Source organism: Primulina tabacum, chromosome 3 (genome assembly GCF_025594145.1).
Source record: "Primulina tabacum isolate GXHZ01 chromosome 3, ASM2559414v2, whole genome shotgun sequence".
In the NCBI taxonomy this organism is placed as follows: Eukaryota; Viridiplantae; Streptophyta; class Magnoliopsida; order Lamiales; family Gesneriaceae; genus Primulina; species Primulina tabacum.
In genome coordinates this window covers 45,191,627-45,252,535 of record NC_134552.1, presented here as the reverse complement: position 1 = coordinate 45,252,535, position 60,909 = coordinate 45,191,627, and the positions used below count along the sequence as shown (strand labels likewise).

Genomic DNA, 60,909 nt, shown 5'->3' with positions numbered 1-60,909 from the left:
TATATCACATTTTGAAATTGTGCTAAAGTATGCCTTGGACCAGTGTTGTTCAGGTTTTTTTGCCAACCATATGTAAGCATCATGATTAATCTTCTTCAAGTCTTCCATCCGCCTTTTGAACTGTTCGACTCTTGTCGCCCTAGCCGCAGCCCAAAGAGCATTTTTTATCGCCACACCTCTGAATCCATCATATTTCATGTTGGTGTACAGACGCCTAACACAAAATCTATTTTCAGCGTTTGGAAACAAATTCTCAAATGCAGGAATCAAGTCTTTTTGGTTATCAGACATGAAGGTACAACCATCTTGATTCTCAAAGCCAATATCGTTATCCAACAACTGCAGAAGCCACATCCAACTATCCTTTGTCTCTCCTTCCACCAATGCATAAGCAATAGGAAACATGTTGTTATTTGGATCTAGGCCAACTGCTGTCAACAACTGTCCACCACTATTGGTTTTCAAAAAACATCCATCAACTCCAACCACAGGTCTACAAGACTCTTTAAAACCTTGTTTACAGGCCGAAAAGCACACATACATCCTCTGAAATCTTGGCCCATCATCTTCATCAGTCAGTTTCAGAATGACAGAAGCATCTTCATCGGACCTTTTCAGTTCAGCACAATAATTTCTTATTCGGCTAAATTGTTCCGCTATGCTACCATCAACTAGCTTCAATACTTTTTTTCGACCCAAATAAGCTTGTTTATATGTGAGGGCCACATTCAAAGTAGATTTAACCTCTTCTCTAAACTCTTTGGTACCTAACTTAGGATTTGATTTCAATTTATTCACGAAAGTTTCACCTAACCAGCTTGACTTGATGTTTTTGTTCTTAACATTCCAATAGCAGTTTTTGTGCTCGGATTCAAAAGTCTTTATCTGCCAGCAACTGTCCTTACTCAGTGGTGACACATGAATAACCCATTTACATCCTTCATTTTTGCACACACCTCGAAGCCTACTTTGTCATTCTTCACAAAGTTAACTACCATCCCTCGTCTAATACAATGACTTTCTATTGCAAACTTTGCCTCTTTTTTTGAATCAAATATCATTCCAAGCTTCAAATCAGGATTTTCCGAATGTTCATACATTTGGAATTTTTGTGAATCTTCCTCTTCAGAATCAAATGCACTCTCTAACTCATCAATTTCTGCACAATCATCATCTCCTTCATCACCTTGCATTCTCTCAAACAAATCATTGGAAATAGCACCATCAATTACTATATTTTTCCCCTTTCCCTTATAATTTTCTTCTTCTTCGAAATCAAATTCACTATCGTTAAATTCTACATCATCTTCACCATTCATTCCAACCCTTGTATTCGGTTCAACTACATTCGATTTCTCCAAAACACATGATGCATCTATTTGATTTATTGAAACACATTCATCATGTTCAATATAAATTTCGACTTCATAGTTTTTGGGGACATGGTTCCTAAAATCAACCACATCAGCATCACTTTCCAAATATCTACCATCGGTCAAAGATTTACCGATTTTGTGCCAAAATCTGAACCTATCTTTGTCCAGGCATCCTAATTCCTTAGCATAACCCCATAGTTCAATCAAGCCTATCTTATCCATGTCCACAAAATCAAAGAATTCAGTACTCCCACCTTTGTACATTTTTCTCTTGCGATTGGTTTCCATTAAACCATTGTAGTACAATTTAATTGTTACAAGAGTGGGTTCTCACATCAAGCCTAACAAACATAATATTAACATCCTGTAAATGTGATTAATCTCATAAAATTTATCCACAAAGTCATCAAATTTAAAAATAAAACATTACCGTAATTCGGGTTGAATTCAATTGAAAATTTACTTCTTCGATCCATTACAGCCTACCAGTTTAGCGAATCTACCAATATACTATTTCGAAAAAAAAATGTAAGATGAAAATTTGAGTGAAAAAATGCAACAAATTAATCAAGGACAGCTTGCTTACTTCTTATGCGATGAATTCTTTCTTATCGGGCTGAAAGATTGCCATTACCGTGTTAGGTGCTGAAAGCTTGCCATTACCGTCTTAGGGGCTGAAAGCTTACTTTTAACGGCCTGAAAGCTTGCCATTACAGTCTTAGGGGCTGAAAGCTTACTTTTAACGGCCTGAAAGCTTGCCATTACCGTCTCCAAGCATTCGCACTTCCCTTTACTGCCATCGTTTTATTTGGGGAGTTAGTGTTGGCGTAGGGGTAATGGCAAGTACACTGATTTGGGGAGGATTCTTTGATTTGGGGATTTAGGGCTGTCGTGGGGCTGGCAAGTAAACTGATTTGGGGAGAAATCGACTGCCATAAAAAAAAAAGATCACGTGAGAGGCACATACTGTGGGTCAACATTAATATTAACGTCTACATAACGACATGGACCAATTCGGGAAGATTTTCAATACATGAAGGATTAAATAAGCAGTCAACAATGAAGACGTACTGAAATGAGAAAAGCGGTAAATAAGAAGGACGAAAGTGGGTATTATCCCTGTTTTATAGAACTAATCTAAGAAAAACATTTGTTGTGGTCGACCACTAACAAATTCTAGAATGTAGTTTTTGCTTTTTCAAAATTTTGTGTTAGTATGAATTTTTAATTTGAGCTCAACTGTATACCAAGGATTTGGCTAACTCTTTAGGTTGCCTTTGTATGAAAATATTTGAAATGACTTTACGTTTAGTTAATTTTAAAATTCATCATAATAATTATTAAGATCATGGACTTGCATTTAACTACACCCTAAAAGTTAGTTCAAGTTGAGAGGATTGTCCAAATCCGTATATATAACTATCAAGAATTTAATTCATTTGATGTAAGACATCTAACACACCCTCATGCACATAAATGAAAGTTTACAAGAAATTTTAACAAGTGACCCATAACGATGGTCCAACACATAACGATGGATCAAAGTTTTGATATCATATTAATATCATGAACTTAAGCTTACCCAAAAGTTAGCTCAAGGAGGTGTATTGTTCAATCTATATATATAACTTTCAAGAACGTAATTGATCCTATGCGAGATATCTAATAATGATTCATAAAATAACTATTTGAAAATTGAAATTTATTATCGTGTGGATTTATCCAAACAAATCAATTTATTTGTTATAATGAATTTAAAATCTCTATCTACAAAATTCATTAATCCAAATATTGTTATAGTAGGTGCCGAGTAAGCCAACATATGATTTGAGTTTTTATTTACTCTTATGTGAAAATAATCTTTATTTTAAAAATATATTATGATTTTATCTAACTATGATATTTATTATATCTCTATATCCATACAAGCTAGATAGATAAAGTTCTTAAATGTACTATAGTGCCACGAGATCTAATTTGCAACGTATATCATGAAATTTATTAATATGTGTGATATATATTTTAAATTCGTTTCAGATCGATTCACTCACTTAAAAAGGTCGCTTGAACTTCAGGAAAATGGCGCTTCGCTCGATTCTCTGCTCTTTTTGGTAAGCTCGATCTCACTTGGATAACTCCTCTTTAATTCGCTGGGGATTTATTTCTGATTTCATCTTTGGATTCGATTGGTTAATCTCTAATTACCTATCACCGTAGTGAATGTATTTTCTGGTTACTGTTCTTGAGCTTCGCGTCTCTTAAGGTTTTGCTTGGTTCTCAGTTCTCGGTGATTCTTGGTTACCTTTCACGTAATTTTCACTGTATTTTCGTGATATTTGGTTTGCACAGTAGCTGATTGCCTGTGGACAGCTTGAATCGCGAACTGCAGTAAGATTTTGATTTTGCTCACTATTTCAGCTTAAGTGTTTGTTTTATGGCCTCAATGAATATGGAGAACAGTGCAGATACCTCAGCGATTACTTTTCCAGATCTTACTGGTAGCAAACAACACCCCTCTGGTTGTAGTAAAGGGCACATTGCTATTGGTAGTAATGAGCAGAATGTTAATGGCATTGACCCAAAGCTGAATAGCATGAATACAACGGACACTAATGTGCTAAATAGCAATGCTGGGTTCATCAATAAGCAAAATCGTGTGTCCTATGTGAGTTTGTTCAAGAATAACAGAATGGCTAATGTTGATTACAAACTGGAATATGTGGATACATGATCAAGTAAGTTAAAATTTGGTTTGGATGACACTGACTCAGTTGAGAAGACGTATGGCATTTGTTTGCTTGGTTATGTGATTAGTGGTAAACCTCCTACTGCTGCTTTATTTGATCTGGTTCGTAGATGGGGAAAGGATATTCATTTCCAGACTCATGAAAGTGGATGGATTGTCTTTAGCTTTCCTAATGAAGAAGCTAAGGAACGAGTGCTAAGGGGTGGCTCATACATGGTTTTTGGATTTCATTTGTTCCTTAAGGAAATTCCGAGATGTTTTAGATTCAGGGAAGAGGACATGAACTCTTTGCCATCTTGGGTACAGATCCATGGTTTACCCCCAAATTGTTGGAACTTTAACATACTCAGCAAAATGGCATCTAAAGTTGGAAAGCCGATTCATATGGATATGCTTACACATGAGAGGAAGAGAGTCAAATATGCTCGTGTGTTGATTGAGGTTGAGACGTCAAAACAAAAGCTCACGGATATTCTGGTTGAACTACCCATTGGGGATGTAGTGGTATCATTTGAGTATGAGCATGACATAAAATTCTGTGATTCTTGCCATCGTGTGGGGCATAGCTCGTCTACTTGCGTGAGAAATCAGAATGATGTTAGCACAAGTGATGGAAAATCTGATAAAATCATGGATGATGGTGCTAAAAGAAATCGATCAATTAGTGTCACTTGGCGGAAAGGAAACTCTCGAGGCCGATCTAGAGTTGGAAAGAAATACAATCATGCTCCCTCTCGGCCACTGTCAAAGCGTATGCATTCTGCTCCCAAAGCTGACAGTTTACAACAGGAAGGTGTTGCCACAGCTGATGAGACAAACAAACAAAGTGTGGTGATCACAAATAATGATGACATAAAGCTACTGGACAAACAAGAGCAATCGAAAGAAATTCTAACAACAGATAAAGGAAAAGCACATATGGTTAACTGCGAATCGGGGAACAATGGCAAATGTGGTGAGGATGCTTCGGATACAGATGGGTTTAAAATGGTACAAATAAAAAGAAGAATAAGAAAAGCAAGAAGAAAGGCAAGAAACTAGCTACTGTACAGCATCAAATTGAGAAGAGAAATGCCGTCTTCTTTGAAGGAATGGAGAATACAAGTTCATGTGACACGGAATATGTTGATTTGAATAACATAAGTAAGAAAATGAGATTCTTTGGTAACCAAGAAAAGGGGCGGCAACCCGAAATTGCCTCTTGTTCTAAATGAAACTCGCATGTTGGAACATTAGAGGTTTACATAAACCTCTAAAACAAAGGAATGTCCAAGCTACAGTGGCTACTCATAAAATTAATGTTTTTGGGATTTTGAAGTCCAAGTTTCAGGATAAAGCCTTACTGAATTTTATTCGAATTCGGTGCAAAGGTATGCATTATGTCCATAACTTTATGCTTAACAATTAGGGTAGAATATTTGTTTTGTGGAACCCATTGAAGATCAATTTGAAAACCTTGGGGTTATTAGAGCAATCAATTAATGTGAGTATTGAATGCTTGGTGACTAATACCATATTCTGTGCTTCGATTGTATATGGGTTTAATACGATAGTGCAAAGGAGGGTTCTTTGGGATGATATGAAATTTTTTGGCACCACGTGCGGTGTTCCATGGATTGTGTTGGGTGACTTTAATAATGTGTTATCACAAAATGAGAAAAAAGGAGGACTGCCTGTCAAAAATTATGAGACTAAGGACTTTGTGGATTGTGTAGCATCCTTAGATTTGTTAGATCTCCGATTTACGGGTTGCTATTTTACATGGTCGAGCCCATCAGTTTGTAGTAAGTTAGACCGTGTGCTAGTTAACCAAAATTGGAATGCTTCGACATTTGATGGTCTTGTGGATTTTATGGCCCCGGGTTGTATTTCGGATCATGCGATCGCCATTGTTTATGTTCTAGAACAACGAAAGCAACAACCAAAACCATTCAAGTTCTTTAACATGTGGACAATCTGTGATGAATTTCAGAACTTGGTTTTGGACCATTGGAAATTCTTTGCCCATGGTACAGCACAATACAGGTTAAAACAATTGTTTCTAGCTCTCAAAAAACCTCTTCAGGTGCTGAACAGAAGAAACTTTAGCAGCATATCGACCCGTGCAAGTGCAGTGAAAAAGAAGTTGGAATCTATGCAAGTCAATTTACTGCAGAATGGGGTAAGGGCATGTGACTATGGTGAGGTCAGAAGACGCACATAAATATTGTTAGAGGCCGAGAGAATATTCATAGCCCAAAAAGCTAAGATAAATTACTTGAAGCAAGGCGATCGATATACTAAATTCTTCCACGACTTGATCAAAAGAAATCACAAGCGTAACGCGATATTGACAGTGAAGCGCGCTGACGGCAGTACTTGCGCAGATCCGAATGACATAGCATCTTGTTTTGTGGAATATTACCAGAGCCTCTTGGTTAAGAAAATGGACAGAAACAAGCTGGAAGAGGAAATCTTCAGTGAGGGGCAGTATGTAAAGATGCAAGATTCGGAACTACTCATCAAAAATGTTACGGTAGAAGAGATTGAACTAGCTTTGCATGATATCGATGATGATAAAGCACGGGGGTTGATGGGTTTGGGGCGAAGTTTTTCAAGTGTTCTTGGAATATCATTAAAGAGGATGTTTGTAAAGCAATCTTAGAATTCTTCTCTAAAGGAAAAATTCTAAAACAATGGAATCACACCATCATTGCCCTTGTACCAAAGAAATTTGCACCATCTTCGGTCACAGATTACCGCCCAATAACTTGTTGCACTGTATTTTACAAGCTCATCTCTAAAATTCTTGTTAACATGTTGAGCGGATGCATGGGTGAAATTGTTGATGGAGCACAAGCAGCGTTTAATCAAGGGAGATCTATTGTTGATAACATCCATTTGGCCCAAGAGTTGACGAGGAAGTATGCTAGAAAGCGTGCTACACCAAGATGCATATTGAAAGTGGATCTAGAGAAAGCATACGACACGTTTGATTGGGAGTTCATGCATGAAGTGTTAGTATTTCTGAAATTCCCTCGCAGGTGTGTTGATTAGGTTATGGAATGTGTAACAACTACTTCTTATTCTATCGTGATTAATGGCCACTACCATGGTCACTTTCAAGGAAAGCGAGGGCTTAGACAAGGTGACCCTCTCTCCCCTCTATTGTTCACAATCGGTATTGAAGTGCGATCACGGTTGTTGAAACGCATGTCTAGATCTCTGAACTACAAGTTCCATCCGAAATGTGCCAATCTTAGAATTACACATTTAGCATAAGCTGATGATTTGCTTCTGTTGTCCTATGGGGATAGACATAGTGTTTTGATGATTATGCAATGTCTTCAAATCTTTGGAGACACGGCTGGACTTCGGATGAATTCATTGAAATCTAACATATACATGGCTAGTATTGATGACTATATCAAGCAGGACATCTTGGATCTCACGAGGTGTAAGACTGGGGATGCTACCATTCAGATATCTTGGGGTCCCTCTTGCGCCGCGACAACTCCGTGCATCTGACTACAGTGACCTCATTGACAATGTGACAACAAAGGTGAGTTCTTGGCCAAGGAATTCGTTATCTTATGCTGGGAAAATTGAATTGATTAGATCTGTTATACAAGGCATAGAGTGCTTATGGTTGTCCATATTACCGATACCAAACTGTGTAGTTGACTCCATTCAGTCCATTTGTCGCAAATTTGTTTGGCCTACGAAACGTCCGCCTATTGCATGGTCAATGCTATGCAAGCCCCTCGCGGACGGGGGATTGGGATTAAAGAATTTGAAAGTGTGGAATCGTGCATTGTTAGCTAAGACTCTGTGGAATATTCACTTGAAGAAAGATACCATTTGGATTAGATGGGTGAACCATGTTTACAGTTGTTTTGGAGGGGTGTGGAATTGGGGATGGAACAAAGACTACTCACCATTAATCAAGAACATCATGCTCATTCGTGATGACATTGTTCGCACATCTGGTTCTATAGAGGCTGCCACTGCTCGACTACATAGCTGGTTTGGTATTAGTGGAGGGCTATCTAAAGCCTATGCGTATTTTGTGAATGCGAAGGGTGTGTGGCCGTGGAAACCTCTACTGGCGAAGAGTTGTATTCTTCCAAAACATCTCTTTGTTCTTTGGTTGCTTGCTCACTCGAAGAGCTTGACACGAGATAGGTTGGGATTTGTATTGGATCGAAGATGTGTTCTATGTAACCACGCAAATGAGTCAGTTGCGCACCTGTTCTTCCAGTGCAGAGTTTCAAAACAGATTTGGGACAGAGTTCGCAGCTGGTTGAACATGAATAAGATGATGGGTTCTTCGACAAGCATCCTCAAGGCGTTCGGAAACCAATACAAAGGAAACTCCATGTTGGCTAAGATGAGGATCACGGCACTTTCAGCGACGTTATATCATGTATGGAATATGCGCAATAGGGTCATGTTCGATGATGAGAAGGTGAATGTGGATACTATCTTCTTCAAGATTAAAATCCACACTTACCGATGTGTCCCCGAAGCAACTTATGTAATGATTTTAGTGTAATTGTTTTATTTTCGTATTGTGATTTGAGGTCTATTTTAGAATACTGATATGTTCTTATCTCCTGGGTGATGTGAATCTTTGTACGAACGAAAAGCAAGCACGATTAAAAGAAGAATCGCGCCTTCAATTCAGTAACGAACGAAGAATTCATGTTGTCCCGATCTTTTGAATCAAGTATGGGTTGTGATATTCACCTCTAAATTATAAAATTTAGCAACAAATAATCACGAATAAAACAATTGAATTATCAGACAAACCTTCAAAGAACTAGTCCTTGACAATCCGTATGAAATCAACCGACAAACGCCACAAAGTATGAACCTTGATAAGTTTGATTTTTTTTTATGAACAAAGCAAAAGCCTTGAAAAGCTTGATAGAAAAATTCTCAAAAGTTTGATAAACTCAAAAATAATATCTAAAATTGTGTTCAAATTTTCGTACATATGTTGTTTACATAATCAAAGATATGATATCTAATTACCAACATAATCAAAACTCTAAACTAGGAAACTGAAGATTCTCTCGCAACTGGCTCGCGCCCGAGCGGCCAAAGGTTCTGTACTATTCGCGCTCGGGCGGTAGAATATGACCGCTCGGGCGCGAGGCGTTCTGGAAATTTTCTACTTGGACAGTAAGTGTGGCGTCGGGCGGTAATATTTGGCCGGTCGGGCGCCGATGCTTCTGGACTCCTCTTCATTTATCACTTGAATAATGTTCCTTTGGCTCCCAAACTTACTCCCATGCATCACAAACCCTCCAGCACTTTGCACCTTGTTTGTAAGTCCTTCTTCCTTGCTCATAAGCCCATGCAACTGCTTCCTTGAATTTCTTCAATCGTCCCCTCGTAATTGGTCCCTCCGGCAACTCTAAAGGGTCCCATGCTTTCCTTGGGGCTTGACCTTCCGTGTTCGCATCATCCTCCCCTTCTTGAAAAGGATTTGTCCTCAAATCTAGCTCATCATCTACATCAAACAACGACAAGTCACTAACATTAAAAGTGGAACTCATGTTATACTCACCTGGTAGATCGTTTGTAGGCATTGTCATGGCTCTTTTCAAGGACTTGAAATGGTCCATCGCCCCTAGGTAATAGCTTTGAACGTCGCTTTTCGGGGAACTTTCCTTCCTCAAGTGTAGCCACACCCAATCTCCCTTCTCAAATATCACATTCTTTTTCCCTTTGTTGGCTTGCTTAGCATATTGCTCATTTCTCTTCTCAATGTTGGCCTTGGCCTTTTCATGCAGACTCCTAACAAATTCAGCCTTCTTCTTGCCATCCACGTTTAACCTTTCACTCACCGGTAAAGACATCAAATCCAACGAAGTCAAAGGATTAAAACCATAAACTGCAAAAGGCCCTAGAACTTCTTGCTTGAAAATTTGCGGAAAATTAAAATTTTCTTTTTTAAAAGAACTTAAATGGCCTCATTCATAAAATCACTGGTGAATCAAGTTCAATATTTCAAAATATTGCAGCGGAAGAAAATAAAGTTTGCCAAAAATCACAATTTAAAAATATCCAACGACTGATAAAATGTTTGCGGAATAAAATAACAACTGCTGCTCTGAGGTCCTCGGGTGCCACTACTGCCGACCCAAGCTGGTTCACTAGTCCCCGCCCTCGGCCCTGGCCTCATCAGTACCTACAACAATCAAGTCTAGTGAGCCTAAAGACTCAGCATGCATATATCGCAGGTAACGAGTAAAAATCTGAATTAAAATATGCATGAGATAACATATCCTGTCCTGAGGCATGCTGAAAATAATCTGTACTGAGCAATTATAATACGTGCATAACTGAACTGATAATCACAGTAAAAAAAAATGTTTTCTCCTTGGAGCCTGTACTGAAATAACTGGTAAAATTTTCTGTTGAGATTATGTTTTACGCCTGTGGCCCCTGCACTAAGCTGAACTGATCGGTAACTGGCTACCGGGGAGGCTGAAACTGAACTGAGCTGGCCGGTCACTGGCGACCGGGTGGTACCATACTGAACTGATCGGTCACTGGCGACCGTATAAAATAACACTCCCACATAGTGAATGAACCACAAGCCATATCGCATAAATCTCAAAAATAATCATTTTCTATTTAATGCACGTAAAATAATTAACTGGCATAATGAAAATGTCCCGTAATTTTACCAACTGGATTGGATTGGATCGTCCTCAGGCTCGCTGCAACCTAACTGTGCCATGAAAAATATGCAATAGCTTAAACTTGACCAACTATGCAATTTACGTTCAAAAGATGCGACTATGATGCCTAATGACTCCGCATTTAATCATGACTCCGAGCCAACCTGAACCGACACCGAACCGACGTATAGTCATGATTAAAATACGCTGAAAAATCATAAAAATAATGCTCCTAAAATGATAGGGTCGAAATCTAGGTGGAATGGAGGCCAAAACACGAAACGCTCTTTCGAGAGTCAATTTGGCACATCGCACCGTAAATTCTCGTACGATCTCAAAAATGATCCAAATGACGAACGGTCGAAAACATGACCTTCCTAACTCAATGAGGCACTGTCCAGTCCAAGCCCATGGGCTAAAAGCCAACCAAGAACTCGAACGAGCCACCGAACCGACACAGCAACTTGCTGAAATTTTCCAGCAGCTGCAACCTTGCTTGCATCGCGTCGTTTGCGATACTTTTGGCCATTGGGGCATTGAACCACCGACCAAATCCTCTCCACAACTGTCCCAAGGAATGATTCGAACCATGGCTAAGGGCTTTTGGCCAGCCATAGTTCGCACCATTCCAGCAACAACCGAAAACTCATACCGAGAATGCTTTTGTATGCGTGTGTAGTGTGTTGCTTCGATTGATGTCTCGTGTCGTTCCAGTGGCCATTTGATTGACCATGGCACGATCTAGACATCTAGGGGCATGGTATGAACCGTGGCTAAGGGCCATAGGCCAACCAAGATCCACATCAAACCACACAATTCGAAAAACATGTTGCTGTCAAAAGAAGAGAAACCGAGAGGGGAGGGGCTGTTCTTGTTGTTTATTTAAAAACCGATGAGCCATGGACCAAGCCACCAAAAGGGCGACTTAGTCACGTCTTAGACATGCTAGGGGAGTGATCCAACCATGGCTAAGAGCCCTTAGGGCAGCCAAGATCAGATCCAACCCCTTGACATAAAAACTGAAATTTTCGAACACATGAGAAGCAATGGGAAAGTTGCTGTCATTCTGAATTTCCAGCGAGCATGGGGTTAAACCAATGGACAAACGTGGTCCTAATGCATCCTATTACATATATATAGGTTGCCTTGGGAGCCTGGAATCGAACCAATTACCTGAAACAACAAAACTCAGAAAAACGTGAAGCTTGTCATGAAAGGGCCGAAATCTGCATGCATTATTTTCTGAAAATTCTATGATGTATTTCGGTTTTTGCATGATAAAACATGATCATGTACTGAAAAATAATTGATAATATGACTTGTTTGAGGTTTGAAAGAAATCTAGACATGCCTGGTTTCGTTTCGAAAGAAAACGAACGAAACGACGACGATGCGGCACGGAGGAGATGGAGCGCTTCTTTCCTTTCCTCTTCTACTCGATTTTTCTCCCTTCGCTTAGCTATGAGTCCCACGGTTTTCCTCTCTCAAAAACACTCTGAATTTCGTGACTAAGGGAGGGGATATGATGGTTAGGGGAGTGAGGGAGATGGGTGCAAAATATAGGGAAAGAATCAAGACCAAGTCTCCATTTTTTTTGAATTTTGAATTGTGGTTTGCTATCAATTCTACTTGGAGGGATTATGGTGGTGCAATGACCGATTCTACATGCTCATCTAGACTAGGATAATGTTCTAACATTAATTAATTACATGGTGCTCCCAAAAATCCTAGATTTATCCTACTAATTACCTGCAAAGAATTGGTCAAAGTTGATGAGTTGGCAATTGAATCCTCTAGTAACCAAGGGGTGGCCGAAATCTACTAATAAAATGAATGTGGAGTGTTGTTTATTTACTAGATTAATAACTCTAAAAAGCCTCACTAATCCCTTAATTAATTTATTGAATAAATCCTTAATTAAGTAACTCAAATGAGCTTATTTTCTACTCACCTCAAGTTGCATAAATAAATCCCAAAATCTCCTTATTAACTTAAATTAACTTACTTGCTAGCTAAATTAACTTCTGGAAATATTTCTCAAATCCTAAATTCTATCTCAAAACTCCAACTTCAGTCCGGCCTCAGTGAAATAACTGAAATAATAAAAATCAAACCACTGCAATGAAATAATAAAATAATTCACTTCAAACAAATGCATTTAAAATAATCATGCGATGAAGTCAACTAAATTTTAAAAATCTAGAATTATGCATGGCTTATACGTCTACTGATTTACGGGTTCTACAATCCTTCCCCCCTTAAAATAAATTTCGTCCTCGAAATTAGAACTTACCGAATAACTCGGGGTATCGATCTCTCATCTCCGGCTCAGACTTCCACGTAGCTTTCTCCTCTGAATGGTTGAGCCATTTGACTTTGACTCGCTTAACCAACTTGTTCCGAAGTTTCTTCTCCTGCCGGTCTAGGATCTGCACTGGTCTCTCCTCATAAAACAAGTTCGGAGTAAGCTGCAACGGCTCGAAATTCAGCACATGCGAAGGATTTGCTATATACTTCCTCAGCATGGAGACGTGGAACACATTGTGTACTCCGGCTTGATTCGGCGGAAGAGCAACACGATAAGCTAGCGTCCCAACTCTGTCAAGGATCTCAAAGGGTCCAATGAATCTCCGACTGCCCATCTGTCTGCGGATGGAAAGCTGTGCTAAACAGCAACTTCGTACCCATAGTCGAATGCAAACTCTTCCAAAACGAGGAAGTAAATCTGGAATCTCTGTCAGATACGATAGAAACTGGAATACCATGGAGTCGGACTATCTCTCGGATATACAGCTCTGCATACTGAATCATGGTGAAAGTCGTCTTAATAGGCAAGAAGTGCGCTGATTTGGTAAGACGATCTACAATCACCCAGATGGCATTCGATCCTCTGGCTGACTTCGGCAAACCGGTCAAAAAATCCATGGTAATGTTCTCCCACTTCCACTCGGGAATAGGAAGAGGCTTGAGCAAACCTGCTGGTCTCTGATGCTCGGCCTTCACTAACTGGCAAGTCAGGCACTCGGATACAAAACGCCTGATGTCCTTCTTCATCCCTGGCCACCAATACAATAGCTGCAGATCTTTGTACATCTTCGTACTCCCAGGGTGAATGGAGTACGGGGACGTATGGGCCTCTGATAAGATGTTTGCTCGGATAGAATCACTGCTAGGAACCCATATCCTGTCTCGGTATCTCACAATACCGTCGCTGACTGAATACAAAACACTGCCCTTGGCTTCATCTCTCTTCTTCCACTGTGCCAACTGCTCATCTGCGGCCTGATCACTGCGAAAACGGTCCAAAAGGGAAGACTGAATGGTCAAGGTAGATAGACGAGGAACTCTACCTCGAGGGTAAGTCTCAAGATCAAACCTCTGCATCTCAATCTGAAGAGGTTTCTGCATCGTAAAATGAGCCATCACTGCGACTTTTCTGCTCAAAGCATCCGCAACTACATTAGCTTTACCCGGGTGGTAGTTAATGTCACAATCGTAGTCTTTCACAAGCTCCAACCAACGCCTCTGACGCATGTTCAGCTCCTTCTGCGTAAAGAAATTCTTGAGGCTCTTGTGGTCGGTAAAGATCTGGCACTTCTCTCCATACAGATAATGCCTCCAAATCTTCAAGGCAAAAACTACGGCCGCTAACTCCAGATCATGGGTAGGGTAATTCTTCTCATGGATTTTCAGCTGTCGAGAAGCATACGCTATCACTCTCCCATGCTGCATCAAAACTGCACCTAAACCAAGCTTCGAAGCATCGGTATAAAGGACAAACTCACCAGATCCTGACGGTACAGCCAAAACGGGTGCTGAGATAAGAGCTTGCTTCAAAGTATCGAAGCTCTTCTGACACTCCTCGCTCCACACAAATTTCACATTTTTCTTGGTCAGTGCTGTGAGTGGAACGGCAATGGATGAGAATCCCTGAATGAACTTCCTGTAATATCCTGCCAACCCAAGAAAACTGCGGATCTCGGATGCATTCTGAGGCACAACCCAATCTCTGACTGCTGCAACTTTTGCTGGGTCTACCTCAATACCACTGCTGGATACAATGTGGCCTAAGAACGCCACCTTTTCTAACCAGAATTCGCATTTACTGAACTTTGCGAATAATTTGTGCTTCTGCAATGTCTGCAACACTGTGGTCAGATGTCTGCTGTGCTCCTCCAGACTCTTGGAGTAGACGAGAATGTCATCTATGAACACTATCACAAACTGGTCCAGATACGGCTGGAATACGCGATTCATGAGATCCATGAAGATCGCTGGCGCATTCGTCAGTCCGAACGGCATCACAAGGAACTCGTAGTGGCCATAACGAGTCCTAAAAGCAGTCTTCGAGACATCAGCATCTCTCACCCTCAACTGGTGATAACCGGAACGCAGATCTATCTTGGAGAAAATCGAAGCTCCCTGCAACTGGTCAAACAGATCCTCAATCCTCGGAAGTGGGTATTTATTCTTCACCGTAACCCTGTTCAACTCCCGATAGTCAATGCAAAGCCTCATCATGCCATCCTTCTTTTTCACAAATAAGACTGACGCGCCCCATGGAGAAAAGCTTAGGGCGAATGAACTCCTTGTCGAGAAGTTCCTGAATCTGCTTCTTAAGCTCTGCCATCTCTGTCAGTGCTAATCGGTACGGCGCTTTGGATATCGGAGCCGTACCTGGCATAAGCTCAATGGAAAACTCCACCTCTTTCTCGGGTGGCATACCAGAGACTTCTTCGGGAAAAACGTCTAAGAAATCTCAGACAATCGGAACATCTGAGGCTGACTGGCTGGGTTCCTCGGGGACAGATAAAAAGGTCGCTAGAAATGCCCGACACCCTCTATGCATGAGTTTCCTGGCCTGAACATAAGGAATAATGCGCGGTAAAGGAAAGTACCTGTCCGGCTCAAATAAGAACTGCTCCATTCCAGGCGGTCGGACAAGAACGGATCTTCGCTGGAAGTCTATCAACACTCTGTTCCTCAATAGCCAGTCCATCCCTAGGATGATGTCAAATTCCGGCATCGGTAGCACAATCAGATCCGCATAAACAAGATTACCGTGCAGCTCAAGGTCTATATCTCGGATAACATTGGTGGCTGCCATCTCCTCGCCTGAAGGCAACACTACTGAAAAGGCTGTATCTAGCCCAATGGTCTGGATCTTGAGAAAGTTTGCAAAGACCTCCGAAATAAACGAGTGAGTGGCCCCTGAATCTATCAAGGCCTTGGTAGTGGAACCAGATATAAAAATTCTCCCTGAAAGAGCGGAGCTCTAAGTTGAATCCAGTAGTTACAAGAACTAAACTTATAGACATGCAAAGGTCAAGGTTCTTCTAGCTTAATTTCCCCCAAAATAAATCTGAGTAGAGCATGCAATCCTATAACAGTTCTAAGTTCAAATCTAATCCCGATTCCCAAAACACGAAAATTCAAATAATAACTTAAAGTTTAAAGGTACCTGTCAACAACATAGTCTCCGGGTTGGTTTCCGCGGCATGGAGAGCAAAAACTCTGCCTTGGGTAGGCAGATTCCTCTGAGGACATTGCAGCAACATGTGGTCTGGACTGCCACACTTAAAACACTTTCCTGAGCCAGCCATACATGCTCCAGGATGGCGACGTGAGCACCTGGGACAGACTGGGTGCTCTTGAGTCCTCGGGGCTGGGCGTCCCCGCTGCTGCTGCTGCTGCTGCTGCTGCTGGCCTCGGTTCCTGGGCGGTCCATGAAAAGGCCTCTTATTCTGCTGCTGATGCTGATGAGAAGGAGGGCGGTGCGGTGCCTGGACTGGGCGCTTGCCCTGGCGATCCCTCTCGATATCCCGCAGATCTTGCTTTGCGGCTAAGGCCTTGGAGACGGCAATCTCATAAGTAGCAGGGTCAGATACCCTAACATCCCGGCGCAAGATCGGACGTAAACCCACCAGGAAGTGCATCAGCTTGGCTCTGGCATCATTCGCGATCAGGGGCACAAAGTGACAGCCTCTCTCGAACTTACGGATAAACTCCGTAACCGTCATATCCCCCTGCCTCAGACTCATGAACTCGGTGGTCAGCCTGGTGCGAACCTCCTCAGCAAAATACTAGGAGTAGAAAACTTCCGTAAAACGGGTCCATGAAAGTGTAGCCAAAGTCAAGGCTACCGAAGCTCCTTCCCACCATGAGCGGGCGTCTCCAGTGAACAGGTAGGTGGCACATCGGACTCGGTCTGCGTCTCCCAGCTCCATAAACTCGAAGATAACCTCGAGGGATTTGATCCATCCCTCGGCAACCATGGGGTCAGATGTCCCAGAGAATTCCTTCGGGTGCATCTTCATGAATCGCTATAAACAGCCTCGGGCCCTGTCGGCCTAGCTGCGGCTGCGGCTACGGCTGCGGCATTGTCCCCCGCAAACTGTGCGAAGAACTGTGCCATCCCAGCTAACATCTGGGCAGTCATGTCCGGTGGGGGCGGTGGAGGAGGTGGTAGGTCTCCCTCCTGTCTATGCTCTTCTCTGTCCTCTCGGCGAGGCTCCTCCTCTCTATTGCGCTCTAGAATACGTCTAGGGGGCATACTGTTCCAACATAACCCATACGTAACTAACATGCATAATTCCATAATTTATTTTGAATGAACACTGAAATACTGAAAATCTGGTTGAAATTATTTCATGGAAGCATGCTGTCAAAATAATTCATGCTATAAATAAAATGCTGAACTGTAAAACTTACAGACCGAAGGCGTGGCTTCGTGAGCTTCTCGTGGTCAGTAGTAGTGTAACCCTATACAGAACCACCGCTCTGATACCAATTGCAAAAGGCCCTAGAACTTCTTGCTTGAAAATTTGCGGAAAATTAAAAATTTTCTTTTTTAAAAGAACTTAAATGGCCTCATTCATAAAATCACTGGTGAATCAAGTTCAATATTTCAAAATATTGCAGCGGAAGAAAATAAAGTTTGCCAAAAATCACAATTTAAAAATATCCAACGACTGATAAAATGTTTGCGGAATAAAATAACAATTGCTGCTCTGAGGTCCTCGGGTGCCACTACTGCCGACCCAAGCTGGCTCACTGGTCCCCGCCCTCGGCCCTGGCCTCATCAGTACCTACAACAATCAAGTCTAGTGAGCCTAAAGACTCAGCATGCATATATCGCAGGTAACGACTAAAAATCTGAATTAAATATGCATGAGATAACATATCCTGTCCTGAGGCATGCTGAAAATAATCTGTACTGAGCAATTATAATACGTGCATAACTGAACTGATAATCACAGTAAAAAAAAATGTTTTCTCCTTGGTGCCTGTACTGAAATAACTGGTAAAATTTTCTGTTGAGATTATGTTTTACGTCTGTGGCCCCTGCACTAAGCTGAACTGATCGGTAACTGGCTACCGGGGAGGCTGAAACTGAACTGAGCTGGCCGGTCACTGGCGACCGGGTGGTACCATACTGAACTGATCGGTCACTGGCGACCGTATAAAATAACACTCCCACATAGTGAATGAACCACAAGCCATATCGCATAAATCTCAAAAATAATCATTTTCTATTTAATGCACGTAAAATAATTAACTGGCATAATGAAAATGTCCCGTAATTTTACCAACTGGATTGGATTGGATCGTCCCCAGGCTCGCTGCAACCTAACTGTGCCATGAAAAATATGCAATAGCTTAAACTTGACCAACTATGCAATTTACGTTCAAAAGATGCGACTATGATGCCTAATGACTCCGCATTTAATCATGACTCCGAGCCAACCTGAACCGACACCGAACCGACGTATAGTCATGATTAAAATATGCTGAAAAATCATAAAAATAATGCTCCTAAAATGATAGGGTCGAAATCTAGGTGGAATGGAGGCCAAAACACGAAACGCTCTTTCGAGAGTCAATTTGGCACATCGCACCGTAAATTCTCGTACGATCTCAAAAATGATCCAAATGACGAACGGTCGAAAACATGACCTTCCTAACTCAATGAGGCACTGTCCAGTTCAAGCCCATGGGCTAAAAGCCAACCAAGAACTCGAACGAGCCACCGAACCGACACAGCAACTTGCTGAAATTTTCCAGCAGCTGCAACCTTGCTTGCATCGCGTCGTTTGCGATACTTTTGGCCATTGGGGCTTGAACCACCGACCAAATCCTCTCCACAACGTCCCAAGGAATGATTCGAACCATGGCTAAGGGCTTTTGGCCAGCCATAGTTCGCACCATTCCAGCAACAACCGAAAACTCATACCGAGAATGCTTTTGTATGCGTGTGTAGTGTGTCGCTTCGATTGATGTCTCGTGTCGTTCCAGTGGCCATTTGATTGACCATGGCACGATCTAGACATCTAGGGGCATGGTATGAACCGTGGCTAAGGGCCATAGGCCAACCAAGATCCACATCAAACCACACAATTCGAAAAACATGTTGCTGTCAAAAGAAGAGAAACCGAGAGGGGAGGGGCTGTTCTTGTTGTTTATTTAAAAACCGATGAGCCATGGACCAAGCCACCAAAAGGGAGACTTAGTCACGTCTTAGACATGCTAGGGGAGTGATCCAACCATGGCTAAGAGCCCTTAGGGCAGCCAAGATCAGATCCAACCCCTTGACTTAAAAACTGAAATTTTCGAACACATGAGAAGCAATGGGAAAGTTGCTGTCATTCTGAATTTCCAGCGAGCATGGGGTTAAACCAATGGACAAACGTGGTCCTAATGCATCCTATTACATATATATAGGTCGCCTTGGGAGCCTGGAATCGAACCAATTACCTGAAACAACAAAACTCAGAAAAACGTGAAGCTTGTCATGAAAGGGCCGAAATCTGCATGCATTATTTTCTGAAAATTCTATGATGTATTTCGGTTTTTGCATGATAAAACATGATCATGTACTGAAAAATAATTGATAATATGACTTGATTGAGGTTTGAAAGAAATCTAGACATGCCTGGTTTCGTTTCGAAAGAAAACGAACGAAACGACGACGACGCGGCACGGAGGAGATGGAGCGCTTCTTTCCTTTCCTCTTCTACTCGATTTTTCTCCCTTCGCTTAGCTATGAGTCCCACGGTTTTCCTCTCTCAAAAACACTCTGAATTTCGTGACTAAGGGAGGGGATATGATGGTTAGGGGAGTGAGGGAGATGGCTGCAAAATATAGGGAAAGAATCAAGACCAAGTCTCCATTTTTTTTGAATTTTGAATTGTGGTTTGCTATCAATTCTACTTGGAGGGATTATGGTGGTGCAATGACCGATTCTACATGCTCATCTAGACTAGGATAATGTTCTAACATTAATTAATTACATGGTGCTCCCAAAAATCCTAGATTTATCCTACTAATTACCTGCAAAGAAATGGTCAAAGTTGATGAGTTGGAAATTGAATCCTCTAGTAACCAAGGGGTGGCCGAAATCTACTAATAAAATGAATGTGGAGTGTTGTTTATTTACTAGATTAATAACTCTAAAAAGCCTCACTAATCCCTTAATTAATTTATTGAATAAATCCTTAATTAAGTAACTCAAATGAGCTTATTTTCTACTCACCTCAAGTTGCATAAATAAATCCCCAAATCTCCTTATTAACTTAAATTAACTTACTTGCTAGCTAAATTAACTTCTGGAAATATTTCTCAAATCCTAAATTCTATCTCAAAACTCCAACTTCAGTCCGGCCTCACTGAAATAACTGAAATGATAAAAATCAAACCACTGCAATGAAATAATAAAATAATTAACTTCAAACAAATGCATTTAAAATAATCATGCGATGAAGTCAACTAAATTTTAAAAATCTAGAATTATGCATGGCTTATACGTCTACTGATTTACGGGTTCTACATAAACAATCTCAAATGGCGAATAATTTGTAGTTGAATGCATGCAACGATTATACGCAAACTCAACAAATGGCAAACAATCTTCCCAATTCTTTAAGTTCTTTTTAAGTATAGCACGCAAAAGTGTTCCTAATGTTCTATTAACAACCTCAGTTTGTCCATCCGTTTGAGGATGACAAGTGGTAGAAAACAACAATTTTGTGCCAAGTTTAGTCCACAACGTTTTCCAAAAGTAACTCAAGAATTTAACATCACGGTCAGAAACAATAGTCCTAGGCATACCATGCAACCTAACGACTTTTCTAAAGAACAATTCCGCAATGTGAGAAGCATCATCAGTTTTGTGCCAAGAAATAATATGTGCCATTTTAGAAAATCTATCAACAACAACAAATATCGCATTCCTCCCCTTCTTAGTCCTAGGCAACCCCAAAACAAAGTCCATAGATATGTCAATCCAAGGTTCACTAGGGACAGAAAGTGGTGTGTACAATCCATGTGGTTGTGTCCTAGACTTAGCTTGCCTACAAGTTATGCACTTATCACAAATTCGTTCAACATCACGCTTCATATGTGGCCAATAAAAATGTTCATGCAAAGCATTCAAAGTTTTTGCCACACCAAAGTGTCCCATCAAACCACCCCCATGTGCCTCCCTAACAAGTAATTCATGAATCGATGATTTAGGGATGCAAAACCTATTTTCTCTAAACAAGAAACCATGATGCAAATAGAATTTGTCATGTGGACCATGCATACACGTTTCAAATACACTCTTAAAATCCTCATCTAGCACATACAATTCCTTCACATGCTCAAACCCCAAAATTTTTGACTCCAAGGTAGAGGTTAGTACGTACCTCCGTGATAGTGCGTCGGCCACTACATTTTTCTTACCTTGTTTGTACTTGATTATGTAGGGGAATGTCTCTATGAATGCCATCCACTTGGCATGCCGCTTGTTCAGGTTTTGTTGCGCCCCTTAAGGTGCTTTAGAGACTCGTGATCCGTATGAATCACAAACTCCTTAGGCCTCAAGTAGTGCTGCCACGTCTCTAGGGTCCTCACAAGTGCGTAGAACTCCTTATCATACGTGGAATAGTTTAGGGCGGCTACATTGAGTTTCTCGCTAAAGTACGCCACCAGTCGACCTCCTTGCATCAAGACTCCACCAATACTTACATCTGAAGCATCACATTCAATTTCAAAGGTATTAGCAAAATCAGGCAAAACAAGTAAATGAGCATTAATTAATTTTTGCTTAATAAGATTAAAAGACTTCTCTTGCTCCTCGCCCCAATGGAATGGAACGTTCTTCTTGATTACCGCCGTCATTGGTGCTGCCAGTGTGCTAAAATCCTTAACAAACCTCCTATAGAAGCTTGCAAGTCCATGGAAAATTCGGACTTGACCAACAGTAGTAGGCGATGGCCAATCTCGAATAGCACTTACCTTGTCTTCATCCACTTGTATCCCCTGTGAGCTTACCACAAAACCAAGGAAGACAAGTTTGCTTGTACAAAAATCACATTTCTTTAAGTTAACATATAGATATTCAGCCCTTAGTGTGATTACCACAAGTTTCAAGTGACCAACATGCTCATCCAAGTCTTTCCTATATACTAGGATATCATCAAAGTAAACAACAACAAATTTTTCTATGTATGCACGCAAGACATGGTTCATTAACCTCATAAAGGTGCTAGGAGCGTTAGTTAGGCCAAAAGGCATGACCATCCACTCATATAACCCGTACTTGGTTTTAAAAGCCGTTTTCCACTCATCACCTTCTCTCATCCTAATTTGATGATAGCCACTCTTTAAATCAATCTTGCTAAAAATACATGCATCATGCAACTCATCTAACATATCATCTAGTCTAGGTATGTGATGCCTATACTTAATGGTTATGTTATTGATTGCCCTACAATCTACACACATACGCCATGAGCCATCTTTCTTAGGAACTAGTAAAACAGGTACAACACAAGGTGACATGGACTCACGCACAAAATCTCTATCTAACAACTCACTTACCTGTCGTTGAAGCTCCTTAGTCTCCTCCGGATTGCTCCTATAAGCTGGACGATTCGGCAATGCACTCCCGGGTACGAAATCAATCTGATGCTCAATCCCCCTCAAAGGTGGTAGTCCTTGAGGTAGCTCCTCCGGAAATATATCATCGAACTCCTGCAAAAGTAAAACGACAATGCTCGGAAGGGACCCGGCTATATCACTTGTGTTAAGGAGAATCTACTTGTAAAGAATCAACACAAGTGGTTCATGTGTGTGCATTAAATGCTTCAACTCACTCTTTTGGGCCATATATGTTTTCTTTTTGGCCTCTTTCCCCTCATTTTCTTTTCTCTCATTTTCTTTTCTCTATTTTTTTTTATGGCTATCTCACTCTTTTTATCTCTATTTTTTTCAGCCATCTCATTTTTGTTTTCAAAGGCCATCTCACTTTTTTGTTCATTCTTTTTTTCGGCCTCATCTCTTTTTCTTTTTCAATTGGTCCTCCAACACTTGCTTTGGGGACAATGGAAGTAATACAATGGATTCCTTTTTCAATACAAATGAGTACTTATTCTTGAACCCATCATGTGTCACCCGCCTATCATATTGCCACGGACTACCCAACAAGATATGACAAGCATGCATGGGCACCACATCACACAAGACCTCGTCCACATACTTCCCAATCGAAAAAGACACCAACACCTGTTTGTTTACCTTCACCTTCGCACAATCATTCAATCATTGAAGCCTATATGGTTGAGGATGCTTTAATGTAGGTAAACCCAATTTTTCGACCATATCACTACTAGTCACATTGGTACAACTCCCCCCATCTATGATTAGATTGCAAACCTTTTGATTTACAAAACACCTAGTGTGGAACAAGTTCTCCCTTTGGTTAGTATCCTCCTCCTTGACTTGGGCACTCATAATTCGCCTAGTCACTAGTGCTTCACCTACAACCGCCTCATATCCCTCATCAGGATCCTCTAATGCAGGCATCTCATCATCATCATCACCCTCACTATGCGATTCATACTCACCATAGTCATTTAAAATCATCACCCTTTTATTAGGACATTCACTTGCAATATGACCCAACCCTTGACACCTAAAACATCTAGTATCTCTAGCTCGAGTAAGAGGAGTTTCAGATTTACCTTGCACTCCTTGTTTAGGCGCCTCTTGTTTGGTCTCAACCTTGGGCTTGGTCACCACCTTATTCTCCTCACGTTTCACCACATTTGATCGCCAAGAAGATGATGAACTCCCAGCTTGATTAGTGCGGCCAAATCCTCGCCTCTTGAGTTGTTGCTCCACCATTATGGCCATTTGCACCATCTCGTCTAGATCCAAGTAGTGCCTAAGCTCCACTTGAACCTGTATTTCCCTGTTCAAACCACAAAGAAAACGAGCCATCGTCGCCTCACTATCTTCCTCAATATTTGCCCTAATCATGATTACTTCCATCTCCGTATAGTAGTCCTCTACACTCTTCAACCTATGCCTCAAAGTTTGTAGCCTCTTAAACATCTCCCTATAATAATGATTGGGCACAAACCTCTTCCTCATGACCCTTTTCATCTCATCCCAAGTTTCAATGGGTCTGTCATTATACCTCCTTCTAGTGGTCACTAATTGATCCCACCAAATGAGAGCATTGTCTAGAAATTCCACCACCGCCAACCTCACCTTCTTTTGTTCGGAGTAGTGGTGACATTCAAATACAAACTCTACCCTCTTTTCCCGCTCTAAGTACGCCTCCGGGTCAGATTTCCCATGGAACGAAGGAATTTTCATCTTAATACTACCCATGTTACCATCTTCTCTATTCCCATCATATCTACCCCGTACGGCTTCACTTCTTCCTCTACCAAATCCTCTACCTCTTCCATTCCTACCCCAATTTTCATTTTGGCTCTCCTCATCTCCTCCCAAATCATACTCCTCATCTTCTCCTCTACCCACATCTTTAGGCTTAGATTTACTCCCACTAGTACTAACCTCAAGCTTATCCAACCTCTCATGTAAGGGCTCCAATTCATTCATCATCATCCTACTAAAATGCCCAAACAACGCCTCCATTTGAACCTTAGATAATCTTTGGTTCGAACTATCTCCTACCTCCCTCTCCATTTACTTTTAGAATTGTACCAGCAAGAAAACGTTAGTAGAAAACAAAATAGTCCTCACCCAAATTCTCACGGCCACTCCAAAGAAATTCACTCCTCTCCTCTCTTGTGTTTTTTTTTTTTTGATCACAACAAATACTCACCTTCACTCCAAAGAAAATGCACTCGCACTCAAGTAATGTCACTCAAATTCGAGAGTTCTCTCAAGGGGCTCAAGCTTTGTATTTGAGTCAACAATCAAGTTTCAACTCGTGAACAAATGTGATCGACTCACTTGGACTGCGTAGACAGGAAATTTGAAGATAAATATTATTATTATTATTATTATTTTTTCACTGTGAGAGGCAATTGAATATGACTCTCTAAAAAAAATAGAACAAGATATCAAAAAGAAATAATTGTGAATTTTCGAAATTTTTGTACTTTATTTTTCGGCTGAGTACTACTCAAAAATCCCAAAAAAAAAAAAACACCAAAATTTTGAGAATCACAGACTCTCGAAAAAATACGAAGAACGATAGAACAGAAAGCAGATCTGAAAACTAACGAAGAAATAACACAGATTTGAAAATTTAAGAAAGAAAGATACCTACTCGAATTCAATGAACATAGGCTTTGATACCAAATGATGTGAATCTTTGTACGAATGAAAAGCAAACACGATTAAAAGAAGAATCGCGCCCTCAATTCAATAACGAACGAAGAATTCGTGTTGTCCCGATCTTTTGAATCAAGTATGGGTTGTGATATTCACCTCTAAATTATAAAACTTAGCAACAAATAATCACGAATAAAACAATTTAATTATCAGACAAACCTTCAAAGAACTAGTCCTCGAAAATCCGTATGAAATCAACCGACAAACGCCACAAAGTATGAACCTTGATAAGTTTGATTTTTTTTTTATGAACAAAGCAAAAGCCTTGAAAAGCTTGAGAGAAAAATTCTCAAAAGTTTGATAAACTCAATAATAATATCTAAAATTGTGTTCAAATTTTCGTACATATGTTGTTTACGTAATCAAAGATATGATATCTAATTACCAACATAATCAAAACTCTAAACTAGGAAACTGAAGATTCTCTCGCAACTGGCTCGCGCCCGAGCGGTAGGATATGGCCGCTCGAGCGCCAAAGGTTCTGTACTATTCGCGCTCGGGCGGTAGAATATGACCGCTCGGGCGCGAGGCGTTCTGGAAATTTTCTACTTGGACAGTAAGTGTGGCGCTCGGGCGGTAATATTTGGCCGGTCGGGCGCCGATGCTTCTGGACTCCTCTTCATTTATCACTTGAATAATGTTGCTTTGGCTCCCAAACTTACTCCCATGCATCACGAACCCTCCAGCACTTTGTACCTCGCTTATAAGTCCTTCTTCCTTGCTCATAAGCCCATGCAATGCTTCCTTGAACTTCTTCAATCGTCCCCCCGTAATTGGTCCCTCCGGCAACTCCAAAGGGTTCCATGCTTTCCTTGGGGCTTGACCTTCCGTGTTCGCATCACTGGGGATGCCCTGTGTATTTGTACCAAATAATTTTTAACTATTTTAATGAATTCGGTTCATTTAAAAAAAATACATATGAGTGATCATATTGTTGCACTGAACAACTTTTTTTCAAACTGTCTAACTAGTAATCACTTATCAAGTGGATTAGTCTGTGGTTGTGGTTGTACATCATTAGTCTTTGATCTAAGATATCATAGAGGCTACGCGTACTAGTGCTGCACTTTAACTCGTTTATCGACTGTGCGAGGGTCATCAGGTACCAAGGTTTGGTGTAATTTTGACATACGTAGGAGCAGATGAATTGTAGTCGGGATTCACCGCTCACCTACGGGTATTGATATTTGTAGGATCGAGCACTTGCAGCTTTGCCAAAAGTTATAGCTGGTGGTAATTGTGCAACTCAAATATTTTAAACTGTACAGAAGCTCAAGCACCACGGTTAATCGCTCTTCCAGCAAGGACAATTATTGCACCCAAAAATCTCCATCCCAATAATTGCATTCTTTGCAATCAATGAGAATCGAAACCGTGAACCTGATATGATACCAATTGTAGGATCAAGCGCTTTACCAAAAGCTCTAGCTGGTGGTAAAGGTGCAACTCAAATATTTTAAACCGCACAACATCTCAAGCACCACGGTTCGATCTCTCTTCCAGCAGGGACAATTATTGCACCCAAAAATATTATATGTGATCTCATGAGTTAATAGTATAAGGAATCTCTGGTAAGAGTAAGAAATATGCTTTAAGGAAAGAAGTTTCCCAAGTTGCACATAAGATACCACTATGATTATTTAAAGATACATCGCATATTTATCAAATTCATATGCAACTATCGATATACCAATGATTGCATATTTGATAGGGATATATGTGTTTAAGAGACCGTATTATATGCTAAACATAACCTACTGGATCTTGCATGCACTATCAGTGATACAAGGTGTAGAACCCGTAAATCAGTAGACGTATAAGCCATGCATAATTCTAGATTTTTAAAATTTAGTTGACTTCATCGCATGATTATTTTTAATGCATTTGTTTGAAGTTAATTATTTTATTATTTCATTGCAGTGGTTTGATTTTTATCATTTCAGTTATTTCAGTGAGGCCGGACTGAAGTTGGAGTTTTGAGATAGAATTTAGGATTTGAGAAATATTTCCAGAAGTTAATTTAGCTAGCAAGTAAGTTAATTTAAGTTAATAAGGAGATTTGGGGATTTATTTATGCAACTTGAGGTGAGTAGAAAATAAGCTCATTTGAGTTACTTAATTAAGGATTTATTCAATAAATTAATTAAGGGATTAGTGAGGCTTTTTAGAGTTATTAATCTAGTAAATAAACAACACTCCAAATTCATTTTATTAGTAGATTTCGGCCACCCCTTGGTTACTAGAGGATTCAATTTCCAACTCATCAACTTTGACCATTTCTTTGCAGGTAATTAGTAGGATAAATCTAGGATTTTTGGGAGCACCATGTAATTAATTAATGTTAGAACATTATCCTAGTCTAGATGAGCATGTAGAATCGGTCATTGCACCACCATAATCCCTCCAAGTAGAATTGATAGCAAACCACAATTCAAAATTCAAAAAAAATGGAGACTTGGTCTTGATTCTTTCCCTATATTTTGCACCCATCTCCCTCACTCCCCTAACCATCATATCCCCTCCCTTAGTCACGAAATTCAGAGTGTTTTTGAGAGAGGAAAACCGTGGGACTCATAGCTAAGCGAAGGGAGAAAAATCGAGTAGAAGAGGAAAGGAAAGAAGCGCTCCATCTCCTCCGTGCCGCGTCGTCGTCGTTTCGTTCGTTTTCTTTCGAAACGAAACCTAGGCATGTCTAGATTTCTTTCAAACCCTCAATCAAGTCATATTATCAATTATTTTTCAGTACATGATCATGTTTTATCATGCAAAAACCGAAATACATCATAGAATTTTCAGAAAATAATGCATGCAGATTTCGGCCCTTTCATGACAAGCTTCACGTTTTTCTGAGTTTTGTTGTTTCAGGTCTTTGGTTCGATTCCAGGCTCCCAAGGCGACCTATATATATGTAATAGGATGCATTAGGACCACGTTTGTCCATTGGTTTAACCCCATGCTCGCTGGAAATTAAGAATGACAGCAACTTTCCCATTGCTTCTCATGTGTTCGAAAATTTCAGTTTTTATGTCAAGGGGTTGGATCTGATCTTGGCTGCCCTAAGGGCTCTTAGCCATGGTTGGATCACTCCCCTAGCATGTCTAAGACGTCACTAAGTCGCCCTTTTGGTGGCTTGGTCCATGGCTCATCGGTTTTTAAATAAACAACAAGAACAGCCCCTCCCCTCTCGGTTTCCCTTCTTTTGACAGCAACATGTTTTTCGAATTGTGTGGTTTGATGTGGATCTTGGTTGGCCTATGGCCCTTAGCCACGGTTCATACCATGCCCCTAGATGTCTAGATCGGGCCATGGTCAATCAAATGGCCACTGGAACGACACGAGACATCAATCGAAGCAACACACTACACACGCATACAAAAGCATTCTCGGTATGAGTTTTCGGTTGTTGCTGGAATGGTGCGAACTATGGCTGGCCAAAAGCCCTTAGGCATGGTTCGAATCATTCCTTGGGACGTTGTGGAGAGGATTTGGTCGGTGGTTCAAGCCCCAATGGCCAAAAGTATCGGAAACGACGCGATGCAAGCAAGGTTGCAGCTTCTGGAAAATTTCAGCAAGTTGCTGTGTCGGTTCGGTGGCTCGTTCGAGCTCTTGGTTGTCTTTTAGCCCATGAACTTGGATTGGACAGTGCCTCATTGAGTTAGGAAGGTCATGTTTTCGACCGTTCGTCATTTGGATCATTTTTGAGGTCGTACGAGAATTTACGGTGCGATGTGCCAAATTGACTCTCGAAAGAGCTTTTCGTCTTTTGGCCTCCATTCCACCTAGATTTCGACCCTATCATTTTAGGAGCATTATTTTTATGATTTTTCAGCGTATTTTAATCATAACTATACGTCGGTTCGGTGTCGGTTCAGGTTGGCTCGGAGTCGTGATTAAATGCGAAGTCATTAGGCATCATAGTCGCATCTTTTGAACGTAAATTGCATAGTTGGTCAAGTTTAAGCTATTGCATATTTTTCATGGCACAGTTAGGTTGCAGCGAGCCTGGGGACGATCCAATCCAATCCAGTTGGTAAAATTACGGGACATTTTCATTATGCCAGTTAATTATTTTACGTGCATTAAATAGAAAATGATTATTATGGATTGTGGTTCATTCACTATGTGGGAGTTTTATTTTATACGGTCGCCAGTGATCGATCAGTTCAGTATGGTACCACCCGGTCGCCAGTGACCGGCCAGCTCAGTTCAGTTTCAGCCTCCCCGGTAGCCAGTTACCGATCAGTTCAGCTTAGTGCAGGGGCCACAGGCGTAAAACATAATCTCAACAGAAAATTTTACCAGTTATTTTAGTACAGGCTCCAAGGAGCAAACATTTTTTTTTACTGTGATTATCAGTTCAGTTATGCACGTATTATAATTGCTCAGTACAGATTATTTTCAGCATGCCTCAGGACATGATATGTTATCTCATGCATATTTTAATTCAGATTTTTACTCGTTACCTGCGATATATGCATGCTGAGTCTTTAGGCTCACTAGACTTGATTGTTGTAGGTACTGATGAGGCCAGGGCCGAGGGCAGGGACCAGTGAGCCAGCTTGGGTCGGCAGTAGTGGCACCCGAGGACCTCAGAGCAGCAATTGTTATTTTATTCCGCAAACATTTTATCAGTCTTTGGATATTTTTAAATTGTGATTTTTGGCAAACTTTATTTTCTCCCACTGCAATATTTTGAAATATTGAACTTGATTCACTAGTTATTTTATGAATGAGGCCATTTAAGTTCTTTTAAAAAAGAAAATTTTTAATTTTCCGCAAATTTTCAAGCAAGAAGTTCTAGGGCCTTTTGCAATTGGTATCAGAGCGGTGGTTCTGTATAGGGTTTCACTACTACTGACCGCTAGAAGCTCACGAAGCCACGTCTTCGGTCTGTAAGTTTTTCAGTTCAGCATTTTGTTCAGCATTTTAGTTAAAGCATGAATTATTTTGTCAGCATGCTTCCAGATTTTCAGTATTTCAGTGTTCATTTAAAATAAATTATGGAATTATGCATGTTAGTTACGTATGGGTTATGTTGGAACAGTATGCCCCTAGACGCATTTTAGAGCGCAACAGAGAGGAGGAGCCTCGTCGAGAGGACAGGGAGGAGCGTAGACCGGAGGGAGACCTACCACCTCCTCCACCGCCCCCACCGGACATGAGTGCCCAGATGTTAGCTGGGATGGCACAGTTCTTCGCACAATTTGCGGGGGACAATGCCGCAGCCGTAGCCGCAGCCGCAGCCAGGCCGACAGGGCCCGAGGCTGTTTATGAGCGATTCATGAAGATGCGCCCGAAGGAATTCTCTGGGACATCTGACCCCATGGTTGCCGAGGGATGGATCAAATCCCTCGAGGTCATCTTTGAGTTTATGGAGCTGGGGGATGCAGACCGAGTCCGATGTGCCACCTACCTGTTCACTGGAGACGCCCGCTTATGGTGGGAAGGAGCTTCGGTAGCCTTGACTTTGGCTACACTTTCATGGACCCGCTTTACGGAAGTTTTATACTCCAAGTATTTTGCTGAGGAGGTTCGCACCAGGCTGACCACCGAGTTCATGAGTCTGAGACAGGGGGATATGACGGTTACCGAGTTTATCCGTAAGTTCGAGAGGGGCTGTCACTTTGTGCCCCTGATCGCGAATGATGCCAGAGCCAAGCTGATGCACTTCCTGGTGGGTTTACGGCCGATCTTGCGCCGGGATGTTAGGGTATCTGACCCTGCTACTTATGAGATTGCCGTCTCCAAGGCCTTAGCCGCAGAGCAGGATCTGCGGGATATCGAGAGGGATCGCCAAGGCAAGCGCCCAGTCCAGGCACCGCACCGCCCTCCTCCTCATCAGCATCAGCAGCAGAATAAGAGGCCTTTTCATGGACCGCCCAGGAATCGAGGCCAGCAGCAGCAGCAGCGGGGACGCCCAGCCCCTGAGGACTCAGGAGCACCCAGTCTGTCCCAGGTGCTCACGTCGCCATCCTGGAGCATGTATGGCTGGCTCAGGAAAGTGTTTTAAGTGTGGCAGTCCAGACCACATGTTGCTGCAATGTCCTCAGAGGAATCTGCCTACCCAAGGCAGAGTTTTTGCTCTCCATGCCGCGGAAACCAACCCGGAGACTATGTTGTTGACAGGTACCTTTAAACTTTAAGTTATTATTTGAATTTTCGTGTTTTGGGAATCGGGATTTAGATTTGAACTTAGAACTATTATAGGATTGCATGCTCTACTCAGATTTATTTTGGGGGAAATTAAGCTAGAAGAACCTTGACCTTTGCATGTCTATATGTTTAGTTCTTGTAACTACTGGATTCAACTTAGAGCTCCGCTCTTTCAGGGAGAATTTTTATATCTGGTTCCACTACCAAGGCCTTGATAGATTCAGGGGCCACTCACTCGTTTATTTCGGAGGTCTTTGCAAACTTTCTCAAGATCCAGACCATTGGGCTAGATACAGCCTTTTCAGTAGTGTTACCGTCAGGCGAGGAGATGACAGCCACCAATGTTATACGAGATATAGACCTTGAGCTGCACGGTAATCTTGTTTATGCGGATCTGATTGTGCTATCGATGCCTGGAATTTGACATCATCCTAGGGATGGACTGGCTATTGAGGAACAGAGTGTTGATAGACTTCCAGCGGAGATCCGTTCTTGTCCGACCACCTAGAATGGAGCAGTTCTTATTTGAGCCGGACATGTACTTTCCTTTACCGCGCATTATTCCTTATGTTCAGGCCAGGAAACTCATGCATAGAGGGTGTCGGGCATTTTTAGCGACCTTTTTATCTGTCCCCGAGGAACCCAGCCAGTCAGCCTCAGATGTTCCGATTGTCAGAGATTTCTTAGACGTTTTTCCCGAAGAAGTCTCTAGTATGCCACCCGAGAGAGAGGTGGAGTTTTCCATTGAGCTTATGCCAGGTACGGCTCCGATATCCAAAGCGCCGTACCGACTAGCACCGACAGAGATGGCAGAGCTTAAGAAGCAGATTCAGGAACTTCTCGACAAGGAGTTCATTCGCCCGAGCTTTTCTCCATGGGGCGCGCCAGTCTTATTTGTGAAAAAGAAGGATGGCACGATGAGGCTTTGCATTGACTATCGGGAGTTGAACAGGCTTACGGTGAAGAATAAATACCCACTTCCGAGGATTGAGGATCTGTTTGACCAGTTGCAGGGAGCTTCGATTTTCTCCAAGATAGATCTGCGTTCCGGTTATCACCAGTTGAGGGTGAGAGATGCTGATGTCTCGAAGACTGCTTTTAGGACTCGTTATGGCCACTACGAGTTCCTTGTGATGCCGTTCGGACTGACGAATGCGCCAGCGATCTTCATGGATCTCATGAATCGCGTATTCCAGCCGTATCTGGACCAGTTTGTGATAGTGTTCATAGATGACATTCTCGTCTACTCCAAGAGTCGGGAGGAGCACAGCAGACATCTGACGACAGTGTTGCAGACATTGCAGAAGCACAAATTATTCGCAAAGTTCAGTAAATGCGAATTCTGGTTAGAGAAGGTGGCATTCTTAGGCCACATTGTATCCAGCAGTGGTATTGAGGTAGACCCAGCAAAAGTTGCAGCAGTCAGAGATTAGGTTGTGCCTCAGAATGCATCCGAGATCCGCAGTTTTCTTGGGTTGGCAGGATATTACAGGAAGTTCATTCAGGGATTCTCATCCATTGCCGTTCCACTCACAACACTGACCAAGAAAAATGTGAAATTTGTGTGGAGCGAGGAGTGTCAGAAGAGCTTCGATACTTTGAAGCAAGCTCTTATCTCAGCACCCGTTTTGGCTGTACCGTCAGGATCTGGTGAGTTTGTCCTTTATACCGATGCTTCGAAGCTTGGTTTAGGTGCAGTTTTGATGCAGCATGGGAGAGTGATAGCGTATGCTTCTCGACAGCTGAAAATCCATGAGAAGAATTACCCTACCCATGATCTGGAGTTAGCGGCCGTAGTTTTTGCCTTGAAGATTTGGAGGCATTATCTGTATGGAGAGAAGTGCCAGATCTTTACCGACCACAAGAGCCTCAAGAATTTCTTTACGCAGAAGGAGCTGAACATGCGTCAGAGGCGTTGGTTGGAGCTTGTGAAAGACTACGATTGTGACATTAGCTACCACCCGGGTAAAGCTAATGTAGTTGCGGATGCTTTGAGCAGAAAAGTCGCAGTGATGGCTCATTTGACGATGCATAAACCTCTTCAGATTGAGATGCAGAGGTTTGATCTTGAGACTTACCCTCGAGGTAGAGTTCCTCGTCTATCTACCTTGACCATTCAGTCTTCCCTTTTGGACCGTATTCGCAGTGGTCAGGCCGCAGATGAGCAGTTTGCACAGTGGAAGAAGAGAGATGAAGCCAAGGGCAGTGTCTTGTATTCAGTCAGCGACGGTATTGTGAGATACCGAGACAGGATATGGGTTCCTAGCAGTGATTCTATCCGTGCAGACATCTTATCAGAGGCCCATACGTCCCCGTACTCCATTCACCCTGGGAGTACGAAGATGTACAAAGATCTGCAGCTATTGTATTGGTGGCCAGGGATGAAGAAGGACATCAGGCGTTTTGTATCCGAGTGCCTGACTTGCCAGTTAGTGAAGGCCGAGCATCAGAGACCAGCAGGTTTGCTCAAGCCTCTTACTATTCCCGAGTGGAAGTGGGAGAACATTACCATGGATTTTGTGACCGGTTTGCCGAAGTCAGCCAGAGGATCGAATGCCATCTGGGTGATTGTAGATCGTCTTACCAAATCAGCGCACTTCTTGCCTATTAAGACGACTTTCACCATGATTCAGTATGCAGAGCTGTATATCCGAGAGATAGTCCGACTCCATGGTATATCAGTTTCTATCGTATCTGACAGAGATCCCAGATTTACTTCCTCGTTTTGGAAGAGTTTTCATTCGACTATGGGTACGAAGTTGCTGTTTAGCACAGCTTTCCATCCGCGGACAGATGGGCAGTCGGAGCGAGTTATTCAGATTTTGGAGGATCTTCTTCGCGCTTGCGTCATCGATTTCTCAGGGAGTTGGGAGACGAACTTGCCACTGGTTGAGTTCACCTATAACAACAGTTTCCAGTCGTCTATAGGTATGGCTCCGTATGAAGCACTGTATGTCCGCAAGTGTAGATCTCCTGTTCATTGGGATGAGGTAGGAGAGAGAGCAGAGTTGTGTCCAGAGATTGTCCAGCAGGCAGCAGAGGTAGTAGTCAAGATCCGTGATAGGATGAGGACTGCTCAGAGCCGACAGAAGAGTTATGCCGATCGGCGGAGGAGAGAGTTAGAGTTTGCAGTGGGCGATCACGTCTTTGTGAAAGTGGCACCTATGAAGGGTGTCATGAGATTTGGCAAGAAAGGGAAGCTCAGTCCGAGATTCATTGGACCCTTTGAGATCCTTGACAGAGTTGGGACGCTAGCTTATCGTGTTGCTCTTCCGTCGAATATGGCCGGAGTACACAATGTGTTCCACGTCTCCATGCTGAGGAAGTATATGGAAAATACTTCACATGTGCTGAATTTCGAGCCGTTGCAGCTTACTCCGAACTTGTCTTATGAGGAGAGACCAGTGCAGATCCTAGACCGGCAGGAGAAGAAACTTCGGAACAAGTTGGTTAAGCGAGTCAAAGTCAAATGGCTCAACCATTTAGAGGAGGAAGCTACGTGGGAGTCTGAGCCGGAGATGAGAGATCGATACCCCGAGTTATTCGGTAAGTTCTAATTTCGAGGACGAAATTTATTTTAAGGGGGGAAGGATTGTAAAACCCGTAAATCAGTAGACGTATAAGCCATGCATAATTCTAGATTTTTAAAATTTAGTTGACTTCATCGCATGATTATTTTAAATGCATTTGTTTGAAGTTAATTATTTTATTATTTCATTGCAGTGGTTTGATTTTTATCATTTCAGTTATTTCACTGAGGCCGGACTGAAGTTGGAGTTTTGAGATATAATTTAGGATTTGATAAATATTTCCAGAAGTTAATTTAGCTAGCAAGTAAGTTAATTTAAGTTAATAAGGAGATTTGGGGATTTATTTATGCAACTTGAGGTGAGTAGAAAATAAGCTCATTTGAGTTACTTAATTAAGGATTTATTCAATAAATTAATTAAGGGATTAGTGAGACTTTTTAGAGTTATTAATCTAGTAAATAAATAACACTCCACATTCATTTTATTAGTAGATTTCGGCCACCCCTTGGTTACTAGAGGATTCAATTGCCAACTCATCAACTTTGACCATTTCTTTGCAGGTAATTAGTAGGATAAATCTAGGATTTTTGGGAGCACCATGTAATTAATTAATGTTAGAACATTATCCTAGTCTAGATGAGCATGTAGAATCGGTCATTGCACCACCATAATCCCTCCAAGTAGAATTGATAGCAAACCACAATTCAAAATTCAAAAAAAAAAAATGGAGACTTGGTCTTGATTCTTTCCCTATATTTTGCACCCATCTCCCTCACTCCCCTAACCATCATATCCCCTCCCTTAGTCACGAAATTCAGAGTGTTTTTGAGAGAGGAAAACCGTGGGACTCATAGCTAAGCGAAGGGAGAAAAATCGAGTAGAAGAGGAAAGGAAAGAAGCGCTCCATCTCCTCCGTGCCGCGTCGTCGTCGTTTCGTTCGTTTTCTTTCGAAACGAAACCAGGCATGTCTAGATTTCTTTCAAACCTCAATCAAGTCATATTATCAATTATTTTTCAGTACATGATCATGTTTTATCATGCAAAAACCGAAATACATCATAGAATTTTCAGAAAATAATGCATGCAGATTTCGGCCCTTTCATGACAAGCTTCACGTTTTTCTGAGTTTTGTTGTTTCAGGTGATTGGTTTGATTCCAGGCTCCCAAGGCGACCTATATACATGTAATAGGATGCATTAGGACCACTTTTGTCCATTGGTTTAACCCCATGCTCGCTGGAAATTCAGAATGACAGCAACTTTCCCATTGCTTCTCATGTGTTCGAAAATTTCAGTTTTTATGTCAAGGGGTTGGATCTGATCTTGGCTGCCCTAAGGGCTCTTAGCCATGGTTGGATCACTCCCCTAGCATGTCTAAGACGTCACTAAGTCGCCCTTTTGGTGGCTTGGTCCATGGCTCATCGGTTTTTAAATAAACAACAAGAACAGCCCCTCCCCTCTCGGTTTCCCTTCTTTTGACAGCAACATGTTTTTCGAATTGTGTGGTTTGATGTGGATCTTGGTTGGCCTATGGCCCTTAGCCACGGTTCATACCATGCCCGTAGATGTCTAGATCGGGCCATGGTCAATCAAATGGCCACTGGAACGACACGAGACATCAATCGAAGCAACACACTACACACGCATACAAAAGCATTCTCGGTATGAGTTTTCGGTTGTTGCTGGAATGGTGCGAACTATGGCTGGCCAAAAGCCCTTAGCCATGGTTCGAATCATTCCTTGGGACGTTGTGGAGAGGATTTGGTCGGTGGTTCAAGCCCCAATGGCAAAAAGTCTCGCAAACGACGCGATGCAAGCAAGGTTGCAGCTGCTGGAAAATTTCAGAAAGTTGCTGTGTCGGTTCGGTGGCTCGTTCGAGTTCTTGTTTGGCTTTTAGCCCATGGCCTTGGACTGGACAGTGCCTCATTGAGTTAGGAAGGTCATGTTTTCGACCGTTCGTCATTTGGATCATTTTTGAGGTCGGTACGAGAATTTACGGTGCGATGTGCCAAATTGACTCTCGAAAGAGCGTTTCGTGTTTTGGCCTCCATTCCACCTAGATTTCGACCCTATCATTTTAGGAGCATTATTTTTTTTATTTTTCAGCGTATTTTAATCATGACTATACGTCGGTTCGGTGTCGGTTCAGGTTGGCTCGGAGTCCTGATTAAATGCGAAGTCATTAGGCATCATAGTCGCATCTTTTGAACGTAAATTGCATAGTTGGTCAAGTTTAAGCTATTGCATATTTTTCATGGCACAGTTAGGTTGCAGCGAGCCTGGGGACGATCCAATCCAATCCAGTTGGTAAAATTACGGGACATTTTCATTATGTCAGTTAATTATTTTACGTGCATTAAATAGAAAATGATTATTTTTGAGATTTATGCGATATGGCTTGTGGTTCATTCACTATGTGGGAGTGTTATTTTATACGGTCGCCAGTGACCGATTAGTTCAGTATGGTACCACCCGGTCGCCTGTGACCGGCCAGCTCAGTTCAGTTTCAGCCTCCCCGGTAGCCAGTTACCGATCAGTTCAGCTTAGTGCAGGGGCCACAGGCGTAAAACATAATCTCAACAGAAAATTTTACCAGTTATTTCAGTACAGGCTCCAAGGAGCAAACATTTTTTTTACTGTGATTATCAGTTCAGTTATGCACGTATTATAATTACTCAGTACAGATTATTTTCAGCATGCCTCAGGACAGGATATGTTATCTCATGCATATTTTAATTCAGATTTTTACTCGCTACCTGCGATATATGCATGCTGAGTCTTTAGGCTCACTAGACTTGATTGTTGTAGGTACTGATGAGGCCAGGGCCGAGGGCGGGGACCAGTGAGCCAGCTTGGGTCGGCAGTAGTGGCACCCGAGGACCTCAGAGCAGCAATTGTTATTTTATTCCGCAAACATTTTATCAGTCGTTGGATATTTTTAAATTGTGATTTTTGGCAAACTTTATTTTCTTCCACTGCAATATTTTGAAATATTGAACTTGATTCACCAGTGATTTTATGAATGAGGCCATTTAAGTTCTTTTAAAAAAGAAAATTTTTAATTTTCCGCAAATTTTCAAGCAAGAAGTTCTAGTGCCTTTTGCACAAGGGATCATAGGGTGATGCTAATAGACTTTCTTACCATGATCTGATGGATGAAATCAGACTTGAGTTTTGATGTTTTTGATCAAGTGGTTGATGACATATTGAGGCTAATTAGGGAACGCCTGAATAAGGACAAAGTGTTGTCTTGAATCACATAAAGTTGTGAAACAATGACTAGCTGTATCTCTGAACCATTGAGGGTCACACACGTATTTGAAATATGTATTCATGTTCAGTTAGTCAAATTCAAGGAGTTAAGTTTGATGATTATGTTTGATTGAAATCAAACTTGTTTCTTATAAAGAGTTTATAAGTATATTACATATTTGGAAGTTTTGGAAGTTAGATTGATTGCTAATTTAGTGAGCAGAGTGCAACTGCCTAATTAGTGAAAGAATTCCAAAATCGGCATTTGTAAAAAATTGAATAGTTTAAAATTTTGACATTCAAAATTTCATTTTTCATTCTATTAACGAGTTTTGTAAATTCGTCACAGCAATACTCTCTGATCGTCGATTGGAAATATATATGAATTGACAATCTTAAAAAATTTTAATTAGTAAACATGGAAAATCTAGTTAAATGTTGATTAGTAGATTTTAACGAGTTTCTCAAAGAATATTTTAGAAGGATCTAGAATCAATTAATTAAATAATAGTTATTTAATTATATCAAAGTTTGTCAAAAGTTGAAAAATATACATGAGAAATTTGACAAATGAAAAACACACGAATGTAAAAGAGTTCTAATAAGATTATGATTGATCCATTGATTGATAATAAAAATATATTATCAAAAGTCGATAAGACAACAACGTGAGAAAATCTATATATTGATTATATCTGTTCTTTCTCTCTCTCACTTAGGATTTCGGCAACCTTGTATTACCAAGCTCTTCGACCGAGCTCCTCCACAAACTGCCGTTGTCATCGCCTGCCTCTGTTGCCGCCGATGATCGCCACCTTCTGATGAGTTGTGTAGAGCACAAAATCAGTACACGTAAATCCTATGCATTTATTTAATTGTTAATTTATTTAATCAAATTTAAAATGATTTTTGAGATGCATGATTTATGAAATTGCATTATTTTAAATTATTTATGTTTATGCGATGCACGTTAAAATATTTTCTTGAGTTTCATGTTTCAGGCGATTATTCGACGCGGGATCGAGGAAAAGTGACCGGCGACGATTTTTGACAATTTTAAAATGTGTTATTTTATTTAAGTTAGGATTGGGGCATTTTAAATGATTTATTAAGTTTTTATCATTTTCAAGCCTAATTTATTTATTTAGTGATTTTAAGATTTTTAAAACTTTTAAAGTTTAGCAAGTGTATTTTGTTAATTAGAGAATTTTATAAAATTAGTGTGTATTTTATTTTAAATTAAAGTATTTTATTAAATTAAAAGTGAGTTAACATTTTTAATTGGTTACTAATTATTAATTAAGTAATATTTAGTCCCTAATTAACACTAAACTCACACACACATACACGTTTTTAACACACAACACACATACACACAATCACAATTCAGATTTTTATTTTCTTTGAGAGCAAGAAAAAGCTAGGGTTCTTGTCTCTAGAGCAGCCGCCCCTTCCTCTCAGTTTTAACAAGTTTTCGTTGATTTCGTTGCTAGAAAATCGTTCCACGGTCGTCTCGGATCAACCCTCACTTCTTTCCTTGCTTCGGTATCGTCGGTTCGTTAAATTTTAATATCAAAAGGCATGTATATTCTTTCGTTTTCGCATCGATCTTGTCATATTATTAAATTTGATGTTTATTGTATGAAAAACATGTGAATGTTATGCAAAAGTTTGAGCAAAAATGGTTGGATCGATTTTGAAACGATTTTAGATCTCAAACTCAAAATTTGTTATCATTTTAAATACTGCGACTTTTCGGTCGATTTTCTGGAAAGACTTTCAACATATAAAACGTATAACATTTTGATACCTTCGATTTGACAGTAAATTCAAAATATTTGGATAAGAAATGAGTGTGTTATGATCGTTTTCATGGGACTGCTCAAACTGTGTTTTTTCGAAAAATGTGTTCTTGATGTTTTATTGTTGCAAGCTTCTTTGGGGATTGACGGGTGATCATTGCTGCATTTAAGTACATCAAGAATGATGTTGGGATGATTTTTGGTGTTCGTTTTGTGTCGTTAGGCACTCGGTTGAATTAAAAGTCGTAAGAATTGATTTGGTGTCAATTGTCGTGTTCACGGATTGGGTTGCGTCGTTTGTGATGCGTAGTTGTTTTGGGGTGTCTGTTGGAGTTTTATTAAGTGCCATAGCATCCTAGGATGGGTCTCGAGGCATTGGTTCATGGTCCGTATCATCGAGTTAAGAGGAATAAGCCTTAGGTGTAGTGATTTATCGTTAGTTCGTCCTTTCCAGCACCTACACAGACCTGTAGCCGGACCCTGGCACAGGAGCCGTGCACTTTTTCCTTCAAAATGCGAATTTTCAGTATCTACCCGGACCCATACACTGGGGTCCGTGTACCCCCTTTAAATTTTTTTTTTAATTTCAATATAAAATGTAGGATTTGCTTTGTGGTTATGAAAATAAAAATATAGGATTTGGTTTGGGGTTTTATGTCATGATTTAGTACGATGATTAAACGAGGTCAAGTCCCAAGAGATTTAGAACGTCATAAGGAAATTTGTCATTTTTGGGTGTGAGCATGGCTATACGTCTAAGCTATGAAAGATAAGTGTTTGAACTCATGTTAGTATGTGCAGCAGTGGCGTCAAGCGAGATCCAACGAATTTCTCAATGCCAAGTAAGTATGTTCGACGTGCAAAAGAAAATATTTCATGTTTTTGAGGGCTAAATGTTTTGGGACCAAATTATGTATGAGATTGGAAAGCGGTAAGGCATGACCAGGGACCAATCCACCCTGGTAAAGTATGACCTGGTTTAGATCAGGATTGGAAAGTGGCAAATCATGAACAGGGACCAATCCACCCGTTAAAGCATGAACGAGGATCTTATGTATGTGGCAGTGGATCTTCCCTGTTAGCCCAGTACTGTGGTTTAGTCTGATCAGGCGTTTTATGTATGGGTCACTTGCTTTGAAACATATCTCTACGCAAAAATAATGTTATGTATGCTCAAGTATGTATGATGCAAGTATGTTTAGGAAAATTCTTATGATGATGTCACGTCTATGTTTATGCTACTACGTTCATGTTTCAAGTACGTTTATGCTATTACGTTCAAGTTTCAAGTATGTACGTCTTATTTTAAAGATGCATGTGATTTTATTACGTATTACTTGTTATTTCCAATTTATGCATGTTGAGTCTTTAGACTCACTAGACTTGATCGATGCTGGTGAGGATGAATTTGAGGAGACGAGAGGTGAGGACCAGTGAGCTGGCTTGGACTGAGCGGGAGGCTAAACCCGAGGACCGCCCATGTTTTTAAGTTTTTATGCAATGTTTCAACTACTCTGATTTTACGTTTTGGTTTATGATGTTTAAACAAGTATTTTTCTTTAGAAAACTTTATATGTGAGCTATCCTATTGCAAATACTTTTGGTTGGACAGTTTATTTAAGATCACAATTTGAAAGTTTATTTTATATGTAAGAAAATTTTTATTTTTCCGCAAATTTCAAGTAGTTCAAAATACGGTACGTTACGGTTGATATCAGAGCCGACCTCTCCTAGTACGGTGTGGTTCGGGGACGAACCAAGCGGAAGCTGGTGGTCATGTGAGGCCCGACGCCGAAGTGGGCTGGGGATGATCGTCGGTGCCATGAGGTTGCACGGACAATGAGCGGCTCTTGGCAGGCTTCTAGGCCGAGGGAACATGGATGAACCGATTTTATACCGGAAAGAGAGGGATTTCGAGACTGTTCAATGTAATGGACTGTACAGTTGAAGAGGGCTTAAAAGATGATATGTAATACTCATATCAAGAAGGTGCATCTTCTTTTTGGTAGCTCATCACATAAGAACTTCAAAGTGAAGCGTGCTTGACTTGGGAAAATTTTGGGATGGGTGACCTCCTGGAAAGTTTCCTAGGGTGCGTGTGAGTGAGGACATAAGCACGCTGGAAAGACTCGTCTTGATTCAGTGAGGACAGTCGTCGAATCTGGGGCGTTTCAGTTGGTATCAGAGCGGTGTTCTTGTAAAGGGTTATGCCTACTGCCAGTTGCGAGAAGCTCACGAAGCCACACCTTAACTCTATAAGTTTTAAGGTTTTGAATTATTCAATGTATTAAGCATTAAGTCATGATTTCAACATGTCATGTTTCAAGTTCAAATTACTTGCATCTTATGCTATTGATATTATGTTCATGCATGTTGGGTTTACGTGTTGGATAAATTGTTGGAACAGTATGCCTCCTAGACGTATGGTTAACCGGGAAGCGAGGGATGAAGACGGGGAGGCTCGAGAGGAGGGGAGAGACGTTCCTCCTCCTCCACCGCCAGATATGCAGGCATAGAAGCTTGCAGGTATGACTCAGTTCTTCGCACAGTTTGCGGGGAACCAGGCAGCAGTGGACACGGGGGCAAGTCCCAGACCAAAGGCAGTGTATGAGAGGTTCAGGAGGATGAACCCAAAGGAGTTTTTGGGGACCACTGACCCGATGATAGCTGAGGGATGGATTAAATCCATCGAGGTGATTTTTGAATTTATGAAGCTGCCAGATGCAGATATGGTCAGATGTGCCACATTCTTTCTGACAGGGGACGCCAGACTGTGGTGGGATAGTGCATCAGTGTCAGTGAACTTTCAGACGCTGACGTGGAATGGGTTTAAGGAGGTTTTATAATCCAAGTACTTCACTGAAGAAGTACGATCCAGATTAACTAGGGAGTTCATGACGCTGCGACAGGGAGACAACAACGTGGCAGACTTTGTCTGGAAGTTTGAAAGGGGGTGTCACTTTGTGCCCCTGATAGCTAATGATGCCCAGGGGAAGCTGAGGCATTTTATGGACGGTTTGCGGCCGATCTTGTGCCCTGATGTGAGAGTTGCTGGTCCGACTACTTATGCCGTTGCAGTATCTATAGCCTTGATGGCAGAACAGAACCAAAAGGACATTGAGATCAACAGGCAGGGCAAGAGGCCCTATCAGGCACCGCCGCAATAGCATCAGCAGCGACCTCAGTTCAAGAGGCCATTCCAGGGGCAGCCAGGGAAGAAGCCATTTCAGGGACCACCGAAGAGCAAGGGTCCTGTTCCACAGCAGAAGGCTCCCAGAGGCCGGGTGAGTACTCGGTGTGCCCGAAGTGCCACCGCCAGCATCCGGGACAGTGTTTATATAGATCGGGCAAGTGCTAAGTGCGGAGCCAGCGATCACATGTTAAAGGAGTGCCCAAAATGGAAGCAGCCGACCCAGGGAAGGGTATTCGCCATGCATGCTCAGGAGGCGAACCCAGACACGACATTATTGACCGGTAAACTCATTTAGTTAAGCACCGTATTATTTTTCCATGCATGTTTTGAATTTGATGTTGGGATTTTTAGCGTGCTATTTAATATTTTGGTGACTTGAGATATAAATTTCTACTGTGCTTGAGGTTAAGTTTAGAATTTTTAGGATATAAGTTTTGCATTGTGCTATCATCTCTCAGGAAATATTTTCATAAAAAGAGTCGCCACGAAGGCCTTGATAGATTCAGGGGCCACCCACTCCTTTATCTCAGAGATGTTCGCCAATCATCTGGACGTCAAGTCTATTGGACTCGACGTAAGTTATTCAGTGATAGTCCTATCAGGGGAAGAATTATCAGCTACTAGCGTCCTCAGAGACATCGATCTCGAACTGCAAGGCCACTTGGTGTATGCCGATCTAATCGTGTTGCCAATGCCAAAATTTGATATCATTTTGGGAATGGACTGGCTAACGAAGAACATAGTTCTTATCGATTTTCAGAAAAGATCAGTGTTGGTAAGACCATTGGGCATGGAGCAGTTTCTTTTTGAGCCTGCGAGATGGAGGAGTTTCCCTCGCATGATCTCTTGCATGCAGGCGCGGAGACTTATGCACAAGGGTTGTCAGGCTTTCTTGGCCAGCATTGTGTCTGCACCTTACGTACCCACTTCGTCAATAGCTGATGTTCCAGTAGTCAGAGATTTTCCTGACGTCTTTCCGGATGACATCACAGGCCTTCCACCAGAGAGAGATGTGGAGTTTTCAATTGATCTTTTTCCAGGCACCGTGACAATCTCTAAGGCACCGTACAGTCTAGCTCCACCTGAGATGTTAGAGCTCAAGCAGCAGATTCAGGAGCTCCTAGACAAAGAATTCATCCGCCCTAGTTTCTCATCATGGGGCGCATCAGTGCTCTTCGTGAAGAAGAAAAACAAGAGCATGAGGCTGTGCATCGATTACCGAGAACTTAACAAGGTAACGATCAAGAATAAATACTCACTTCCAAGGATCGAGGACTTGTTCGATCAGTTGCAGGGAGCCACAGTGTTCTCTAAGATAGATCTACGATCTGGGTATCATCAGTTGAAGGTTAAAGATGCAGATGTTCATAAGACAGCCTTCAGAACCAAGTATGGGCATTACGCAGTTCTTAATGATGCCATTCGGATTGACGAATGCTCCAGCAATTTTTATGGACTTGATGAATCGAGTATTCCAGCCCTACCTAGATCAATTCGTCATAGTGTTCATTGACGACATTCTCATTTACTCGAAAAGCCATGAGGAGCATGTTCAGCATTTGAGTACAGTGTTGTAGGTTTTGCAGAGACACAAGTTGTTTGCCAAATTCAGTAAGTGTGAATTTTGGTTGGAGAAGGTAGCGTTTTTGAGTCATGTAATTTCTAGGCAGTGGCATTGAGGTGGATCCAGCTAAGGTAGCAGCAGTTAAGGATTGGGTTGAACCGAAGAATGCGTCAGAGATTCACAGTTTCCTAGGCCTAGCAGACTACTACAGGAAATTTATTCATGGATTTTCTTCGATAGCAGTGCCACTCACTTCATTGACTAAGAAGAATGCTAAATTCATTTGGAGTGACGAGTGCCAGAAGAGCTTTGATTCTTTGAAGTAAGCTCTTATCACAGCGCCAGTGTTAGCCATGCCAGCAGGTCAAGGCAATTTTGTACTATACACCGATGCATCTAAGCTCGATCTAGGCGCAGTTTCGATGCAGCATGGTCGGGTGATAGCTTATGCTTCCAGGCAGTTGAAAGTGCATGAGAAGAACTACCCGCCTCATGATCTTGAGTTAGCTGCAGTTGTCTTTGCGTTGAAGATTTGGAGACACTATCTGTTTGGCGAGAAATGCCAAATATTTACTGATCACAAGAGTCTCAAGTATTTCTTCACGCAGAAAGAGCTGAATATGAGACAGAGACGGTGGTTAGAGTTAGTGAAAGACTACGATTGTGAAATTAGCTATCATCCGGGGAAAGCTAATGTTGTGGCAGATGCCTTGAGCCGTAAGGTTGCAGTAGTAGCACAACTGTCAGTACAGAGACCTCTTCAGTCATAGATGCAGAGATTTGGGTTAGAGGTTTATCCTAAAGACAGAGCCCCTAAGCTGTCTAATATGACAGTTCAGTCTTCGTTGCTTGACCGAATCCGTGCAGGTCAGCCTTCAGATGAGCAGTTGCAGAAATGGAGGCTGAAGGATGAAGCCAAGGGCAGTGTACTCTACACAGTGTCCGATGGTATTGTGAAGTACAGAGGGAGGATGTGGGTGCCTAGTGTTGATTCGATCAGAGAGGATATTCTGAGAGAGGCACATGCATCTCCGTACTCCATTCATCCAGGAGGTACCAAGATGTACAAGGATTTGCAGATCCTGTATAGGTGGCCAGGTATGAAGCGAGACGTCTGCCGAATTGTGTCTGAATGTCTCACTTGTCACGTCTACGTTTATGCTACTACGTTCATGTTTCAAGTACGTTTATGCTATTACGTTCAAGTTTCAAGTATGTACGTCTTATTTTAAAGCTGCATGTGGTTTTATTACGTATTATTTGTTATTTCCAGTTTATGCATGTTGAGTCTTTAGACTCACTAGACTTGATCTATGCAGGTGAGGATGAATTTGAGGAGACGAGAGGTGAGGACCAGTGAGCTGGATTGGACTGAGCGGGAGGCTAGACCGGAGGACCGCCCATGTTTTTAAGTTTTTATGCGATGCTTCAACTACTCTGATTTTACGTTTTGGTTTATGATGTTTAAACAAGTATTTTTCTTTAGCAAACTTTATATGTGAGCTATCCTATTGCAAATACTTTTGGTTGGACAGTTTATTTATGATCACAATTTGAAAGTTTATTTTATATTTAAGAAATTTTTATTTTTCCGCAAATTTCAAGTAGCTCAAAATACGGTACGTTACAAGTTGTTCTCAATGCAAAACATCGTCTATTTTTCTAATGCAACTTAGACGAGAAATTCAGTCTTCGATCGTGGATCTGACTCGGAGAATTGAAGATCGAAAGAGATCCAGTTGATCGTTCGTAGGGACTTACAAGAATGACTATCGTCGTTAATCTCGAAATAGTTTGATGTCTAGTGTTTAGAACGCAAAAATAAATAATCAGAAACATCTTATTTTTGAACTTGAATCAAACAACGCCCAAGAAAGTTTTGATTGTCAAAACGGAAAAATTATTTAAATATTTTAAACTTTCGCTAAGTCTTGAGTACGAAAAACAATATTTCAACAAATGCAACCTTAAATAATTTGCTTCCAGATATGGGTGCGATAAAATTGTTGTAAGAAAATTTGGACATGCCAATAAAAAATATGTACTTTAACTGAAATTGAATTATTGTACAAGTCAAGCGTCCGATTCAAAGCTGCCAAGTTTCTTCTTTGCAAGTTAAGGGAAGTTTTCTATTTTTTTCCTCCTTCGTTCTTCGACTTCTTCCTCGTTCTTCTTTCCAAAAACGATCCCTTGACTCCCTTGCATACCAAGGTGGGTTTTTGACAAGAAAAGGGTAGAAAAAAAATAGAAATCGTCCTCCGTTCGTCACCGACGTTCCACCGCTACGGTGTTCGTATTTCGAGCAGTTTTAAAGGCTATGGCACGTTTCTAAACCTTCTTTCTACACTATTCAAATCATATTATGTGTGTTTAATCATGTTTGCGTGAAAAATATGAAACCGTCCTTTTATTTTCGTTTTTATGGCTTGTACATCTTAAAACTTTGATTTTCATGCATTGAAACTCATGCTTATGATGCACAAAGGGGCTGCCATGATAGGCTATGGGAAGGGACGATTTTAAACATGTTTAAGGTCCATAGATAGCATGTTTAAGGGCTGGACAATATGGATGAAAGAGCTGAATGAAAATTGGGTTTTTTAGGAACTAGGGTTTGCGTTTTTGGTCCTAGGAAGAAGCAGGCTATTAGCTGCTGTAGGGACATGTTAATGGGTCCTAGTAGGGTCTATTCATGGTCCTCGATGGCTTGGAGGAAGGATGGTGCAAGGCTTAGGGCTGTAGCTTGAAGTGTGGGTCGCGCAAGGCTAGGGTTGACGGGTTGAGGGCTGTGGTCATGCGTGGGCTATAGGGCTTGGTCCAGTAGCTAGTATAGGGTTCCTTCTATGTCCTAGGGGCTGAACATGATGGTTAGGGCCTAGGTTTGAAGGAACTCAAGGTTGTGCCAAGTTAGGGTTTTCGAACCAAGGGCAAGAATTTTCTAGCATGTATCTAGGCTTGTTCGAGGGTTTTAATTGGCTTGATTTGAGATAAAAAAGGGTTAATAAGGTGTTAATAAGGTATGGTTCAAGTTTGGTAAAGTTTGGTTAAGTTTTGAGTCGATTCGGGTTAAAACCGGGACATACGGTTAAGTTTTAAACTGAATTGGGAATAGTCGAGGAGGTTAATTTTACGTCTAAGAAATGTTTATGTGTGTATTTTAAGGTGTCATGTTAAGATTAGGGATGAAAAATTTATGTTTAAATTTTGGGAAGAAAATATTTAAATTTGAATTTATTCGGGATTAAAACGTTTTACAGTTTAGTAATTAAATAATTAAATCGAAAGGGTTGGGTTTACATATAAGAAAAATATCAGAAGTAAAATTTAAGCTTATATGATACTATGGGATAGGCTCGAGTTAATAAAGGTAAAAGAATGTCAAAATCGGGAATTTGGAGCCAGGGGTAAAATGGTTATTTTTCGTCCCGGGTGGTACGAAAGGCTTGACAGCCCTCTAAGGATCATAACGCATGCTAAATGATGTTTTAAAATGTTTATGATGAAAATATGGAATTTTATGATTTATGCTAAAGCTGTACAATTTTTACTGTTAAAATGTTGTTTTTCAAATGTGGAAATGACACGATATTTTATGATTTAAAAAGGAAAAGAAAAATATTTTGAAGAATGTGAATTGACCGTGACAAAGAGAATATGATATATGATTTTTGGGAATATCGTGAGGGAGAAGGCCCCAGAGGGAGCCCAATGATCGTATTTTCATTTTACGTCGGTGCCTAGTGCCTGTTCCCATACGCAATGGTGAGCTAAGACCGATCAGTCGACCAGAGGATAAAGGCTAGTCACTTAAAGGATCAAACTTCACCCAAAAGGATAAATGATTGACAGCTACGATTTATGATATATTTATGATTACAAGCTCATTTTAATAAAAATATGATTTTAATGTATGTGCTTGTATATGTATTATTTGTTACGTATGTTTAGAACGTGCTTAGTCATTAGACTCACAAGGTTTGGATGGTTGTAGGCGAGGATGATTTTGATGGAGGCGCTGACGTTTGAGTGGATCGAGTCCGGCAGTACACTTCCGATGGATATTTATTTTCCGCACATATTAGTATTTAAATTTTTACAAAAAGATTTTGAGGATTTTCTATTTAGAGATTTATGCTTTATTTTGAAGTTCAATTTTGGATTATTTTTAAATGTTGACGTATGATGTTGGTGGTTGACTATTTATAGAATTTTTATGCTTTTAGGATTTTTGAAAAGTTGTGTTGTTTTTAATTAATGTTTCGAATTTTATAATGAAAAAAAATATTTAGCAGGATTTTAAAGTTAAAAGTAATGGACGTTTCAGTTTTGCTATGTTTTTCATAAATCATGTCCACCAATGATGTGTCACCAATGATGTGTCACTCACCTAGTGGATGTGATGAAACATCAACGACTTAAAAATGATACTATTTTTTTTACAAGCTCATTCTCGAAAAAATTCATAAATTATGCATGCATGCTTGCAACATTGCAGAAAATTTCACCTTTAAAAAATAATAGTAATCATCTACTAGGTGAAAATACTGCAATTTAAAAAAATAAAAAAAATATGAACGAGTAAAAATCCTGATAACCAAAAACATAATAAATGAATGAGTAAAAATATTCATGTCCACTCCTATCTCATAAACATGATATGCGGAAGAAATGAGATCCTCGAGTTCACGTGCAGACATCCAACTCCGCTTAGTCAGTCTTCTGCACCTCCAATCTCTTGATCAGTTTGCTCACCTACATCATTCAAATCTAGTGAGTGTAAAGACTCAATAAACCTGTAACTTTATAACGAACACATATACATAACAAGCAACAGTGAAAAGTACAGTAATAAAAATACGTTTCTTGATCTTAAAAGCGTAAACGTAAACATATCGTAAAAGTATAACGTGTCAAAACATCTCATCATATCATCATATACGTTCGTTTTCGTTAATCGAATTCAGTTCGTTAGTAGGGACTTTCGTATCAGCTCTATTTCATGGATCCATCTACATATAACCGGGTTATCGGCGACGGGGACATCAGCGATAGTATTACCCATCCACTGAGTCTTGACCTTACAGCTCATCGTATACATATATCGTCAGTCACAACCAACTCACATCCTTCAAAAGCATCATCATTTTCACCACTTATCAAAATCATGCACATACGTAGTTTTTCATTAAAATCAAGCATGCAACGTATTTTCATAAAATTACATAAAAATCATATTCTGATACATAACGTTTAAAAACATGATTAATTTCTAATCAAGGCGCTGCTAGGACTAAAAACTCGACCTGAGTGCAAAATGACCATTTTGCCCCCGGACCTTGACCTCAAAATTTTGACCCGAAGCCAACAAAACCCCTTAAAACACCTCAAAACATAATAATAACATTTCTTAGACGTAAACTCGAGCCCATTCCAAGAATAATACGATTCATTTTAAAATTTGTACCGGGGTCCCGAGTTTAACACGAATCAACCCGAATTTGAACCAAACTCTTCCCAACTTGAAATATGACTTAAACCTACATGCCCAGCCTTTAAACCACACATTCCAGACCATGTATGACCTGCGATCCACGCCAAAGGTTGTTGGAAATTTCCAGCGTCTCACGAACATCAACCCTAGTCCACCCAACGTGCAACCCTTCAACCCTAGACCCTACCAGCTCGTTCCAGCCTTGGTAAAACCCTTCATAGCTCACATTATGACCCTCCTAGGCCAACCTAACCCAAGCTCACAGCTCCATACACACCGCACGATGCACACGACCGCTAGCCACCCACAATGCCCCAACCGAGAACAACTTTAACACCCTTCGCTCAAACAAACTCTTCACTAACTCCAGCCGTGTTCGAGCCATCCTAGGCCACGGCTCGGACCCACAAGGTCTGGTCGAGGACTAGGGATGACCCTTGCATAGCCGGCGCACCAGAGCCTCTCGATCTAGTCGCCTAGCCGGTAGGGTATTCCAACCAATCCGCTTGGCCCTCACTTAGACCAACCAAGCTTCGACCCATCACTTAGACACCATTTTACTTGACGTGTACATCCCCATAGCAACGTAACTCGGCAATCCCCTCACACAAGAATCATAAAAAAATGAGTTGTATGCGTAAACATGCGGATTTCATGACAAACCAAACGCATATACGATTTAACATGCAAGAACTATGAAATCTTCATACATGGCACACACATCAATATATTTACAGCATAAATGATGAGAAAAGGGAGAAACATAGCGTGCCTTAACGTTTATACGCTCAAAAAATCAAAGATACGCGCGTAGGACTTGCACCGGAGAGGCGGGGAAGAAGATTTCTTGAAAACTTGAAAGGAAAAACCAAGATGCTGCTGGTTTTAAGTGAAGATGGAGGCTGCTGAATGAGGGGATGGGGCGGCCACTAGAGGACATTAGGTTTAGGGTTTGATTAATTAGGTTAAAGTCAAAATATAGTACACTAATGGGCCTCAAATTAGAATTAGATGGATTAAAAGGGTTTTGAGCCCATTAAGTACTAAAATAAACTTATCAAGCCCAAAAACACTCCCGAAAAATATTTCTTTTTGGTACGTTTTTGAAAATATTGCCCGAACCCTCAAAAAGTCCTCCGAATCGTGAAAAATTGCGTACCGGTTAAAAATATGTTCCGGCAAGTTAAAATACCCAACCAAGGTCCATTTTACAAAATAACACTTAAATACACCATATATTAAAAAAGTAAAAGTAATTATTTAATAATAATATTTTTCTTTAATATCCGGCCCCAACTCTGCACTCTTCCTACCTCATCCCAATACACTGGTGACCTACACTTTTTCCCATACAATGCCTCATAGAGAGCCATAATGATCGATGCGTGGTAACTGTTGTTGTACGTGAACTCCACAAGAGATAACTTCGGCTCCCATCTGCCCTGGACGTCGATCACACATGCTCCGAGTAGGTCCTCCAATATCTGAATCACCCACTCTAACTGTCCGTCGGTCTGAGGATGAAAGGCAGTACTGAATAACAATTTGGTCTCCAATGCCTGATGCAGACTCTTCTAGAATGCAGACGTGAATCTCGGATCCTGTCGGACACGATGGACACTGGAATCCCATGCAGTCTGACTATCTCTCTGATGTACAGCTCTATGTACTGAGTCAAGGTGAAAGTCTTCTTAATCGGTAGAAAGTGTGATGATTTAGTGAGCCGATCAACTATCACTCAAATGACATTATATCCTCCAGTCGTCCTCAGAAGCCCTGTCACAAAGTTTATGGTAATGTTTCCCACTTTCACTCGGGAATAGGGAGTGGTCTCAGCTTCCCTGCAGGTCTTTGATGCTCTGTGTTGACATACTGACACGTCAAACACTCAGAGACGAATCGCAGAGTATCTCGCTTCATGCTCGGCCACCAATAAAGAGACTAAAGATCCTTATACATCTTCGTACTCCCTAGATGAATGGAGTACGGGTGCTGTGGGCCTCACTCAAGATATCTGCTCTCAGGAAATCACTGCTAGGAACCCACAGTCGGTCACGATATCTAACAATGCCGTCCAACTCTTTGTACAACCTCCGGCCCTTAGCCTCATCCTTATGTCTCCACTTCTATAAGCGCTTGTCAGAAATCTTCCCTGCTCGGATCCTGTCTCTCAATGTCGACTGCATTGTCAGGGTAGAAAGATTAGGAGCGCTGCCTCTAGCGTAGACTGCAATGCTCAAACCATTGAATCTCTGCTTGCAACGGTCTTTGTAATGACAACTGAGTGATCACTGCAATCTTCCTGCTCAGGGAATCTGCAACTACATTAGCCTTACCCGGATAGTAGCTAATGTCGCAGTCATAATCCTTCACTAGCTCTAGCCACCTCCGCTGTCTCATGTTCAGCTCTTTCTGTGTGAAGAAGTACTTCAGGCTCTTGTGGTCAGTGAAATTCCTGCACTTCTCCCCATACAGATAACATCTCCAAATCCTCAAGGTGAATACCACTGCTGCTAACTCGAGGTCATGAGTCGGATAATTCTGCTCATGGACCTTCAACTGTCGGGATGAATAAGCTATTACTCTGTCATGCTGCATTAAAACTGCATCCAAATCGAGCTTCGAAGCATCTGTTATACGACAAAATCTCATTGGCATGATGACATAGCTAGAACTGGTGTCGTGGTCCACGCCTGCTTCAACCTGTCACAACTCTCCTTGCACTCTGGTCCCCAAATAAATTTGGCATTCTTCTTCGTCAAGGCGTTCATATGCACCGCAACAGAAGAGAAGCCATGAATGAACTTCCGATAGTAACCAACCAATCCCAAGAAACTGCGGATTTCTCTCACACTCTTAGGCACTGGCTAATCTCGGACTTCCTCAACCTTGCTAGGATCGACCTCCACTCCATTTCGGGATACAATTTGACCCAAGAATGCCACTCTATCAAGCCAGAACTCGCACTTACTGAACTTGGCATACAGCCGTCTGTCCTGTCAAGTCTGCAATTTGGTCCTCAGATGCTGACTACGCTCCTCTCCGCTCTTCGACTAGATCAGGATGTCGTCAATGAAAACTATGACGAACTCATCCAAATATGGCTGAAAACACACGATTCATGAAGATCGCTGGCGCGTTAGTCATACCGAAGGGCATCAACAAAAACTCATAAGGCCCATAACGCGTACTGAATGTAGTCTTGTGCATGTCAGACTCTCCCACCTTCAGCTGGTGGTATCCTGATCGGAGATCTATCTTCGAGAATACTGATGCTCCCTGAAGCTGATCAAATAGATCTTCAATCCTTGGCAGTTGATACTTGTTCTTGACTGTGACTCTGTTCATTTCCCTGCTATCAATGTAGAGCCGCATGTTGCCATCCTTCTTCTTAACAAACAGTACCGGTGCACCCTATAGAGAAAATCTAGGGCGAATGAAACCTTTCTCTAGCAAGTCCTGTATCTGATCCTTTTGTTCTTTCATCTCTGCGGGTGCTAAACTATAGGGGGCCTTAGATATAGGCACGTTACTTGGAATGAGCTCGATAGAAAAGCCCACCTCCCTGTCCGGCGGAATGCCTGATACATCGTCGGGGAAAACACTGGGAAATCTCTGACTACTTCGAACTCCTCTAGCCTCTGATTGACCGGCTCGGTCACTGACACAATACTGTCCAAGAATGTCTGGTAGCCTCTCTTCATGAGCTTCCTCACATAGATGCAAGAAATGATGTGCGGCATCTGCTGATGTATGGCTGCCTCAAACACAAACGGCTTACCGCAGGGCGGACGCACAAATACTGACCTCCGTCAAAAATCTATGGCAGCTCCGTTAGAAGAATACTAGTCCATACCCAGAATAATATCAAACTCCGGCAACGGTAGCACAATCAAGTGTGTGTGCACCCATTTTTCTGTAACCAAATCTCCAATCTCTTCACTATCTGAGAAGTAAACATCTGATCATCGGATGGAATCGATACTCTGAATCTCAAATCCATAGCCTCTGGTATGATTCCTAGTTGCTTGATGAAAGATTCGGATATAAACGAATGTGTAGCTCCAGAATCTAGCAATGCATACGTGGCTACACCTGAAATATATATCCTTTCTGCGACAAAAAAAACAATTAAATCTAATCACGTTGAAACTTGAGAAATTTTCTACCAGCAATTAACCCAAAATCCTCGAAAAATTACTGATTGAACCCATGTGTTCCTCAAAAATTTCTAATTAAATCCTCAAATTTTTTTTCCAGAAACTATAATTTTCCCCTTAAGGTTTTCGAAAATTACATTTTGGCCCTATGATTTTCGAAAATTGCATTTTTGTCCCCATAGGATTTTCAAAATTTTCCCAATTAACCTTTAAAATCCTTGAAAATGAAGAATTTGATCCACACAATTTCCAAAAATTCGAAAGCAGTCTTTAACTATTTTGACTTTGCGAATAGGTCCCTATACTGTCGGTTACTACAATTAGGTCCTTAGAATTCTCAATTCATGCAATTCAATATTTAAATCCAACTAGGTAGAACATGCAACCTAATTTCTTATATGTCCTCAATCCCATAAATTAATTTCCCACAAGCCACAATCATATAACCCATGCAATCAAAGCGATAAATTAAAACTTTAAACATAAGGGTTATCGGTGATCAGTGTAGAGTCTAACTCCGCCTCAGACTCCTCCGTGTGCATCAGATACGCTCTGCCGGTAGTGGGTCCCTTGTTCTTAGGACAATCCACCGCCTTATGACCCTCCTGCTCGCAAATGAAACATTTGTAGGTCCCCCACATGCACTTTCCGAAGTGGAACCTGTGGCACTGTTTGCACGATTGTCTGTCCCCGGCTTAGGAGCCCCTGGAGCATGTGGTGGTCTCTGCTGTCCCTGATTCTGACCCTAGGGCTTCTGGTGCCCCTGATGCCTCGGCGGTCTGGTAAACTGCCTCTTCTGTGGCTGCGTGCTGGACTGGGCTTGATGCCACTTCCGCTTCATCTCGGCATCAATATCTCAGAGGGCCTGCTCCGCCTGGAAAACGCAACTCTCATAAGCATCACATCCCGACGCAAAGTAGGCTTGAGGCCGTCCATGAAATGCCTCAGCTTCTGGGCGGTATCTTTTGCAATGAGGGGCACAAAATGACAGGCCCGTGTCAAACTTCCTGATACAATCAGCCACGGACGAGTTCCCCTGGCGGAGACTCATGAACTCTCTCGTCAGGCGACCCCTGACGTCTGATGGGAAATACGTTTTGTAGAAAACCTCCTTGAACTAACTCCAGGTGAGAGTAGCCAAATCCACTCCATGAGCGGCTCCCTCCTACCAAAGCGATGCATCATCCCTCAACATGTAAGTGGCGCACCTTACCCGGTCGCCATCAGTCATCTGCAAATACTGAAATGTAGCTCCAAAGATCGAATCCAACCCTCTGCCACGAAGGGTCAGTGGTACCCCCGAACTCCTTTGGGTTGAGCCGTCTAAATTGCTCAAATACCTCTGTCTGTGGTCGGGGAGCTTGATGTATCTACTCCATAAGTCTAGCAATACTCTCTAGTACACGGGTAGCTGCATCCCCTGGCGGTGGTGGTGGTGGGAGGCCTCCATCGCTTCCAGTAGTGTCATCCTGGCGATCTGTGCTGGGGGCGCGCTTGAGAGGCATGATATCTAAATACAATCCAAATTCTAAACGTAACCCATCATGCAATTTAATCTAGTTTTCAAGGCATTAAACCCTTAAACCATGAAAGCAACTAAACATGTTTTGTAAATCGCCATTAAACGCGCATCATGTGATCATGTAGGTGATAGCAGTAAACTATTTAAAACATAAAAGCTTACATACCTGAGGCTTGAAGTCTGAGCTGCAGAAGCTGACGGTGGCACAACCCTTTACAGGACCCTTGCTCTGATACAAGCTGAAACATCTACTACTTAAAAATGCTACTAATTTTTTTTTACAAGCTCATTCTCAAAAATTCATAAATTATGCATGCATGCAACACTACTGAAAATTTCACATTTCAAAAATAATAGTAATCATCTAGATGAAAATACTGCAATTTTAAAAAATAAAATAAATATGAATGAGTAAAAATCCTGATAACCAAAAACATAATAAAATGAATGAGAAAAATATTCATGTTCACTACTATCTCATAAACGTGATGTGCGGAAGAAATGATGTCCTCTTGTTCACGTGAGCACATCCAACTCTGCCTACTCAGTCTTCTGCACCTCCAATCTCTTGATAAGTTTTCTCACCCGCATCATTCACACCTAGTGAGACTAAAGATTCAACACACCTGTAACGTTATAACGAATACATATACATAAAGAGAAACAATGAAAAGTACTGTAATAAAAATACGTTTCATGATCTTAAAAGCGTAAACGTAAACATATCGTAAAAGCATAATGTGTCAAAAAATCTCATCATATCATCATATACTTGTTCATTTTCTTTAATCGAATTCAGTTTATTAGTTGTGACTTTCGTATCAGCTCTATTCGATGGATCCATCTACATATAACCGGGTTACCGGCGGCGGGGACATCATCGACATTATTACCCATCCACTGAGCCTTGACCTTACAGCACATCGTATACATATTTCGTCAGTCACAACCAACTCACATCCTTAAAAAACATCATCATTTTTCATCACTTATCAAAATCATGCACATACGTAGTTTTTCCTTAAAATCAAGCATTCAACGTATTTTCATAATTACATAAAAATCATACTCGTGATACATAATGTTTAAAAACATGATTAATTTGTGATCAAAGCGCTGCAAGGACTAAAAACACGACCTGAGTGCAAAATGACCATTTTGCCTCTTGAAACATTAAATGAACATTTTACCCCTGGACCTCAAAATTTCAACCCGAAGCCAACCAAACCCCTTAAAACACCTCCAAACATAATAGTAACCATTTCTTAGACGTAAACTCGAGACCGTTCCAAAATTTATACGATTCATTTTAAAACTTGAAACGGGGTCCCGATTTTAACCCGAATCAAACCAAATTTCAACCAAACTCTTCCCAACTTGAAATATTACTTAAATCTACATGTACAGCCCCTAAACCACACGTTCCAGACCACGTATAATGTATGATCCATGCCTAAAGGTTGCTGAAAATTTCCAGTGTCTCACGAACTTCAACCCTAGTCCACCAAACGTGCAACCCTTCGACCCTAGGCCCTACCAGCTCGTTACAGCCTTGGAAAAACCCTTCCTAGCCCACCATAGGACCCTCTTGGACCAAACTAACCCAAGATCACAGCCCCATGCAAACCGCACGATGAACACGACCGCTAGCGACCCACAATACCCCAACCGAGAACAACCTTAGCACCCTTCACTCAAACGACCTCTTTACTAACTCCAGCCATGTTCGAGCCATCCTAGGCCATGGCTCAGACCCACCAGGTCTGGTCCAGGATTAGGGATGACCCTTGCACAGCCGATGCACCAGAGCCTCTCGATCTAGTCGCCAAGCCGCTAGGGTATTACAACCAATCCACTCGGCCCTCACCTAGACCAACCAAGCTTCGACTCCAGCACTTAGACACCATCTTACTTGACGTGTACAGCCCCATAGCAATGTAAGTCGGCAGTCCCCTTGCACAAGAAGCATAAAAACATGAGTTGTATGGGTATACATCCGGATTTCATGACAAGCCGAATGCATAAACGATTTAACATGCAAGAACTGTGAAACCTTCATACATGGCACTGCACATCAGTATATTTACAGCATGAATGATGAGAAAAGGGATATACATAGCATTCCTTAACGTTTATACCCTCAAAAACTCAAAGCTACGGGGTAGGACTTGCATCGGAGAGGCGGGGAAGAAGCTTTCTTGAAAACTTATGAGGAAAAACCGAGATGTTGCTGGTTTTACGTGAGGATGGAGGTTGCTAAATGAGAGGAGGGGGCGGCCACTAGAGGTCATTAGGTTTAGGGTTTTAATTAATTAGGTTTAAGTCAAATATAGTACACTAATGGGCTTATAATTAGAACTAAATGGATTAAAAGTGTTTTGGGCTCATTAAGTACTAAAATAAACCCATCAAGCCCAAACACACTACCGAAAAATATTTCGTTTTGGTACATTTTTGGAAATACTGCCCGAACCCTCAAAAAGTCCTTCGAATCGTTAAAAATTGTGTACCGGTTAAGAATATGACCGGCGAGTAAAATTACCCAACCAATGCCCATTTTTAAAAATCATGCTTAAATACACCATATCTTAAATAATTATTTAATAAAAATATTTTTCTTGATAATCCCCGGTCTCTCTTACTCATTCGTGTGCGAAATGCAACTTAAAACTCTAATGTATTAAAGCCTAAATAAAACAGGAAATGGCTTACATATTCATACAATAAAGAAATTAAACACATATTCTGTAAAATACTAGATTGCATGTAGTTGGGTTATGTATTTCGAATTTCCTAGACATTACATTTCACCCCCCCCCCCCCCCCCTAAATTGATTTCGTCCTCAAATTTTAAAACGTACCGAACAAATCTGGGTAGCGACTCGTCATCCTGGTCTCTGTCTCCCAAGTAGCCTACTCCTCGGAATGATTCAACCACTTGACTTTGACCATGTTGATCACCTTGTTCTGGAGCCTCTTCTCCTGTCTTTCCAAAATCTGAGTGGGTCTCTCCTTGAAGGACAAGTGCGGCGTCGACTGCAGTGGCTCATAGTTCAGTACATGCGAAGGACTCGATATGTACTTTCGCAGCATCGAGACGTGGAACACATTGTGAACTCCCGCCAGGTTCTGCAGTAATGCAACTCTTTATGCGAGTGTCCCAACTCTCTCTAGGATCTCAAACGTTCCTATGAATCTAGGGCTGATCTTGCCTTTCTTCCCAAATCTCATCACACCTTTCATCGGTGCGACCATTACGAACACATGATCCTCTACTGCGAATTCAAGGTCTGTTGGAACATTTCATGTTCACAATCTTGATTTTGATGATAAAAAAACTTGTTATTTTGTTTCTAATGATTAAACGAGCCAAACTGAAGATAACAGATGCTAACTGAAAGTGTCAGCTGATCGCTCAAAATGAATTAGCTCAACTGATATATCAATGAACAGTTCAACTGATTGTCCAGCTGATAGGTTGTTCAGCAGAAGACCTTAAGAAGCTCGGCCAGCTGATGAAGAGTTCAACTGATCAAGAACTCAGCTGACCAGTTCAACTGAAAGAGTGAAATCAGTTCAACTGACGAGTCAACTGATTTCACCAGCCCAACTGAAGATTAGTTCAGATGATCAGTTAGGTGTATCAGTTAGGATTCAATCAATTGCAGTTCAAGAAAAGCTTACCTAAGTAGATTCCAGCTACGCACAAAGATACAAATGTTATTATACGATCAAAGGTACAATAATGGACGTTGCAACAAAGATTAAAGACAAAATGTTCTAGCATAGATTTCGGAAAAATTGAGTCACAAATCTCAAGGAACAAGTTAAAGCTGCAACATATACAATTATTGAGTCTCACTGTACGATCAGTTTCCCGCCTATAAATAGAGGATCATTGAAGACCAATTAAAAAAAAAGACAAGGTGTGTGGGAAGAACAATAGAGAGAGCAAGCATATTGCATATTAGCTTTCAAGAAAAAAAAAACTAGAGGGAACACTTCATCGTGTTATCAGCTTAGATTAGAAGCACAATTCCCTCAATGTGTGAGAACATTTTCGTGTTGTACTCAGAGATCAGTTCTCACATACACACACACCACCACTCAAATACAATCTTGCACAAAGACAATAAACTTGTGTATGTAGTCTTTGACACACAGACATTAAACAAGTGTTGACTAGAAGGTACTGCCTTCAGTCTAGTCTAGGAGTTCAGTTAGGCAGTGGGTAAGTCCTAAACTAGGTGGGTTATTACACTTGTTGTAATTAATCAAATTCTTCTAGTGGATCCTACCCGAGGTGGTAGAAGGGGTGACATAGAAGAAGTTGAAGTCTCCTGAACATCCATAAACATATCTTTTGTATTTAATTGTTTAACTATTGTTTTTAAAACTGATTTGAGCAGTAAGAGCAACCGTTGGTTCAGTTTTTCACCATAACTGAACTGATATATGTCACAACTGATTCATGTTATTTTCAGTTATTCAGTTACACTGGATAAAATATATCAGTGTTTCTTAACGAAGAATTATTTTGAGTGTTTTCCTCTTGGTTTAATACCAAAATCGATCTAATTCATCGATGTATACATTCTTAAAACACGAGCTATTGCAGCTCTTAGAGAATATTAGGTTTGAAGCACCTCAAGGTTTAAAGCACACGACCCTTCAATTGGTATTAGAGCTAACTGTTCTAAGAAGGACATTTGAAAACTGACTAAAATTATTTTACTTTAAAATAGTTTTAAATGCTATTTAAAAGTATTTAATATTATTTTCAAAAGTATTTGAAAATGTTTATCTATCTCTC

At 41.2% G+C, this 60,909-nt stretch overlaps 1 long non-coding RNA gene across 1 annotated transcript; it reads left to right on the top strand.

The window, feature by feature from the left end:
* Nucleotides 1–3,437: 3,437 nt before the first annotated feature.
* Nucleotides 3,438–46,350, top strand: LOC142539144 (uncharacterized). Its single transcript, XR_012818839.1, has 3 exons — nucleotides 3,438–3,487; nucleotides 39,084–39,216; nucleotides 46,243–46,350. It is a non-coding gene; the product is annotated as an uncharacterized LOC142539144 (long non-coding RNA).
* The last annotated feature ends 14,559 nt before the right edge of the window (nucleotides 46,351–60,909 follow it).